This window comes from Triticum urartu, chromosome 2A (assembly GCF_056163025.1).
Source record: "Triticum urartu cultivar PI428250 chromosome 2A, HENAU_Tu73, whole genome shotgun sequence".
In the NCBI taxonomy this organism is placed as follows: domain Eukaryota; kingdom Viridiplantae; phylum Streptophyta; class Magnoliopsida; order Poales; family Poaceae; genus Triticum; species Triticum urartu.
Window position 1 is genome coordinate 508,259,272 of NC_141874.1, and position 72,089 is coordinate 508,331,360.

Genomic DNA, 72,089 nt, shown 5'->3' on the forward strand with positions numbered 1-72,089 from the left:
CAATAGCAACATCCTCGGAAAAATCGCTAAACATGTCAACAATCTGCCAGGATTATTTTATAGCAAAAGTAGAGCTCGATTGACTCAAGATAGGTTGCTTCATAATTGCAAATAAAGACATGGATGGATAGAGCACCACAATATTAACAAAACATCCTTACTGATCATCCTCAAAAGACGCACGGATCACTAGGAAACAACATGAACATATGGCATAACAACAAAATCAGGACAAGGAATTAGTGAAATTCTAAGTCCCTGAAATCAACATCAACGATTACGCTACTTTGTAAGCTTGTGCTAGTCACCACCAATATCACACAAATACATGGCATACACCCCTGTAAAGATGGCATGGCATTTAACAAAACACATGTAGAGCTCAGGATCATAGCATGCACACATTAATCATGGCAAAAATGACAAAAGGCCATTTGCTGAAATAGATCTGACAAATTCATCACATAGCCCTCTTCCAACAGCATTTTTGGCATCAAGATGAGCTCAAATGAAAATGATGCAATGAGATGAAATCATGTACTCGTCGAGACGGACATTTTGATATGCTACACGCACGAATCGGAGCTACGGATGCAGAGTTATGGCATGTCAAAATATGCAAACTAGCTAGGGTTTGGAGGGGAAAAGGTCAATCGCGAAGTTCTAGATCCAGATCTGGATCTCGCCGGAGCATGGACTTCGAGGTTCACCGGCCGGGGCTGTCGCCGGAGAGGAAGTGCAGTGCGGCGGCCGGAGGAGGCCGGTGGTGGGGCGGACGACGAGGAGGGCGGCGAGGCGGCACCGGAGTCGGAGCAGGCCGGGCGGCACCGGAGCTGCTGACGGCGGCGAGCGGGCGAGGCGGCGGGGTCGCGCCGGCGGCGAGGGTGCGGCGCGGGCGCGAAGGCAAGCAGCGGCGAACTCGGGCTCTCGGGGGCCCTCCGCGGGCCGGGCGGGCCGCGGCGCGGTGGAGGCTGGCTGTGCCACGTGTTGGGCCCTCAGTGGCTGCGGGCGGCGGCTAGGGTGTCCGGCGCGGCGAACATTGTCCGGTGGCGGAGAGGGTTTTTTTTTCTAGGGTTTGGGGAAGAAGAGATCCGGGAATTTCGGGGAGAGGCCTTTATATAGAGGTAGGAGGAGCTAGGAGTCTCCAAATTGAGCACGGTTTGTGGCCACGCAATCGTAATCGAACGCTCTAGGTGAAGGAGGGATTTTTGGTGGGTTTGGGGCCACTTTGGAAGGGTGTTGGGCTGCAACACACACGAGGCCTTTTCGGTCCCTCGGTTAACCGTTGGAGTATCAAATGAAGTCCAAATGGCACGAAACTTGACAGGCGGTCTACCGGTAGTAAACCAAGGCCGCATGACAAGTCTCGGTCCAATCCGAAAACGTTTAACCCCCACACACGAAAAGAGGTAGAAAGGGCCACCGAAGGACATAGGAGCGCCTGAATGCAAAACGGACAACGGGGAAAATGCTCGAATGCATGAGACGAACACGTATGCACATGCAATGCACATGATGACATGATATGAGATGCATGACAAAGACAACAACACACGGAGACAAAAACCCGACAACAAGGAAATAAAATAACCTAGGCTGGAAACGACAAGAGTTAGAGTACAGATAAGGTAAATTACATCCGGGGTGTTACAACACTCCACCACTACGAAAGGATCTCGTCCTGATATCTAGGACTGGAAAAACTCCGGGTACTCAGAACGGAGGTGATCCTCGCGTTCCCAGGTGGCTTCACGGTCGGAATGGTGTGACCACTTGACTTTGAGGAATTTGATTGACTTGTTGCGAGTCTTGCGCTCAGTTTCTTCAAGAATAGCAACTGGGTGCTCACGATAAGAAAGGTCTTCTTGGAGATCAATGTCTTCGAAGTTGATGGTGCGGTCAGGGGTCTTGAAGCATTTGCGGAGTTGAGACACGTGAAACACGTCGTGCACGTTTGCAAAGTTGGAGGGAAGCTCAAGTTGATAGGCGAGATCGCCTCTCTTGTTGACGATCTTGAAAGGACCCACGTATCTAGGGGCAAGATTCCCTTTGATACCGAAGCAACGAGTACCTTTCATTGGAGAAAGACGGAGGTAAACATGGTCTCCGATCTCGAAAGCCAAATCACGATGCTTACTATCATAGTAGCTCGTCTGGCGCGACTGCGCAGCTTTGAGATTATCACGAATGACTTTGCACATTTCTTCTGCTTCTGTGATCAAGTCATTGCCAAGAAGTTGTCGTTCACCAGTCTCTGACCAGTTAAGAGGAGTACGACACTTCCTGCCATAGAGAATTTCAAATGGGGCCTTGCCCGAACTCGCTTGAAAGCTGTTGTTGTAGGAGAACTCGGCATATGGAAGAAAATCTTCCCACTTCATACCGAAAGAGATAACGCAAGCCCTGAGCATATCTTCGAGAATGTGATTGACACGCTCGACTTGGCCGCTAGTTTGAGGATGAAAAGCTGTGCTGAAACGGATGTTGGTGCCCATGGCCTTCTGAAAAGAATCCCAAAACTTCAAGGTGAAGATGCTGCCACGATCTGAAGAAATCAACTACGGAATGACGTGCAGAGAGACAATTCGAGAGGTATATAGCTCTGCCAATTGAGCTGCTGTGATAGACTCCTTGATAGGAAGGAAATGAGCCACTTTAGTGAGTTTGTCGATGACAATGAATATAGCATCATTGCCACGCTTGGACTTTGGAAATCCAGTCATGAAGTCCATCTCAATGTGGTCAAACTTCCATTCTGGAATGGTAAGAGGTTGGAGGAGACCAGCTGGTCGTTGGTGTTCTGCCTTCACTCTTATGCAGACATCACATTCATTCACGAACTGAGCAATCTCGCGCTTCATTCGAGTCCACCAATACGACTGCTTGAGGTCCTGGTACATCTTTGTACTTCCAGGGTGGATAGAGAGGAGTGAATTGTGAGCCTCGTTCATAATGACTTTACGAAGGTCACCTTTAGGCACAACAATGCGATCCTCGAAGAAGAGAGTATCCATGTCATCAAGACGATAGCACTTGTACTTGGATTGACTCTTGGCAATCCCAATCTTCACCTTCTTCACCATAGCATCAAGAAGTTGAGCCTCACGAATCTGATCTTCCAAAGTAGGAGAGACTTGAAGGTTGGCGAGGAAACCTTGAGGAACAACTTGCAGATTGAGTTTGCGGAAAGCTTCACAAAGCTCGGGTTGCTAAGGCTTGAGAATCAAACTGTTGCAGTAAGCCTTTCTGCTCAAAGCGTCAGCAATTACATTGGCCTTGCCTGGAGTATATTCGATACTCGGATTATACTCTTGAATCATTTCGACCCAACGAGTTTGCCTGAGGTTGAGATTAGGCTGAGTGAAGATGTACTTGAGACTCTTGTGGTCAGTGAAGATGTCCACTTTTCTTCCCAATAAGAGATGCCTCCAAGTCAAAAGAGCATGAACAACTGCCGCCAACTCGAGGTCATGAGTAGGGTAGTTCTTTTCATTGGGCTTCAACTGGCGAGAAGTATAGGCCACAACTTTCTTCTCTTGCATCAACACTGCACCAAGACCTTGAAGAGAGGCATCACAGAAGACCTCGAACGGTTTGGATTCATCAGGAGGAGTCAGAACTGGAGCAGTGACTAATTTCTCTTTCAGGGTGTTGAAAGCGATGTCACATTCTGGAGACCAAACGTACTTCACGTGCTTCTGGAGAAGGTTTGAAAGAGGCTTCGCAATCTTTGAAAAGTTCTCAACGAACCTTCGACAATAGCTTGCAAGACCAAGGAAGCTGCGGAGTTGCTTCACGTTCTGAGGTGGTTCCCAATTCACAATTGCAGACACCTTCTCAGGATTCACCGCTATGCCCTTGGCAGAGATGATATGCCCAAGATAGAGAACCTCATCGAGCCAAAACTCGCACTTTGAAAACTTGGCATAGAACTGATGTTCTCTGAGCTTATCCAGCACCAAACGCAAGTGCTTGGCATGATCTTCCTTGTTCTTGGAAAAGACCAAAATGTCATCGAGGTAGACCAAGACGAAGTCATTTGTGTAGAAGTTGAAGATGAAGTTCATCATGCGAGAGAAAGTCGGAGGAGCGTCGACGAGGCCAAAAGACATGACAGTATATTCATATGAACCATAGCTTGTTGTGAATGCTGTCTTGGGAATATCTTGCTCACGAATTCGAATCTGGTGATAGCCCATACGGAGATCAAGCTTGGAGAATACTTGAGCACCTTTGAGTTGTTCAAACAGCTCGTTGATGTTGGGAAGTGGGTACTTGTTCTTTATATTCTTCTTGTTCAATGGACGGTAGTCAACACAAAGTCGGTCCGTTCCATCCTTCTTCTTCACAAAAAGAACTCCACAACCCCACGGAGAAGAACTAGGTCGGATGAGACCCATTCGCTCTTGAATATCGAGTTGCTTCTTTAGCTCCTTCAACTCTTCAGGTCCAAGCTTGTAAGGGCGTTTGCAAACAGGTTCTGTGCCAGGCTCAAGATCGATGACAAATTCAACTGGCCGGTGCGGAGGCATTCCTGGAAGCTCTTCTGGAAAGACGTCTTGATATTCGCAAATGACTGGAATTTGAGAGATGGCATCCAGCTCACCCTTCTCATTGAGGGAAAATAGATGAATGGTATCATCCCTTGCGGCAAAGACAATTACATCATCAGACGAATGAGTCAATTGAATCTGCCTGGCAGCACAATCAAGCTGAGCCTTGTGCTTAGAAAGCCAGTCCATTCCAAGAATAAGATCGATATCCGAGTTACCAAGGACCATTGGGGAAGAAAGAAACTTATAGTCGCCCGACGTGATAGTCACATCTGGAACCTCCAAACTGGCACTCAAACGTTTACCAGGAGAAACGATATCCATTTGTTTGCCCAAATGGGAAGAAACGAATTCATTATTGGCAAAAAATGGCTTTGACATGAAACAATGCGATGCACCAGTATCAAAAAGTACTTTTACAGGAACATCGTTAACAGGAAGGTTACCCATGATGACATCTGACGAGTCCTCTGCCTGAGCTGCATTCATCAAGTTGACCTTGGCGTGCTTGGGGTTATGCTTGACCACTGGGTACTTGCCGATCTCACAGGAGGAGGAGGAAGACGCCTCTGATTGAAGCATTTGTTGGCATAGGGACCCTTCTGTTGGCACTTGTTGCACGTGACCTCTGAAAGCGGACGGTGATACGGAGCACTTGATCTTGGAGCTTGAGACGAAGTCTTGTTCTGAAAGCCCGGGTTGGGTGGGTGGGAAGATTCACTTCCACCTTTGCTCTTCTGCTGATAAGGCTGACGAAACGGAGGAGGAGGCAGCCAATACTTTTGCTGCTTAGCCACTTGAGTAGAGGAAGAAGGAATTGCATCTCTAACTCGCTTCTTGGAAGCATCACACTTCAGTTGGCCAGTCTCTTGCTTCATTGCCATATTGTAAAACTCATCGTACTTCTTGGGTTCAAAAAGGACGAGAGCTAGCTAGAGTTCTTCCCTGAGACCACCCCTGAACTGATATATCATGCTCTTCTCGTCAGGGACGTCTTGCTTAGCGAAACGGGCGAGCTTCTGAAACATGATGTTGTACTGGTAAACAGACCTAGTGCCTTGCTTCAGGTTGCAGAATTCCTCACGCTTGCTCTCAACCACACTCTGGGGAATATGATGAGCTTTGAAGTCTTGACGGAATTCATCCCAGGTAATTGCACGGCCTCCTATGGAATCCTTGTACTGCTGAAACCATTCTGCAGCTTGGTCTTTGAGTTGGAAGGAGGCAAACTTGACAAAGTCCTCATGCCTGACGTTACTGCATTCAAAATGCTTGCATATGTCCACGAGCCAATCATCAGTGTCTATTGCCTCAACACAATTGCTGAAGGTCTTTGGCTGATTAGCGAGGAACTGGTTGAGTGTAGCAAACTGATTCTGATTGTTGCCATGGCCCTGATTCCCTTGGTTGCGCTCTTGAAGAAGTTGCATGATCAGCTGCGTGTTTGCATTGGTAGCAGCCATCACAGCTTGCCATGCCTCCGGAGGTGGAGGTGGTGGTGGCGGATCAGGATTCGGAGTCGTGCGCGTTGGAGGATCCATCCTGAATAGGGTTTCATCAAGTAGATATACTCATATCTGCTCAAATCATCTGTGAAGATCAGAAAATAATGATACCTGTCGCGAGCTTCAATATTCATCGGACCACATACATCAATATGCATGATTTCCAACAAATCTATTGCTTGCTTCATTGTTCCGGAGAACAAAGTATTAGTCATCTTGCCCATGAGGCATGGTTCGCAAGCATCAAGTGATTCATAATCAAGTGATTCCAAAAGTCCATCAGCATGGAGTTTCTTCATGCGCTTTACACCAATATGACCTAAATGGCAGTGCCACAAATAAGTTGCACTATCATTATTAACTTTGCATCTTTTGGTTTCAATATTATGAATATGTGTATCACTACGATCGAGATCCAACGAACCATTTTCATTGGGTGTGTAACCATATATGTAAACAGAACAACAATTTATTCTCTTACTTAAATGAATAACCGTATTGCAATAAACATGATCAAATCATATTCATGCTCAATGCAAACACCAAATAACACTTATTTAGGTTCAACACTAATCCTGAAAGTATAGGGAGTGTGCGATGATGATCATATCAATCTTGGAACCATTTCCAACACACATCGTCAATTCACCCTTAACTAGTCTCTATTCATTCTGCAACTCCCGTTTCGAGTTACTACTCTTAGCAACTGAACCAGTATCAAATACCGGGGGGTTGCTACGAACACTAGTAAAATACACATCAATAATCCGTATATCAAATATACCTTTGTTCACTTTGCCATCCTTCTTATTCGCCAAATACTTGGGGCAGTTCCGCTTCCAGTGACCAGTCCCTTTGCAGTAGAAGCACTAAGTCTCAGGCTTAGGACCAGACTTGGGCTTCTTCACTTGAGCAGCAACTTGCTTGCCATTCTTCTTGAAGTTCCCCTTCTTCTCTTTGCCCTTTTCTTGAAACTAGTGGTCTTGTCTACCATCAACATTTGATATTTTTCTTGATTTCTACCTTCGTTGATTTCAGCATTACGAAGAGCTTGGGAATCGTTTCTGTTATCCCTTGCATATCATAGTTCATCACGAAGTTCTACTAACTTGGTGATGGTCACTAGAGAATTCTGTCAATCACTATCTTATCTGGAAGATTAAGTCCCACTTGATTCAAGCGATTGTAGTACCCAGACAATCTGAACACATGCTCACTGCTTGAGCTATTCTCCTCCATCTTTTAGCTATAGAACTTGTTGGAGACTTCATATCTCTCAACTCGGGTATTTGCTTGAAATATTAACTTCAACTCCTGGAACATCCATATGATCCATGATGTTCAAAACGTCTTTGAAGTCCCGATTCTAAGCTGTTAAGCATGGTGCACTAAACTATCAAGTAGTCATCATATTGAGCTAGCCAAACGTTCATGACGTCTGCATCTGCTCCTGCAATAGGTCTGTCACCTAGCGGTGCATTAAGGACATAATTCTTCTGTGCAGCAATGAGGATAATCCTCAGATCACGGATCCAATCCGCATCATTGCTACTAACATTTTTCAACATAGTTTTCTCTAGGAATATATAAAAAATTAAACGGGGAGCAATATCGCGAGCAATTGATCTACAACATAGATATGCTAATACTACCAGGACTAAGTTCATGATAAATTTAAGTTCAATTAATCATATTACTTAAGAACTCCCACTTAGATAGACATCCCTCTAATCATCTAAGTGATCACATGATCCAAATCAACTAAACCATAACCGATCATCACGTGAAATGGAGTAGCTTTCAATGGTGAACATCATTATGTTGATCATATCTACTATATGATTCACGCTCGACCTTTCGGTCTCAGTGTTCCGAGGCCATATCTGCATATGCTAGGCTCGTCAAGTTTAACCTGAGTATTCTGCGTGTGCAAAACTGGCTTGCACCCATTGTAGATGCACATAGAGCTTATCACACCCGATCATCACGTGGTGTCTAGGCACGACGAACTTTGGCAACGGTGCATACTCAGGGAGAACACTTTTTATCTTGAAATTTAGTGAGAGATCATCTTATAAAGCTATCGTCGAACTAAGCAAAATAAGATGCATAAAAGATAAACATCACATGCAATCAAAATATGTGACATGATATGGCCATCATCATCTTGTGCCTTTGATCTCCATCTCCAAAGCATCATCATGATTTCCATCGTCACCGGCATGACACCATGATCTCCATCATCTTGATCTATATCAATGTATCGTCACATGGTCGTCTCGCCAACTATTGGTATCGCATAGCGATAAAGTAAAGCAATTATTTGGCGCTTGCATCTTATGCAATAAAGAGACAACCATAAGGCTTCTGTCAGTTGCCGATAACTTCAACAAAACATGATCACCTTATACAACAACTTATATCTCATCACGTCTTGACCATATCACATCACAACATGCGCTGCAAAAACAAGTTAGACGTCCTCTACTTTGTTGTTGCAAGTTTTACGTGGCTGCTACGGGCTTAGCAAGAACCGTTCTTACCTACGCATCAAAACCACAACGATAGTTTGTCAAGTTGGTGTTGTTTTAACCTTCGCAAGGACCGGGCGTAGCCACACTCGGTTCAACTAAAGTTGGAGAAACTGACACCCGCTAGTCACCTGTGTGCATAGCACGGCGGTAAAACCAGTCTCGCATAAGCGTACGCGTAATGTCGGTTCGGGCCGCTTCATCCAACAATACCGCTGAACCAAAGTGTGACATGCTGGTAAGTAGTATGACTTATATCGCACACAACTCACTTGTGTTCTACTCGTGCATATTACATCAACGCATAAAACCTGGCTCGGATGCCACTGTTGGGGAACTAGTAATTTCAAAAATTTCCTACGCACACTTAAGATCATGGTGATGCATAGCAACGAGAGGGGAGAGTGTTGTCTACGTACCCTCGTAGACCGAAAGCGGAAGCGTTAGCACAACGCGGTTAATGTAGTCGTACGTCTTCATGATCCGACCGATCAAGCACCTCCGAGTTCTGCACACGTTCAACTCGATGACGTCCCTCGAACTCCGATCCAGCCGAGTGTTGAGGGAGAGTTTTATCAGCACGACGGCGTGGTGACGATGATGATGTTCTACCGACGCAGAGCTTCGCCTAAGCACCGCTACGATATGATCGAGGTGGATTATGGTGGAGGGGGGCACCGCACACGGCTAAGAGATCAAGAGATCAATTGTTGTGTCTTTGGGGTGCCCCCTGCCCCCGTATATAAAGGAGTGGAGGAGGGGGAGGGCCGGCCCTCTCTATGGCGCGCCCTAGGGGAGTCCTACTCCCACCGGGAGTAGGATTCCCCCTTTCCTAGTAGAACTAGGAGCCCTTCCAAGTAGTACGAGTAGGAGGGAAGGAAAGGGAAGGGAAAAGGAGAAGGAAGGAAGGGGGCGCCCCCCTCCCTAGTCCAATTCGGACCAGCCCATGGGGAGTGGTGCGGCCACCCTTTGAGGACTTTCTCTCCTTTCCCGCATGGCCCATTAAGGCCCAATACGAATTCCCGTAACTCCCCGGTACTCCCGAAAATACCCGAATCACTCGAAACCTTTCCGATGTCCGAATATAGTCATTCAATATATCGATCTTTACGTCTCGACCATTTTGAGACTCCTCATCATGTCCCTGATCTCATCTGGGACTCCGAACTCCTTCAGTACATCAAAACACATAAACTCATAATATAACCGTCATCGAACTTTAAGTGTGCGGACCCTACGGGTTCGAGAACTATGTAGACATGACCGAGACACGTCTCCGGTCAATAACCAATAGCGGAACCTGGATGCTCATATTGGCTCCTACATATTCTACGAAGATCTTTATCGGTCAAACCGCATAACAACATACGTTGTTCCCTTTGTCATCGGTATGTTACTTGCCCGAGATTCGATCGTCGGTATCTCAATACCTAGTTTAATCTCATTACCGGCAAGTCTCTTTACTCGTTCCGTAATACATCATCCCGCAACTAACTCATTAGTTGCAATGCTTGCAAGGCTTATAGTGATGTGCATTACCGAGTGGGCCCAGAGATACCTCTCTGACAATCGGAGTGACAAATCCTAATCTCGAAATACGCCAACCCAACAAGTACCTTCAAAGACACCTGTAGAGCACCTTTATAATCACCCAGTTACGTTGTGACGTTTGGTAGCACACAAAGTGTTCCTCCGATAAACGGGAGTTGCATAATCTCATAGTCATAGGAACATGTATAAGTCATGAAGAAAGCAATAGCAATAAACTAAACGATCAAGTGCTATGCTAACGGAATGGGTCAAGTCAATCACATCATTCTCCTAATGATGTGATCCCGTTAATCAAATGACAACTCATGACTATGGTTAGGAAACATAACCATCTTTGATCAATGAGCTAGTCAAGTAGAGGCATACTAGTGACACTCTGTTTGTCTATGTATTCACACATGTATTATGTTTCCGGTTAATACAATTCTAGCATGAATAATAAACATTTATCATGATATAAGGAAATAAATAATAACTTTATTATTGCCTCTAGGGCATATTTCCTTCAAAAGGCACATAGTAATGACGAGAGTCTTCATCGAACTCCCACTTGAGCTCAAGCGCATCGTCTGGAGCGGTATCATCGGTCCTTGCATCTGGTTTGGAAATAATCTGTGAGTCACGGGGACTCAGCAATCTCGCACCATCGCGATCAAGACTATTTAAGCTTATAGGTAAGACAAGGTATGATGTGGAGCTGCAGCAAGCGACTAGCATATATGGTGGCTAACATACGCAAATGAGAGCGAGAAGAGAAGGCAAAAGCACGGTCGAACAACTATGATTAAGAAGTGATCCTAGAACAACCTACGTCAAGCATTACTCCAACACCGTGTTCACTTCCCGGACTCCGCCGAGAAGAGACCATCACGGTTACACACGCGGTTGATGCATTTTAATTAAGGTAAGTTTCAGGTTATCTACAACCGGACATTAACAAATTCCCATCTGTCCATAACTGTGGGCACGGCTTTTGAAAGTTCAAATCCCTGCAGGGGAGTCCCAACTTAGCCCATCACAAGCTCTCACGGTCAATGAAGGATATTCCTTCTCCCAAGACAATCCGATCAGACTCGGCATCCCGGTTACAAGACATCCTCGACAATGGTAAAACAAGTACAGCAACACCGCCTGAATGTGCCGACAAATCCCGATAGGAGCTGCACATATCTCGTTCTCAGGGCACACTCAGATAGGTCGAGCTACGAGTAAAACCAACCCTCGAGTTTCCCCGAGGTGGCCCCGCAGGCTGCCCAGTTCGGACCAACACTCAGAGGAGCACTGGCCCAGGGGGGTTTACATAAAGATGACCCTTGGGCTCCGGAAACCCAAGGAAAAAAGAGGCTAGGTGGCAAATGGTAAAACCAAGGTTGGGCATTGCTGGAGGAGTTTTATTCAAGGCGATCTGTCAAGGGGTTCCCATTATAACCCAACCGTGTAAGGAACGCAAAATCCAGGAACATAACACCGATATGACGGAAACTAGGGAGGCAAGAGTGGAACAAAACACTAGGCAAAAGGCCGAGCCTTCCACCCTTTACCAAGTATATAGGTGCATTAAGATAAACAAGATAATATTGTGATATCCCAACAATAAACAATGTTCCAACAAGGAACGATCTCCAATCTTCACCTGCAACTAGCAACGCTATAAGAGGGGCTGAGCAAAGCGGTAACATAGCCAAACAATGGTTTGCTAGGACATGATGGGTTAGAGGTTTGACATGGCAATATGGGAGGCATGATAAGCAAGTGGTAGATCGTAGCATAGGCATAGCAAAAGAGCGAGCATCTAGCAAGCAAAGATAGAAGTGATTTCGAGGGTATGGTCATCTTGCCTACAAAGTTCTCAGAGTTACCTTGATCCTCGTAAGTGAACTCAACGGGCTCCTCGTTCACGAACTCATCTCCCGGCTCTACCCAAACAAGAACAACAAGCAAAAGGAGCACAATCAACCACGTGCAATGCTCAAGCAACATGATGCAAACATGGTATGATATGCGGGATGCGATATGTGATGCATATGCAAGATTTGACAAGGAATGATTGAACCTGGACTCAACTTAGAAATCCAAGAGTGCCACTGGAAAGGTGAGGTTATTTTTGTTGAAATCGATATAAAGATCACCGGAATCGGATGCACGGTTTGAAAATGGCAAGCAAAACAAATATGGCACCGGTCTGCGATAATCAGCAAGTGACCAACTAAATGCATCAAGATAAATATGCTACAGCACTCAAATATGATAACAAAATACATGGCAGGGATCCACTCATGATGCTTGACAAAAGATGAACACTGAGCTACGGCTAATTCATCCATTAACAGGTTCAAACAAGCATGGCAAAAGTGCAAATGACAACAGGTTTCAGACTTAGTGAAATCAATACATGTCTGGAATTTATCATCAGGAAGCACACTTTAGAGCATGAAAACTACATGCTACAGGAACTTAAGATGGCAAGGCAAGGCATGGAATGAAGCTACTCTAAGCACTTAACAAAAGTCTCTTAGTGACCTTGAGCCAAAAGAGATCATATAATACAATTGCAAGCATGTGAACATAGCAAAAACATAAACAGATTCAGACTTGGTGAAAAACTGGAGCATGCAAACAGATTAACAAGTAGGCATGTTTACGAGCTCGATGCACTCACTACAGAGTAAGGCATGACAAACTAAGCATACACCCATCAAGAAAACATGGCATAGAAGCTAGAAATGGCAAGAACAATAACATAGCATGCACGGATCAATAGCAACATCCTCGAAAAAATCGCTAAACATGTCAACAATCTGCCAGGATTATTTTATAGCAAAAGTAGAGCTCGATTGACTCAAGCTAGGGTGCTCCATAATTGCAAACAAAGACATGGATGGATAGAGCACCATAATATTAACAAAACATCCTTACTGATCATCCTCAAAAGAGGCACGGATCACTAGGAAACAACATGAACATATGGCATAACAACAAAATGAGGACAAGGACTTGGTGAAATTCTAAGTCCCTGAAATCAACATCAACGATTACGCTACTTTGCAAGCTTGTGTTAGTCACCACCAATATCGCAAAAATACATGGCATACACCCCTGTAAAGATGGCATGGCATTTAACAAAACACATGTAGAGCTCAGGATCATAGCATGCACACATTAATCATGGCAAAAATGACAAAAGGCCATTTGCTGAAACAGATCTGACAAATTCATCACATAGCCCTCTTCCAACAGCATTTCGGGCATCAAGATGAGCTCAAATGAAAATGATGCAATGAGATGGAATGATGTACTCGCTGAGACGAACATTTTGATATGCTACATGCATGAATCGGAGCTACGGATGCAGAGTTATGGCATGTCAAAATATGCAAACTAGCTAGGGTTTGGAGGGGAAAAAGTCAACCGCGAAGTTCCAGATCCAGATCTGGATCTCGTCGGAGCACGGACTTCGAGGTTCACCGGCTGGGGCTGTCGCCGGAGAGGAAGTGCGGTGCGGTGGCCGGAGTTGGAGGAGGCCGGTGGTGGCGCGGACGACGAGGAGGGCGGCGAGGCGGCGCTGGAGTCGGAGGAGGCCGGGCAGCGCCGGAGCTGTTGACGGCGGTGAGCGGGCGAGGCGGCGGGGTCGCGCTGGCGACGAGGTGGCGAGGGTGCGGCGCGGCGGCGCGGGACAGATCCGGGCGGCGCGGGCGCGAAGGCAAGTGGTGGCGAACTCGGGCTCTCGGGGGCCCTCCGAGGGCCGGGCGGGCCGCGGCGCGGTGGAGGCCGGCGGTGCCACGTGTCGGGCCCTCAGTTGCTGCGGGCGGCGGCGGCTGGGGTGTCCGGCGCAGCGGACATTGTCTGGCGGCGGAGAGGGGTTTTTTTCTAAGGTTTGGGGAAGAAGAGATCCGGGAATTTCGGGGAGAGGCCTTTATATAGAGGTAGGAGGAGCTAGGAGTCTCCAAATTGAGCACGGTTTGCGGCCACGCGGTCGTGATCGAATGCTCTAGGTGAAGGAGGGGTTTTTGGTGGGTTTTGGGCCACTTTGGAAGGGTGTTGGGCTGCAACACACACGAGGCCTTTTCGGTCCCTCGGTTAACCGTTGGAGTATTAAACGAAGTCCAAATGGCACGAAACTTGACAGGCGGTCTACCGGTAGTAAACCAAGGCCGCATGACAAGTCTCGGTCCAATCCGAAAACGTTTAACCCCCACACACGAAAAGAGATAGAAAGGGTCACCGGAGGACATAGGAGCGCCGGAATGCAAAACGGACAACGGGGAAAATGCTCGAATGCATGAGACAAACACGTATGCACATGCAATGCACATGATGACATGATATGAGATGCATGACAAAGACAACAACACGCGGAGACAAAAACCCGACAACGAGGAAATAAAATAACCTAGGCCGGAAACGGCAAGAGTTGGAGTACAGATAAGGTATTACATCCGGGGTGTTACAGAGGAGGAGCTGGCGTCGATGGAGGCGGAGGAGCCGAGGCAGCTGCTGTCGGGCTTCAACATGGAGCAGGCGGAGGCGGAGTTCGCCGTCTCCCGGCCCGACCAGATGGCGGAGCAGCAGGCCATCCTCGAGTTCATCCAGGATGAGGCCTATGTGGAGGCCAACCGGGCGTTCCCCAGCGGGAGCAGGCGGAGTCCAACGCGCTCTTTGTCGAACTCGGCGTGGAGAGATAGAGGCGGAGGAGGCCGAAGGCGCCGGAGTAGCCAGAGCTGCAGCTGCCACCAATCCTGCCGGAGCCGGGCACGAAGATCGTAGACATCTCCAACGATGAGTAGCTAGATGATCGACGTAGTACGTAGGTTATTTTGTTTGCATGTCTTTGTATAAATTTAAGAATATAGTATGAGATGTCCAGATGTAACAAGTGAAATTTAAGGCCTCCCCAATCAGTGCCTAACGCGTCCACGGGCATTTGAAGGGCCACATTTGACATATCCGACCTTAGATGCTCTAAGGGACATATCCGGCTTTAGATGCTCTGAGGAGTACTACGTCTCACGACCACAGGACCAAATGGCCACTAGCATGCGTGAAAGATGATTGGAAAGTCAAACCACCGGCATGCCGTGGCCATCTGGCCTCTCCATCTTATCTCGGCGATGATCTCTGTCGATCCATTCTCACTGTAGATGACGATTATATCTGACTAGTTAATGAGCCTTGTGCTTGAGTACCGGAAGACACAAATGGCAGCATGCATTATATTTCAACAATGCTATCTGCCCAGCTGCACATCTTTATTAGGTGTCGACTGACCGCTTAACAGTTTGGTGAACCACTCCCGCATGTCTTCTGATTGTCCTGTGCACACATATCCGACCTTTCCAGTGCAGATCCGTTCGTTGTTTTATACCACTAGGAAGGAAGGGATATGCTTTCCAACGTGTTGGGGTCGAAGCAAAATGTCAGTTGAACAGTCGGGACTAGACTCGACGTCCATCGGAAATGCTTGCACGATTTTGTTTATGGATGATTAGTCAACACACAATATTAAATCTCATCACTACCAACCATGGTTAATTAGTGCGCAAAGCTCGTGATGCAGTTAATTATTATTCATACGTGAGGATAAAATGATTCATGTGTATATGAACGTACGTATGAATATGATATCAACTGTATATAACCTCGTTTAACTTGTATATATATAGTATACATGTGTATATCACTCAAGAAATCAAGAGAAAAGAAACTAAGAATCAAGCTCTCTCTCTCCCAATAAGGAACAAATGAAGAAACCAAGAAGAATCGGATGAGCACACGGTCTATCACGATATCTATGTACCGAATGAATGAATGGGCGCGCGTTTCAGGGCTCGTTCTTGCCGACCGATCGCCGGCACGGCCGCCACGCGGTGGCCGTGATGAGGGCCCTGTCTCGCCACCCCAGCGCCATGGCCTTGCCGTCGCCGGCCTCCGTGACGCGGAACCCGCCGCCGCCGCACCCGCCGCTCTTCATCTTGAGCAGCAGCTTCGCCTGGCTCACCGTCCTCGAGCTCAGCCTCGCGTCTTCGAACCCCGCGCTCTCCAGCCTCTCCTTCCAACCGCGACTCATCTGGTCCGCCGCGCGGTCGCCGGCATGGCGCCGACGGTCCAGAGAGGCCATTGCGTCGCTGATCTCCACGCCGAGGTGGTCCCTCTCGATGGCGATCCTCTCGGCGCTGTCGGCCGGGAGGCACTCGTGCAGCGACTCGAACACGGCCGCGTAGTACCGGAGGTTGGCCGCGAACCGCGGGAGCAGGCTCGCGCTTCCGCATCTTCCGGCGCCTTTGCCGCCGCCGCTGCCTTCGTCGACCTTGTCGATCAGGAAGACCAAGGACGGGTTCAGGGACCGGATGTGAGCCAATGCGCTGCGCGGATCCCATGAGCTCGCCCTCGCGTTCTGTGCGGCCGGGAACACGAGGTTGACGACCACCGTCGCGGCGGGGTCGGTCTTGATGCGTTCATGGCGGCCATCCTCCGGCCCGTTGTTGACGACGCCCTCGAACTCGAACCGTAGGTTGGGGCAGCCATCCGCGAAGCGGGCGAGCCGGGCCTCCGTGTCCCGCAGCTCGTCGGCGCTCGCGCCGAACCCGGTGATGCGCAGGGACACCGGCTCGTCGCAGCAGTCGCCGCTGTCGTCCTGGGAGGATTGAGAGGAGCTGGTGGTGGCGGCGTCGGAAAGGGACTGGATCAGGGACGGCCACTGGAAGCCGAACGAGACGTCGAAGTCCACGACGTGGAGGCGGCGCCGGCCGCCGGCCTCGAACGCCTCCACGATGGCCTGGTTCGCCGTGAAGTGCGCGAACTGGTAGAACGGGGACGCCTGGTAGAACATGGTGAACGCCAGGAACTGCTCTTCGCGAGTCGTCGTCGTTGTCTTCGCCTTCGCCGGCGGCGGCAGCAGGAGCCTCGACGCCAGCGCGTCCGCGAAGTAGGCCGCGACACGCTGGGCAGGGTCGCCCCCGCGGAAGGACGCGTGCCGGTAGACCTCCTGCAGGGCCACGGCCGCTGCGTGCGTGTCGCCGACCTCCCCGGCGACCGCCGACGAGAGGAGCAAGCGCATCAGCGGCGACGGTCCGGAGCCACTCACATCCCCGTCCTCGTGATCAAGCTCAACCTTCACCATGCGATCTCTGGCCTGGAGGAGCCTCATGACAGTGGCGCGATCACCGCCGCCAGCGGCAGCCACGTCGCCGACGCCGTCCATCACCTTGCGCTTCTTGGCCGCGGCGCCGCCACCATTGACGCCTAGACTCAACGTCAGGTTCATGTACACCCAAACGCCCAATTGATCTCTCCAGCCTCTCGATCGATCGTCTGTCTAAGAACCTCAGAAGCTAGCGCGCGAAGATTAATGGAGATGGGCGAGGCGCGAGACGTACGACGTAGCGGCCGGGAGAGGGAGGGGGGAATGGGCCACGGCGACGGGGAGGGGTATATATAAGCGACCAAAGGGAATCTAGATGTTCCGCTCCGCGTGTAGCTTAGTTTGCAAGAAATGAAATGGCCGCCAATATGCTCCTCCCGTTTTGGCTGGTTCCCGGGCGCGCTGCCCTTGGATCCCAAGGATAGGATATGCCGGTGGAGTGCTCGCCTCTCAGCCCCCTTGTTTTATGCGCAAGGATCTATCTGCCAAGTGCCAACCTATCATCTACCGGCTGCTAGTGCTACCAAGCTCCACCGCTAAGAACATCTCTCGCTGAATTAAGCATTGTTCAAACCTGGTGTTAGTTAACAATGTGTGTGTCTGACAGAGGAGAGCAGAGTGGACTAGTAGCTTGTGATGAATATACAATGGCGGTTTCAATGGTATCTCGCCCTCTAGTCCACACCGCAAGATCCGCTTTTACACTGTAGTATGTATGTATGGCTAACCAAACGGAGGTGGGGCACACATACAGATGTACTATAGTACTATATGGCTTGGCTATGACAAGCCTTGATCGACGCCAATTTAATAGGGTTAGGTGGAACAAAGATTGATGCCTAAGTTGAGGTCTATAGTTTATTTAAGCGTGTTCAAACTCGTGATTCTCTTGGAAGGTGCATGTGGGGCTAACATGGACTCGATCGAGCATCATCGTATACGTCAAGACGAGGACGGTTTGGGGCATACGTTGTGTGGACTGGACTTCTTTGGACATGGAATCAGTAAAAGTCGCAGAATCTCATTCCCTCAAGAAAATGTAAAAATTGTGGAAAGGGGGGAGGCCGGGTGGTTGCCTGGTTGGGGGCAAAGGTGAAAAAGGGGCTATAGGAGTGTGAAGAAGATGCGAGGAAGAGCAGTCAGGAGTGGACCCTTACCGAAGGAGGAGTAAAGCGACCAGACACGAGATTTGGCCAGGAAAATGGGCCGGAGAAAAGGGAGGGCATCAACCATGGCCCTACCATACAACCCCTGAAGCTGCCTCCTGTCGGGCTGCCCTGCTTTCTAGAAACAATATGGCCTCCTATCATTCCATCCTACTTTTTGTGTATATGAACACTACAATATTTAATTAAACAAGTTGGAAGTTGCAAGAGAGTATTTCATTTCAATGCAATTATCTTTCACTGTAGCATATAGGCATTGTGATATGAGTAAATCATACACTTTTGTTCTGTAAAGAAGTCAAGCCAATGAAATCTGGTCACTCTGAAACTTCTTCTCCATCGTCAGTCACCAACACAGTAAAAGACCGCAGGCGAGCCCTGAGAATCAACCTTCGCTACTTGATAGCATTCATCATGTAGCATGAAGGCCCGGTACAGAAAGCTCATGTGCTCCAAAAAGGCCAGCGGCTGCAGAATATGATTATATGCATTATCACACTGCGTCAAAAAGTAAATGCTAGCTAAACATGATAGGCATGATAATTTCAAATTCCATGCTCCTTTCAGCATTACCGAAGAGTTTCCACGCACTAGTGACGCTACAAAGACGTGCACGTCACTTCTGCTAGCCAATATGACAACTAGAATGGACAAGGTGGGACACCCATAATTTCGTGTGTTCGTGAGATGAAATCATAAGATCACATGGTGAGTTGGTGACATGGAGGGCCACATAAAGGTATACGAAAATTGGCACTCATTGACTAGTTACGAGGCGTCTGTTAGACACAAATGAAGTTAACAAACTAAAATGCCCAAAATCACTAGATCCAACTTTTTTACTAGTATAAGAAATTCACTAGCATGATTTGAGCACACAGGTATCAGGACAAAGACTACTCAGTTACCAAGACAAACATGCTAGAATGTACCAGGTCATTTGCAATGTAGATCCGGGCACCTGATCTGAGGACAAGTTCTCAAGTTAATTCCGCCACAGTTCCACCATTATCTGTACAGTAATCCATTGACCTATTGGAAGTAACAGAAGTTAGTTCAGAAATCAAAACACTTAACCTCGAAACTTAATAGATGACATCCCAAGGCTTGTTTTAACATGTTTTCTATGTAAAATTTGAAAAGTCGAGGACAATGATTTCTTCCATTGAAGAAGCTCTAGTGCTCCACATTTAACATTTAAATCTGCAAGATCATACTTGCCACGCTGTTTGCTCATTCTCCAAGTAAGATCATGTACAAGAAAAAATCAATATGAAGAGATTACCACAATTCATGCTTGTTGGGCCTTTTCTTCTTCCAACAGCAAATGAATGATGGATCTGACCACTTCGTTGTCAACAAAAGTTGCCATCTGAAATCATACATTCAGACCAACTAATTAGAAAATTGCAAGATACAGCATATAGTATGAATACCATCTTCAAGCAGCCTTCTGTGCATAGCACGTTATACATTTTTGCATATACTGAAGCAGCCTTTTGTTGAAAGTAGGTTCCAAATTTTTACGAATAGTGAAGTGATACAAAGCAAATGTATGCGAAGATGGTATGAATACTATCTTCAAGCAGCCTTTTGTTTATAGCAAGTTATACATTTTGCATATAATGAAGCAATCTTTTGTACAAAGTAGGTTATACATTTTTACAAACGATTAAATGATACGAAGCAAATGCAAAGATGGTATGAATACCATCTTCAAGCAGTCTTTTGTTCACAGCAAGTTATAGATTTTTGCATATGGTGAAGCAGCCTTCTGTTCAAAGTAGGTTATACATCTTTTATAAATGGTAAAGTGATACTGGTATAAAGCAAATGTATGCGCAAATGTGCAGGAGACGCTACAACTGCATGACATATTCACGTTATCGGTGGTTTCACCTTTATATATCAAACAAAAAGGAGACAACATACCTCCGGCTTTCTTGTCAATTCTTTCAGAACAGCATCAAGTGTAATGCGAAGTTGCTTGAATAAAACAGCAGTCTGTGCAGCAGCAGTTAACCTTAGCCATCCGTCTATAATAACGACTCCAGCCTGGAAACAAAGCCAATACAAGTTTTTGTTTCTGAGCATCAATAGGTTCATGACAGCATACCATGAAAGGCAGAGGACGAAATCTTAGTTGAAGAATCACAAATTTAGTAGTATCATGTTAGCTTAAGTGCAACCCAACAATTGTGAGTCGTACTCCAGTAACATAGTACGAAAAATACAAGGGAATTAACAAACACATGGGCAAACCTACACTCATATACTACAGTTTTCCGAAAAGGTGGGGTTCAACGTATTTGCCAGATACTCAACCATTTAAAATTTTCGTGTGCTTCTGTTGTGCGTGAGCGCTGGGGCGGGGGCGGGGGCTTACCTGGTGTTGGATTACCATTGAACCACCAAACAGAAGGAGTGAGTAGGGGGAAATGACACTGGTATCACGTAGAAACACCTTACTAGTCTCAACCTGAAAATGGGGAACAGATATTTAGAGCTCGCATTTGCTGAATTGGTGTGCTGGGGCTGATACCATAATCACAGATACATTATTGTACGGAAATGCTAAAAATCCGACATCAGATTTTCAGGCATGGAAAATCGAACGTTATTCATGGCAATTTATATGGGCGCGAGGATGGCAAATTTATTTGGCAAGCACGGCAATTTCCTGGCAAAAAAATGAACTGAGGCGGATTTGCCATGCTCATCAACTAAACTTGCCGCCCTCGGCAAACATAATTTGCCATGCAAAAACGTTCGATTTGCCATTCCTAAAAATCTGACGTTCGCTGGATATTCGGGTCCTTATTATATGGCATATGGGTCACTAAAATCGAGCACTACTTCAAACAGAAATAGGAATCTAAGAAATTAATTAGTACGTGCAAATTTCTCTGAATCTGCTAGTGTCTAGAAGCCAAGGTAGTGGTACATATACTATCTGACACCAAAATCATATTATACAAAAACTAACTAAATAGACAACATCCACCTCAAGAAGAAAACAAGATGGCAAGGATTGAGAGATACTCTTCCAGTCATGCAAGTCTAAAACAAACCTTTTCAAGGAACACCAGAAATGGGTATTGCACAGACTTCAAGCTGTGATTCACAGACGATGGGTGTATATGAACTTCTCGCCTTCCATCATACCATCGAGGACGATCCTTACCAAGCAGAACATCAGATGGCTTTCTGCCACCCAAAGCTCCTGGATCAACACCCTCCAGAGTTGCTGCAACATTAGGGTATAGACCTGCACTTATGACCGACTACAAATGCCAGTAAGCATTTTATAAAAATGTTAGCATAATATTGAAAATTTGAAAAATAAATGGTAAGATATTATACTTCTGAACAAGTAACAGTACGAGATCATTTCTTAAACATGGGCATATTTATTTTAGACTGTGGTGCACATCAACAAACTGACAAAAAGGTGTACAAAAATCACATCATTACCTTGATAACTGAGGTGTAGCCAGCATATAAGTTGAACGGAAGAGATATATTGGCAAACCAACTCTCAAGATTGCTTTTTCTATTCCCATTCATTTGATTCTGGAAAACGGTAAAATATATTGGCATTAGAAGATTGATTTTTATGTCTGTCTCCACTCAAATTAGAAAAGGAGAATTCGGGCAACAATGAGTAAAAGTAAAGTGCATTGTACCATCTGCAGTACCCCAAAAGAAAGGAAGCTACTTCCTCTCTTCTCTATCTGATGTTACTAAATTTTCAAGGTCTCGAGACAGGAATTTTAAACATTACTTTTACAACTTTGTTGTCATACAACAAATTAAGAAAACTAAATGTAAAATATCTCAATTGCCACTAAAGTCACTAAACTTCATAAATTAAATTAGCAGGTTAGTACTCCTAAACCTGTAATCTGGAAAAGTAGAAGTTCAGCTATTTTGATTTAAGAAGTATTCATATAAGCAACTTGTGAAAGTGAAACTAAAGGCATCTCCTTTCTTTTGAGGGTGAGAAACTCCCAGAGATGGAAAAAAACTGGAATAGATTAATTGTGAATCCTATATTCAACTCAAATATAATGATATAGGTGTTTATGCCTATTTAAGGTAGAAGTGCACTGGAGGCAGAGTTAACTTGGACCATCATGTGACACAAACTGCCAGGATCACCCAAGTGATCCACACATGAGCTTCGTGATTTCAGTACACAGTTTGTAATCAACTAACAGGACAAAGTTATAAGACACATTATACAAATTTAGAGTAAATTATCAGGTTAATTTTTCAATCAACTAACAGGACAAAGTTATATGACACATTATCCAAATTTAGAGTAAATAATTATCAGGTTAATTTTCAGTTACTTACGAACTAATGCAATTCTTTAAGACATACCAGATTATCTTTAGGAAGATCCACAAGTCCAATGTCTGCTAACAATGAGCCATACTGTAGACGCATGTCCCTGGGGATAAAAATCAAATTAGATGGTTGTAGTTGACAGTTACTCCCTCTGTAAACTAATATAAGAGCATTTAGATTACTAAAGTAGTGTTCTAAACGCTCTTATATTAGTTTACGGAAGGAGTACTTTACAATTTTACTACAAAATAAAATTGAAAAACTTATGTTTGTTAGCAGTAACTGCTCAGTTGACTCTACATTAAAGTATAACAAATTTGGAAGTAGGCGTGAACAAAAAACAGGTTAACAATCGCTTATACAATTAGTAGTGAACTACAGAAGATATGTTCTTGCACCAACGCGGGTATAGAGGAGAGCTGCAAGTTACCAACCAATACTTGAGCTTTGCTAGGTTCACTTAAACCCTAGCTGGTATCACTACGGTTACCATGTGATATTGAGATGGTTGGGTGGTTGCTGATGTGGTAGCGACAAAACGAGAAAATTGATTTATCTGGGCTTTTTTTTATCTCAAAAAAGGTGATAAGTAACTAGTTCCTTCTATCACAGTATTACTAACCAGAATCTCAATCTAGAACCTGAAGATTAAATAACTGTTAGGAATCCAACCTGATCATGTACATCACTGTACTGTTCAAGTAGAATGAACGGCAAAACTGATGAGCAGATCTAGCTCCATGCTGCAATTCAGAATCATCTTTTAGTGTCTGGTATGTACAGCACAAACCATGCCAATTGTAAATTCTAAGATAAAGCATGGTGCTAACTATTATGCATACATACAACTCTATCAAATGACAAAAACTGAATTCCATAACAAAAGAAAGCAGTTACCTCTTGCAGTATGCGGGACCACTTGTTGTATGCAATAACCATTAACAAATGATCTGATTGTTTGTTATCTATTATAGAAGTAGACCCATCAAGATTTTCATTCAACAATGCAGCCTTTGCTTTCTCTACATTTTGCTTCTGTGTTACAAAAAAACAGGAATGTCAGGACATGATTAAAATACATAAAATAGTTTTTTCAGAATAAAATACATGAAACATTTATCATTCTATACAAATAATACCTCATCTTTTGGAGAGATGAAAGGGGATTTATAACTCAGAAAAGCAGCAACAGAAAGAATTGGTGATAAGCAGCCAAAGATAGCCCCATAGAGCATCATCTGCAGTTCTCATAGGCACATCAGAACAGGAAGAAAAGGAGTTGGTATAAACTACAAAAATTATGTTGGACAGATAGATTAATTTTAGTGAACCCTTGGACAGATACAAAACCGATATGTGGCAAAACTCAATTAATCACAAGGTATGAAAAGGAGCACTACACATACAAATCAATGTAAATTCTTCTACGTTAGTCAACTGGTACAGAAATGGATAGAAGGGGTGCAATATGCAACAATTCAAAGATACATGAGGAACACAATAGGGTCTATCACTGAAATTTTTAATTCCATCATGCATTGAAAATAGAATATGCCTCCAGATTTTGTGAATAGGGCAGTGTAGCGATGACTAAAGACTAACTGACTAAGGGGAAATCGGTTTCCGTGGCCTGGAAGCGCAACATCAATCGATGGAAGGGGTCCGGGTCATGGACCGAGCCCCAAGCCGCAGCCACCGTGTCGTGGAACCCATCAAGCCTCAACCAGAAGTCCTCAAAATGAAATCGTCTATGCGCCGTGGGCATGGGGGAGCAGTCCAGCAGCAGGGGGGAGTGGTCCGAGATGACCGACACAAGGCAGCGAAGGTGACATTCGCCGTGTGCATCCTCCCAGTCCGAGGTGCAGAGCACACGGTCCAGGTGCACAAGAGTGGGAGGGGACTGCTCGTTCGACCACGTGAAGCGACGCCCGTTGAGGTAGACCTCCTTAAGCGCAAGGTCATTGACGAGGCGGCGGAATCTGCCCATCATACGACGATTTAAGTTGCCGTTGTTCTTGTCCTTGTCGCGCAGGATGAGGTTGAAGTCTCCGCAAAGCATCCATGGCCCGGGACAGGCCACACGAATCTCCCGCAGCTCAAGCAAGAACGCAATTTTGTCCGCGTCGTCTTGAGGTCCATACACGACAGAGAGCCACCAAGGGGTGCCCGAGGCCGTGGCCACTCTGGCCGAGAGGGCATTCGTGGTGAACAACGGGTCCGTGATAGTCACGGCCCTGCTCTTCCAAGCCAGTAAGATGCCGCCCCGCGTGCCAAGAGCTGGGAGGTATGTGTAGTCATCGAACTCTGAACCGAGGGTGTCAAGAACAACAGACGAACAAGTTGGCCATCTCTCGGGAGCTCATATCGCGCTTTGACACCGGGGCCTGACGGCTTCACCGCGCGCAGGCTTACCAGCTGGAGTGCCAAGACGACAGGCAGTATCCGCGACAAGTTGGCCATCTCTCGGGAGCTCATATCGCGCTTTGACAAGGCCCAGGAGGATCGAGCTCTCACTTAGGAGGAGGATTGGCTGCGAAAGCGCCTCAAGGTCTCGTACCTTGGCCTTGCTTCGTTGGAACGCACCATCGCCAGGCAGCGCGCCCGCATAGCCACGCTCAAGGAAGGCGACGCTAGCACGGGATTCTTCCACCGGCAATGCTCCTTTCGTCGTCAGAAGAACCGGATCTTTAGCCTGGCCGTGGATGGGCACACGGTCACCGACCAGGACGCGATAGCGCAAGCTGCTTTTGAGCACTTTGACGAGATCCTGGGCACGGCCGTCGACCGCGACCTTACGCTCAACTTGGAGGGGCTCATTGAGCCTTGCGACCTGGCGAGCCTGGACTCTCCCTTCAGCGTGGAGGAGGTATGGGACGCGATCAAGCGCCTCCCCGCTCGCAAGGCACCGGGGCCTGACGGCTTCACCGCGGAGTTTCTGCGAGCTTGCTGGACCATCGTTCGACAGGACCTTATGGATGTCTTCCAACAGCTGTTCGAGATGCGGGGCCATGGCTTTGGCAAGCTCAACCAAGCCCTCATGACCCTACTGCCCAAGCGCGCCGACGCCCAACAGCTTCGTGACTATCGCCCGATCTGCTTGATTCATATCGTGGCCAAGATATTCACCAAGGTCCTGTCTCTGCGGCTTGCCCCCAGATTGGATAGCTTGGTCAGTCGCAACCAGAACGCGTTCATCACCGGCCGGAGCCTCCATGATAACTTCATCCTCGTGAGACAATCTCTCAAAATGCTGCACCAACTCGGGGCTCCGCGGATCATGCTCAAGCTCGACCTCACGCGCGCCTTTGACTCCATATCTTGGCCATTCCTCTTTGAGGTTTTGCGCCAATATGGGTTCGGGGACAGATTTCGGGAATGGCTTGCGATCCTGTTATCGACGTCCAGCACCCGTGTCATGATGAACGGCAAGCCAGGCCCCCCGATCTGGCACCGCTCGGGCCTGCGACAGGGCGACTCCATGTCCCCCCAGCTGTTTGTTCTCGCTGTGGACACGCTTGGGCGGCTGATGCGCCGCGCGCTCGATGCCGGCATACTGCAGCAGTTGCTTCCCCGACGCCCGATCCCGGCGATCTCCCTCTATGCTGACGATGTGATGCTATTCTGTCATGCCACGCCGGAGGACGTTGCTGCCATCAAGGGTATCTTGACCCTGTTCGGCAAAGCGAGCGGGCTGCTGGTTAACTATGCGAAGAGCTCCGCCACCGTCCTGCACGGTGACATGCAGGAACACGAGGTGATCGCCCAATTGGGTTGCCTGGTGGTGCAGCTTCCCATCACTTACCTGGGCATCCCGTTGTCGACGCGACGGCCTTCCGCCGCCCAGTTGCAACCCCTCGTCGATACGGTGGCTGCCCGGCTTCCTACCTGGAAGGCGTGGCTCATGAACAAAGCCGGGCGTCTTGCCCTTGTCAAATCAGTCCTCAACGCAATACCAGTGCACCAGCTGCTCGCGTTCGCTCCCCCAAAGAAGACGCTCAAACAATTGGCGAAGATCCAGCGAGGCTTCTTGTGGGCTGGGCGGGCCGTGGCCAACGGTGGCCATTGCCATGTCAACTGGAGCCGTGTGTGCCGACCTGTCACGTATGGTGGGCTGGGAGTCCGAGACCTGGAGCGCGCTGGTCTCGCGCCACGGTTGCGATGGCTGTGGTTCGCCCGCGTCGATCCGGACCGTGCTTGGCAAGGTCTCGATCTGCAGTTCTCACACGAGGAGCGCGCGCTCTTCTTCGCCTCCACTACCATGATCATTGGAAATGGCTCGACGGCACTTTTTTGGGAAGATCGCTGGATTGGCGGGCAGTCTGTAGGTGAGATAGCTCCCCTACTCTACCAATGCATTCCCAAACGTCGACGCAAGGCCAGGACGGTGGCAGAAGGGCTGGCAGGTAACTCTTGGGCACATGATATACAAGGGGTCCTGGGTCTGCACGAAATCGGACAATACCTGCTGCTATGGTAGGCTGTGTGCCACACCATCCTGACGAACGAGCCGGATCGCCTGCTCTGGAGGTGGACCACCAATGGCATCTACTCGGCGCGCTCGTGTTATGCGGCCAGTTTTCAGGGATCCACACGGAGCCATTCTTGGAAGCTGGTATGGAAGAGCTGGGCGCCTCCACGGGTAAAAAATTTCCATTGGCTCGCCGCCCAGGATCGCTGCTGGACCGCTGAAAGGCTTGCGCGACGTGGCTTGCAGCATCACCCTCGATGCCTCCTCTGCGACCAGGCCTTGGAAACTATCCAGCACCTGCTGCTGACATGCCCCTTTGCACGTCAGACCTGGCACCTTGTCCTTGATTGGTTGCATATTCCGGTCCAAATCCCCGATCAGGAGCACACGGTCACGGAGTGGTGGCTGAGCGCGAAAGAGCTCGCGCCGCCGGCGCATCGGAAGGCCCTCAAATCCATCGCGCTGCTTGTGCCCTGGATGCTATGGAAGCACAGGAACGTGTGTGTCTTCGACAACGCCACGCCATCCATCGAATCCCTAGTGGATAGGATCAAGGACGAGGCCCGGTGTTGGGCTAGAGCAGGAGCCCAGGGACTTCGGGTTGTTCTGCCACAACCTGGGATGTCCACTGATTTTGTGCTTTTCTTTGTACTGCTCACCTCCTAGGAGGATTGTTCTACCTTTTCCATGAAATGAAATGCAAAGGTCCTTTGCGTTTTCTCGAAAAAAAAATCGGTTTCCAAATTTGCATGGTAACCTTAAGATTACAAATAAGATCCATCCTAGTCCTTCCTCTCATCCAGTACTAACGAAATTAATGAGCGTTACAACTGACATGGTGAGATTCTCTTATGGCAACCATCATAGATGATATGCTAATTAGGAAAGGTATCCCAGCAATCTACCAAGTTACTTTGATGAAACTGTATGCATCAAATAACTAGCCCCTCCATCCAAAATACATGACATTTTAGATATGTGCAGGGTCTCTATGATGCAACCTTAGCCGCTATTTTGTATGTGAATACATTAGTACAAAATTATAGGAATTGCAAGCTTATAAAAAAATAATGACAAATCTAATGATATAATTTTGATTTGACTAACCTCAGTTATCTTATTATATACCAATAGTTAAAGTTTGACTGTACACTTTCTAGGAAGTCGTCTATTTTCGATGGATGGGGGAGTGCTACATATGATAAATGAACCAGTGAAATATATGTCAGCCGCACCTTGCCAATCAAAACATCAACAGGTAGTTTTGCTAAATGATAGCCAAGAGGTGATAACTCTTCATGTCCTTCAAAGGCTCCAACCTACTCAAAAGTCAAGACAACAAACAGACAGGATAAAGTTTGATGACGAGCTAGAAAAGAAATATGAATATTGATCTACCTATGATCAGCACACTGCAGGTTTACATGATAGAAAGCAGAATGGAACCTTAAATAACAAGTCAATTGCAGAGGAGATAGCTTCTTCTTTTGGGGGCTCTACAGCCTGCAAAATTATGATAGACAACGTAATGTGAGCACTCTGCAACACAATGTCACACAGCTGACACAAAACAGCAATCAAAACATATATAACTATAACGAAGCTCATGTTGTGACAGAAAACTTGAAAGGTAGCATGGATGTGACTGACCCGCCTCCCTACCAACCCAACACAAAAAAATGGTATTTGGGGGGAGGGGGGTTGTACCTTTAGTAGGAATGATTTTATGTCACCCAGATGAAGTGATTTTATTTGCAAACACAGCTCAGTCAATGGCATCCGCAGCATCTCAGGCACCTTATAAACAAAGTAGACAGAAATATCAGTGCAAAATGGTTAAATGTTCCATCTAGGATGAGTGAGATTATCTTTAGCATATGAATAGTACTAATGTAAGTGTAGCCCACTTGCGTCGAGACAATACATATCTGCATATGTTGAAATATTGGATGCAAAATCTCTTGTGCAGAATTCAGATTTCTAGCTTTCTTAATTAAATGCAGATGGCATGTCAGGGCTGAGATAGCAAGTGCGGGAAAACTGGTAGGTTTTTATGAAGCATGATCAACAAACAAGGAATAGCAGAAAGGTCCTTATACTCTAGAGAATCTGACTGATGTATCTTGGACGCAAGATCTTATACAAAAATAAAGTGAGTATGACATGCAATAACCTGAAATGGCCGCATCAGTTTTTCAAAACGATGGTGAGTATAAAGGCAGAAACACAACCCAGGCCTCACACGACCAGCTCGTCCCCGTCTCTGTTTTGCATTTGCACGAGAAATCCAATCTTCTACTATGCTTGACATTTTCTGCAAAAATATACGACAGAATAGTTAGAAGTGTCATTTACTTGAGATATTATGTCTCAACTTAATCATCGTCATAAACATATTACATATGGCATCCTTATAGGATACCATTTTATTAAGATTTTATCATGTCAACGAATGCATTAAAAGGTTATTATCATGGTCGCGAGGGCAAGCACAAAAAGAACGAAGCTGCTAAGTCATTGATGTGTTCCGCACGTGCATGTTTTCTAGAACACATCCACGTGCGCTTGCTACTGTGGGTAACTAGGCATCATAGGCTACAAGTCTAAATCACAGGCTTTACACAATGTGGCCTTGTAGAAACCTACACATGATGCACATATGACCACTACACCATCAAGTATGATTTCATGAGTGCACTACTTCAAAGGTATTTCACTCAGAAATCCGTGGCCACTACTTCAGATAAATAACTTAACGATCAATGTCTGCATGCCCAAAAACCATCAGAGTAACTAGTATTGAAGTGTATATGTGGATTGCCTAGCCCTTTCCATCAGTTCGGACTTTTGGTTATGTTGGCTACTGCATGAAGCTTAAAATGGTATCAGAGCCTAAGGTCTTGAGTTCAAGTCCTGGCTTTCGCAATTTATCCACAAATTGCTGCTGCCCCCCTCTGTGTCCACGTATAGGCCTCCTGAGCCATACCTCTGAGTCTATTCATGTGTTGACTTCCCGCGTCACACGTGAGAGGGGGTGTTGAAGTGTATGTAGATTGCCTAGCCCTTTCCATCAGTTCAGACTTTTGGTTGCGTTGGCTAGTCCATGAAGCTTAACAACTAGAATGTTGTGACGAAACCCATAGGCTAATAAAGAGAGTGCAATAGTATTTCACCCAGCAGTTATACTTGGTGAACTTGTGCTTGTGGTTTGCATAGTGTATTGATCCTTGTTGGAAAAGTTTTATTTGTTGAAAAAGCACAAATGACAGGCACAAACAAGAGAGATACCTTCTGTGGGTTATAACGATTCTCTTTGTGTTTTCCAGTATCAACTACATATACAACATCATCAATTGTAATGCTAGTCTCCGCTATGTCCGTGGCAAGAATAACCTGCAATACCTTGTCGTAAGTACTAATAAGTAACTAAGTACTTGCTAGATTTAGGGAGACAAGAGTACACCTTGCGAATGTTTTCTGGTGGATACTGGAACACCTTCCTTTGATCAGTGGGTGAAAGCATTGAATGCAAAGGAAGGATCCAATCAGATGATGCCCCTTTGAATCTAACTGAAGCAGATAATCTATCAATCAGCATTTCGATCTCTGCAACTCCCTGTAGTACAATCAATGACAAATGGATGCTCCACATGATAAGAAATAAGAAATATATGTATTTGAAAAAACAAACATTAAGCTGACATAATGCAATAAACTTACAGGAAGAAATACTAGGACAGCGCCTGAGGGGCAGTTCTCGTCAATATAGCATATTAAGTCTTCCAGCAGATCAAAATCAATGACATCTTCGTTTAAGCGTTTCTGAGTTGACAATTGAAGATTTTCAGTGAGAACTGAAACGTAAAAAAAAAAGGTGCAAGACATATGGTTCAGAGAACAAACTCACTAGATTCAGGTTGGTCCTTTCACTGTATGACTGATAGCAATCAGAGCTATAGTGAGGATTAACATAATTTTCAGAAAGCATTGACTCGTCCCCCCATGAGGACATGACAAGGTTCTTCATTCCTCTCCGGTTATTCACTGAGCTACTAGCATGCTTCCACTGGAAAAGAAATTGAGAAGGATTTAGGCATTGATATAGCACACAATTGATGAGAAACAGTGAAGGACAAGTATCATGCATATAAACTTGCCCGCCGGCTAGCTTCGAGGATTTGAAGGCGCAGATACTTGCACAAATGCCTATCACTGTATACCATAAGATTAAGCATATGTATAACACTCTTTCCCTAAAACAATTCAAATTTCCAAGTTTCTAACAGGGAATTCTAGCTTGTGCAGGTACGAGCCTCATCATATCCTTGCATCATATTGGGCTGGCAATACATGGAAAATAAGTTGCATGCCATCCTTGATTCTTGAAAACAACTGTGATCAAACACAGAAGATCAAGAAAAAGATATCTAGCGCTCACAAAAACCTAAGATGTGTTCTGTGCTAATAATATCATATAATGGAAAACTAGATCAGTATATAATTTGAAAACAGGGGATATTTACAAGATATAGTATACAGTTTGAAAACAGGGGATATTTACAAGATATAGTAATTGAGACAGAGCAGCAGTAGTCAAAGGCTCCAACAGTAAGGTCCTAGAAAGGGGCTCCAACGGTTGACAGATTTGTATTACACTGAGAATAAAAATTAAGCAAAGGGAAACCTTTTCTCCATGCTGTGCGAAGTATGCTCCTGATGCAGGAGAATCCAAAGCAAGACAGTACTCCATTTTCTCATAAACATCTTCAAGGAAGTGAGTTGAAACTGGGTGTGTTCTTCCTTCAACACTAATCACAGGGCAATCTCCAAAATATCGTGCGAATAGGCTTGAATCAACAGTTGCAGACCTGAAGATAAAGCACAAAGATATAAATACACAGATCTCATAATAATCGGTGCAACAAAAAACTGCAAATGTGAAAAGAAATAAGAAAAATATACAAGGGAATGGACATTACATGAGAATCACTTTCAGCTTTCTTCCTGGTTGATTAGAGCGTTTTTCAACAAGACTCTTAAGAACAATCAGTAAGAAGTCGCTCTGACAGGGGCAAATTAGGATTAATCATGTGATTCATCTATCATACGAAGAAACAAGACATTTTGTAGCACATAAAGCAAGAACATACACAAGCAAGTACATACCAAAATAGTGCGTTCATGTACTTCATCTACTACAACATGAGTAACATCACTTAAGTCTTTGTTTCCCTGAAATATGTGAAGTTTGTAAGAAAGGATCCTTAGCAGCTATTAAGAAATGACAAAGGCAGAAGAACAAATATTAAGAAAAAACAGTATTATTTTTTAGTAGCCGAAAGCCTGAAACTTTGGCACACAATCAAAACACTTCATGAAGACACAACAATGATAGATATGAGGGCAGTACTTACAGATAACTTTCTCAGAAGGATACCAGTTGTACAGAACAGAAGCTTTGTTCTCTCATTCCTAAAGCAGTAGCAAGAATCAAAATTATTACAAACATATCTACAACGCATCGCTGAGACTTGTAATAACTCCGAATGAATATCATATGCATATGAGAAAGAAAGAACAAGCACCGAGCACTGTCGAGACGAACTTGATATCCAACCAAGGAATCTTTAGAGCCAGGTGAAGATTCACACCTTTCATCAGACACTCTTTCTGCTACCGAAATGGCCTATAAATAAGTAGACTAATCCAAGTTATATTTAACAATGTATGTATGTTCAATCAAAAAGAAGATACGGATTGATGTCAAAAAGAAAAAGATATGGATGATCATCTCCAGCGACTGTAAGATCAGTGCTTTAAATATAACAGACAGAAATAGGCAGTTACCGTCCCAAATGATCTCATAATAATGCAGCATTTTATGATGTACGGTCACTATATGGTTGAACCCTGATTTTTTGGGGGAGGAATTCAAAAAAAATCAAATCTAAAGCTAAGAATGTTGCAACATAATCTTATATTATATTGTATTTTATTTGGGTTGCTCAAATTAATACCAAGACGTTTGGATTTAATTTAGCATATGACAGGAGGAAAATAGTTTCCATAATACCCTGAGTCGATTCAATAGTTCATAGGCATTTGGTTTTTATTTGAAGTTCGTCTTGTCTATCTTGCTTACAGGTTTTTCCAAGCCATTTGTTTTTTCTTCTGCTGTCCCAAAATTCTTGTCTTCAATTTGTCTGGATCCGTATCTAGACAAATACTCCCTCCGTCTCAAAATAAGTGTCTCAACTTTAGTACAACTTATAAAGTTGAGACACTTATTTTGGGACGGAGGGAGTATAAGACAAGAATTTTGGGACCGAGGTAATATTATAGAACAATGATGTTGCATTGAAAAGGAAAGATGAAATATAAGTTCTAAACCGTGATTATACCGCTATCCTCCTAGGTTGTGTGCAAACAATGTTGCAATTACCACCAAGCTCAGACTCAATCATATCATCCAAAATAAACTGTGGCACCTGCAAGTGGATGACAAATAACCATGAGAAATTCCACGCTTCTGGAAGGATTAGAATTAACAGCCCAAGCTGGTACTTGTGCTGCATCGTCTTCAGTACCAAATATATTTCCAAGTGCTCTAGAAAAAACATGTTAGAAATATAACAATCGTCAGGCCCAGGCGCAGGGGTGTGCGACCTGTGCGGCCGCACAAGGCCTCCAGGTGGCAGGGGCACCAATTTAGGTGCACATCAGTAACTTTTCTTTGAGCAGAAGTGCACATCAGTAACTAGGCCTTCATGTTAGTTAATGACAGATGCAGCCAGCAGGCCGAAAGGCCCGGATAGCGCTGCATGCCTGGAGAATACCGATTGTTCGCACACACAAAAAAAAAGGCCTGGAAAATACCAATCGTTCGCACACACAAAAGAAGGCATGAGCGCAGGAGCAGTAATCCCAATCTACAGTCTAACCCTAACGGCGCAGCAGACGGACGGCAGCTGCGGGCCGAGGACGCAGCAGAGGACCAGCAGCCGCCAGCATAGGCAGGGCCCTCAACACAGCAAGGGACAGCAGCAACAATAGCAGGTGAGTGGGCAGGCACACGGCCGTATTCTGGCAAAGTGCTAAATCGACTTAATCAAATCAATTCAACTTAATCAAATCAATCTCTAAATCAACTAATACAGAGCACTTCAATGTACAGGACAGGTGCTAGCTCGCTCGTTGCCACATTCATTTCACAATCCTCATAGTACTAATCAAGGGTGTGTCATCTTTGTCCAACGTGCACATCTGATCGATCTCGCTGTGATGGCATCACGCCTCTCCATCAGTCCCTCACGCCTCGTCCAGGACATTTCGACAAGGCCAAATTTGACATCTGTGAGTTCCGCAGTCTTAGTTCTACAAATAATATCCTGCTAACTGTTTGATGTGTATACCTTCAAATTTGTAATTTTCATCATTTATATACTTGTATATTAATATCCAAGTTGTGTCCTCTAGAGAATATGAATCTAGTTAGGAGACATGAGAAGAAAATTAAAATTAGAGGACTTAATTCAATATCATAAAGGAGTTGTAGATAAGTTGATTATAGTTTGATCATTCTAGGGAAATAGGCCTCATTTTAGAATTTGGCACAGGGGCCCTAATTTCGCCGGCCTGGTCCTTGCAATTGTATTGGACAGACAGGACAGCCATATACTCCCTCCGTCCCGAAATAAGTGACTCAAGTTTGTACTAAAGTTAGTACAAACTTGAGTCACTTATTTTGGGACGGAGGGAGTATATCACAAGATTACTCTGTTCACATATTGAATGGTGATCGTCGAGAGACCGGATGGCTCCGCTCCTAGCGCTCCTCCCGCTCCCCTAGCTCCCCTCTCCACCAGCCCAGCCGCCGTCGACTCCACGCCGGTAGCCCTCCTCCCTCGCTCTGCCATGCCCCCCCCCCTCACCCACCCGCTCCCCCGGTGAGCGCGTCTCCTCCGGCGACAGCCGCTGGTCTGACTCCGGGTTTGACAGCGCGGCTCCCTCTCGTTCCTACCGCGACATCGCTCGCACCCCACCGCCGGCTCTGCCCGTCCGCGACGTCGTTCCCGCGCCGCCGCCCAGCGGCCCCGCCCCGGCGGCCCCCAGGCTGCCCGCCTCCGCCCCGCTCGGAGGTGCACCGCATCTCGCGTGGCGCCTCGGTGGACGCCGACGGCTACCAGCAGCTGCGCCGCAGGAACCGACGTTGGCCTCGCCGCGAGCCTGCGTGGAGCCCGTCGCCGCGGCGCCAGCGCAACCCATCCCCCGAAGAGCTAGCCGGGCTCTGTTTCCGCTGCCTCGACCCCCGCCACCGCGTCTGCGATTGCACCAACGACATTCGCTGCAGGTGGTGCCTCATCTCCGGCCACGACTCCCATGGCTGTGACGACTTCCACCGCCACGTTGGGCGCGTTCCACCCGCCGCCCCAAGGGCTGCCGTGCACCACGCTGGCCGCGACCCTCCCGCCGCCCTGCGGACTGCCGCGCCCCAGACACCGGCTCCTGCTCCGGTTGTGCAGGTCGCCCCCAACCACCGGCCCCAGCTCCGGTCGCGCACGTGAACGCCGCTGAACCAACGCGCATCATCATGTCGCGCACCGTTGAGATGGAGGAGGCGGAGGAGGTGCTCAGCCGGACTCGTCCCCATGTGTCCGCCGACAACATCGTTGAGCTCCTCTACTCCACATTCGGTTTGAAGAAGGCGACTTCACCACCCACCTCCACAAGCCTGAAGATTTCCTAATCATCTTCGGCTCCCGCACCTCCAAGGACCGCATGAACGGCGACCACTACATCTGCTGCCCACGCTTCTCATTGTCGCTTCGCCCATGGTGCAAACTTGCCCACGCCGGCTCCGGTGGGTTCGAATACCGCGTCGAGCTCGAGCTCCGCGGCATCCCCGCCCATGCCTGGCACTTAGCGACAGCGGAGCACATCCTCGGGACCGGTGTCTGGATTGAGCGCCTCCACCCGCAGACACGCTCCCGCGCCGACCTGGCCACGTTCCGCCTCTCCGGGCGCGCGCACGACCCCGCCGACATTCGCCGCGCTGCGACGCTGGAGATCGTCGAGGTCACTCCGGGACGCACCGCCTCCTCCGCCCCCACGGTCACCACCCTCACGTACCCCATCACCATCGCCCTCGCCCGATCCGACGTCGACCGGGCTTGCGCCCCCACCGGTCATGCGGCTCGCCCAGATGGGGCGGGTGACGGGCGCGTGGCGGCTGATGGCGACGCCGCTGCCGGTCAGGGCCCCGGACGCGGCCGTTCGCGCTGCCGCGGCCGCAAGCGCCGCCGCACTACCGCTGCTCCGGAGGGACGTGCCGACGGCATGGCTGTCGACGCTGCCGGCTGGACGCACCTCCGTGGCCAGCACCGCGCTGACGGCCTCGCCGTCGCCGATCGCTGGTCCGGAGTCTGCACCGCCGTGCGCGCAGACACGCCGCCCATACCGTCGCCAGCCCGGTGCATGGACGCCTGGCCCACCATCTGCACCCAGGGCCACCCCTCTCGTCACAAAGCTAAAAGAGGAAAGAGGGGAGGAAAGAAAAAGCGTGAAAGAAAGGAGGCTGCGCTAGCCAAGGCTGCGGCGGCAGCAGATCCCAGGCCGACAGGATCGCCTCTGCGGGAGACCGTGCATGTCGCTGCCCCTGCTGGCCCCCAACCACTGGTGCCAACTCCCCCGACAAGATCGCCTCAGCAAGAGGACATGCATGTCGCTGCCCCATCTGGCCCCCAACTGCTGGCGCCAATCCCCCCCACCTCTGACGCCGGGCCAGACGCGGCCCCGTCACATGTGTCGCCTAGCGACCTGGTGGGCGCAGCGACTGATGTTGAGCCCACCTGCAGCGAGGTCCCGGACTCCCAACCAATGGCGCCGCCCGTCGCCACAGTGGATGATGATCCTTTGTCGGGACAAAGTGTCACTTTGTGCGCGTTAGCGCCTGCCGCCGCCGCACCACATGCTGACCTATCTTGGTGTCGCCCTGCCGCCAACCCATGGCCTGCTGATTGCTCCCATTGCTGATGCGGCTGATTGCCAGCCCGCAAGCCCTGCAGCAGCCCACGCCCAGCTGCAGATCCTCCAAAGGCCCCAAAACCTGGGCTCTCCCAGGCCATCGCCCTCCAACCCTTTCGCTGACGGCCCATCGGATGAAGATGTGATCCAGACGCCAACGCCCACCATCAAAAGTGCGACACGCTTCGCGTCCCCCCTGTCACGCTCCGCCGCAACCGCCCACGTGCTCCCTCGACAAGCTCATGGACCCTTGGCGACTTCCTCGCCGCGACCACCAGGCAGCTCAGCTCGGTCCTCCCCACTCCGGGCCATAAACCGAGAAGACAGCCGCTGAGCTTTGCCCAACCTCGGCGTGGACGCTCAGCCACCGCAGCCAAGACGAAGACCGGGGCACTGCCCACTGCCGGACGCCGCACGCAGGTGCAAATACTGCGCATGCTTGGCATCGTCGGTGTGGATCAGGCGATCACCCCGGAAGCCATGAAAGCATACGATGACATCTTTGTTGCGCCGATCCCCAAGACTGTCCTTGCGGCCATTGCGGCGCTAGTTGGGCGCGAGCTCCCCACCGACCCCTCTGTCGCACCGGTTACTACGGTCATCGATGGCAGGCCGATCGAGGCCTAGCCGTGCGCTTGTGCCCCCTGTGTCGATCATGCTTTTATGGATTATGGCCTGAAGATTATTGTCTGGAATGTGCGCAGACTGAACACCCACGCTCGGCGCACCGCCATTTGCTCGCTGATTGTTTCTACCGACGCGTCGATCGTCTGCTTCCACATGTCCACTGTCCTCGAAACGCTACCGATAGAGAGCAGAGCTAGAGACAAGATGCCTAGGACCTGGAGGAGATCCATAAGAACCAAGTCGTGGAGAAGATAGCATCAAACTGGAGATAATAAACCTAACTCTCCACTTGGTTTGAACTTCGATGACTATGTTTACCTGCCGGCGATCGGCACTGGCGGCGGTATCCTGCTGGCCTGGAAGAGCGGGATGGTGACTGTTGACAATCACATGTTCAGCCCCAACACGCTCACTACCTAGGTTTCGACTCCATCGAGCGTTGATGCCCCCTGGTGGCTGACCATTGTATATGGGCCGCAGCAGGACCATGAGAAGATCGCGTTTCTTCAGGAAATTCGCGACGCCCGCGCCAATTGCAACGGTCCTTGGATGCTTTGCGAGACTTCAACTTGATCTACCGAGACGAAGACAAGAACAACGGGAACATCAACAGACACATGATGGGGCGCTTCTGTCGTGCTATCAACGACCTCACGCTTAAGGAGGTTTACCTTAATGGTCGGCGATACACATGGTCAAATGAGCAGACCCCGCCCACGCTGGTTCACCTTGACCGAGTACTCTGCACCGCGGATTGGGAGGAGCAACACGGCGAGTGCCACCTTGGCTGCCTCGCCTCGGTTGTATCCGATCACAGCCCGCTCATGCTGGACTGCTCGCCCTCGCCCCCGGTGCACCGGTGCTTCCAATTCGAGGAGTATTGGACGCGCATTGCAGGCTTCCAAGACGTGGTTGCGGCTGCTTGGATTTCGATGGACGATCTAAGCCCGTTCCGCCGCATAATGCGGCGCATGCAGGCCACCGCGCGCATGCTCACGAGCTGGAGCGCTCGCGCCGTGGGCAACATCCGTGACCAGCTCGCGATCTCGCGTGAGTTGCTCCTGCGTCTCGACTCGGCCCAGGAGCTTCGCCAGCTCACGCCCCACGAGGACTGGCTCCGCCGACAGATCAAGCTGTCATACCTTGGCCTTGCTTCGCTCGAGCGAACTCTGGCTCGGCAGCGCGCGCGCATCTCTTCTCTCAAAGATGGCGACGCCAACACATCCTTCCATCGCCAGTGCACCTATCGCAAGCAGAAGAACAGGATCCACTCCTTGTCGATTGACGGCGTCGTGCTCACCGATCAGACTGGCATGGCCGCGGCGGCCTTCGCGCACTACGATTCCCTGCTCGGGACCGATCGACCTCGAGATTGCGCCCTTGACCTGCAGCACATCATCGAGCCGACCGCCCTTGACGACCTGGAGGCCCCATTCTCTGAAGACGAGATTTGGAAAACCATTAAGCGCCTGCCGGCGCGCAAGGCGCCCGGCCCTGACGGTTTTACCGCGGAGTTCCTTCGATCCTGCTGGCCCGTCGTCAAGCACGACTTCGTCTGCGCCTTCCAGCAACTTCATTCGCTCCGTGGACGAGGATTCAGTTGTCTGAACCAAGCGCTGCTCACGCTGACCCCAAAGCGCGCCGACGCTGCCAGCCTGTTTGACTACAGGCCCATCAGCCTCATCCACCTCGTCGCCAAGATCTTCGCGAAGTTGTTATCTCTCCGCCTCGCGCCCAAGCTGAATGACTTGATCAGTCCCATCCAGAACGCCTTCATCCCCGGACGCAGCCTCCACGACTTCTTGATCGTGCGACAGTCGGCGCGCCTCCTCCACCAGCTGGGAGCCCCGCGCATCCTCCTCAAGCTAGATCTCACCCGCGCCTTCGACTCCGTCTCGTGGCCCTTTCTCTTCGAGGCCCTGCGTCGATATGGGTTCGGTGATCGCTTCCTCGGCTGGATCGCTATTCTGCTCTCGTCGGCCAGCACCCGAGTCCTCCTGAATGGCGCGCCTGGACCGGCGATCTAGCATCGATGTGGACTCCGCCAGGGCGACCCAATGTCACCGCAGCTCTTTGTGCTTGCTGTCGATACGTTGGGGCGTTTGTTTCGCCGAGCTCAACATTCTGCAACAGCTGCACCCCCGTCGTGCGATCCCCATCACCTCGCTTTATGCCGACGACGTCATTCTCTTCTGCCACCCCTCGCCTAGCGACACGTTGGTGGTCAGAGAGATCCTGCAGCTTTTCGGCCGTGCATCAGGCCTGCGGGTCAACTTCCAGAAGAGCACAGCCACGATGATACATTGTGCGGACAAGGAGGTCACTCCGGCCGTCGCGACACTGGGATGCCCCCTCGCGCAGTTCCCCATCACCTATCTGGGTATCCCCCTCACCTTGCGACGCCCGACTGCTGCCCAACTACAACCTGTCGTCGACAAGACTGCCGGGAAGCTGCCCACTTGGAAGGCGCACCTCATGAACAAGGCTGGACGCCTCGCCTTTGTCAAATCCGTGCTCTGTGCAATTCCCCTGCATCAGCTCCTTGTGCTCGCGCCGCCGAAGAGAGTTCTCAAACTCCTTGAGAAGATCCAGAAAGGATTCCTTTGGGCTGGCCGCACCGAGGCTCAAGGCGTCAACTGCCACGTGAACTGGCGCCGCGTCTGCCGCCCTACTCGCCTAGGCGGCCTCGGCATCCATGACCTGGAGCGCACGGGCCTTGCCTTGCGCACCAGATGGCTCTGGTTCGCGCGCATGGATGGAAACAGAGCTTGGGCTGGCCTCGATCTACAATTCTCCAGTGAGGAACGCGCATTCTTCTTCGCGTCCACCTCCATGGTCCTTGGCGATGGTCGGCGGGCATTGTTCTGGGAAGACCGCTGGATCAACGGGCAATCCATCTCTGAGATCGCTCCCCAGCTATACGCCCTCATCCCCAAGCGCCGCCGCAAAAGCAGAACGGTGGCCGACGGTCTTCAGGCGCACACATGGGCTTCAGACATTCATGGCACCCTTGGCATTCAGGAGATTGGCCAATACTTGCTAACCTGGAGGGCCATTGAAAATATCACTCTCTCTGCCGAACCAGACCAGCTCCATTGGAAATGGAATGCTTCTGGCACATACGCCGCCCAGTCCGCATACCTCGCCACCTTCCACGGCTCTACTTCCTGCCCGGCACGGAAACTTAACTGGAAAGGCTGCCCCCCCCCCCCCCCCCCCGCCCCGCGAGTGAAGTTCTTCCACTGGCTCGCTAGCTTGGGACGCTGCTGGACAGCTGATCGTCTTGCTCGCCGCGGACTGCCGCACCCTCCTCGCTGCCCGCTATGTGACCAGATGCCGGAATCGATGAACCACCTGATCCTGGACTGCCCCTTCACCAAGCAGGTTTGGCATGACATCCTGTCTTGGCTGCACCTACCTTGCAGCGCGCCTAATGGTGAAAGCTCCCTGTCAATCTGGTGGCACACGGCGCGGCAGACCACGCCCAAGCTGATGCGCAAAGGACTCACATCCGCAACGCTGCTGATCCCTTGGATGGCCTGGAAGCATCGCAACGATTGTGTCTTCAATGCTGCAACCCCATCGACTAGCGTCTTGGTTGCAAAGATCAAAGAAGAAGCTGCGCTCTGGGCGACCGCGGGTGCTCGAGGCCTGCGTGTCATCCTCCCACAGACCTGGGACGTCCATTGATGTTATTTTGTGTTCTCGTCTGTACTGGTGCCTCCTAGGAGGATGTAACAAACTATCTCTCTCTTTTCAATATAATGAAACGCAAAAGCCTTTTTGCGTTTTCTCGAAAAAAAACATATTGAATGGTGAAATTGAATCATGGAAAGATTAAGATCTTAACTGCGCCCATATTATGAGGATGGCACTATGCTGAATCTGTCAAGCATGAGCCCCACATGTTATCATCATGGACATGGAGTCAACAGTCGGCCAGCATGTCCAATGCAGCAACTTGCATTTTCATTAAGGCATATGATACGAAGTAGTCAAGTACATCCAACAAAGCCAGGTCGAAATTAACAAATTTTCAGGTTGGCTATACAACCTTTCTCAAATGTGGCACGCAAGTGAGAATTTCAGAGTCAAGTAGTTTATGGCCAAGGTATTGCAAACCACAACTACTGGCAGAATTTGTGATAGCCAGAATGCTTGTGCAGTACAAAATTGGATACTTCCCTTGCTTCACCCATAATTAAGATATACTTATCACTAGGGAATCAAATGACAAACTGCGATGAATCATCTATGTGCACTTGCAGAAAAGGAGAGGATACGGTTGTGTGATGTGATGCAAAGGCGTGTTGCCTGTCATGTGAAATGGTTATCTTGCAATAACCATTGGCACCAAAGAAAGAAGATACTAAAATAGGAAATAACATTAAAAACTAAGGTACTTGGATAAAAAAACTACTGCAGATACCTGAGTTGTTTTCCCGCATCCAGTTTCTCCGCTGACAACAATTACATCATTCTCTTTCAGTAACTGTAGGAAATGGTTTTTCAGTCTAGCGATTGGTAAAGAAGCTCTTGCTCCCAGCATTTTCTGAATTCAAGGTGAACAGAGAATCTTTAGAACAAATATCCAAAAAAAAATGGAGAATACTTGTACTGCAATGCACATTCACTGCATACCAGATACTTGGGCAACTTCCTTTTGTGTTCCAACTGCTTTTTCAAAGCTGTGCTCTCTGCTTGCTCTGGTCTTGATCCTAATTACAGAAAGGCCACATTAATAGTTACACTTGGTTTCTTAACATGCATATGAAGGAAAATTAAATAAGTGGAATTACAGTTACACTTGATTTATTAACACATGTATGAAGGAAAATTACAATAATACAAGATAGTTTTAGAGAGTGAGATACAGTAGTGATATCACAATAGAGAAACAATGTTAACTAAATACAAGGCAAGAAAAACAATCCAGGATATAATATGGCTCAAGTTGAAAAGTACCGCTGGAACAGATTCGATGTAAAAGATGCAACCATATTGGTGCCAGAAAGTTCAAGGAGAGAAGGCAGGTGTCATTGCTAAATACACTACACATCAGAGACAAGCATGCTGCCAATAACATACTAGGAAGGTCTTGGAAGGAGGAAAATGATAACCAGACACATTCATGATTGCTTGGTGTACTGTTCAGCAAAATACCTGCACGGTTCAGCAAAGTTGCCTCTTTCTTCTCATAGACAGAATTGGTCTCCTTATCATTCGGAGAGTCAATGGATGCGCTGCCCTCAGGAGCACCTCTGATTTGATATGGAAGAGTATTATGTGCGTCCATATCCAATAACATATCCACAAACCCAGCTCTTCGACTATCCTCGGTATCCAGCACCCTTGATGTTGATGAAAATTCTAATTCACCTATTTTTTCATGACCATGCAATATTTAGCAGAAAGGCACAAACGAACTATAATTCATCAGGTAAGAATGCATGATCAAAAATTTCTAACCTTCTTGCCATCTTAAAACAAGTGATGAGTATGGTTCAATAAGCAATTGACGTAGTGGAAGATCAGCAAACAGTTGATATAGAGCAAATGTCGCCACTCTACTTTGTGCTTCCTGTTTACAAATTAAGCAGATGTTTATTAACATTCAAGGCAAGGAACAATAAGGTTATTCATTTTTCAGATGTTATCTCAAGAAATAGTATTACAAAGTGTATCTCAAGAAAGTTATCAGAATAATTAATTGAATTTGAAATGGATTGCTTTTTAAGAAACATTATAAGATACACATATATATGGTTAGTAAACGCTAACCTGAACAGATACGTATTCTTCATCTTTCTCAGGTAACTCAATTTTCGTCAAACCTCCAGCCTTCCGACTTTTACCACGGCCAGTAGAACCACGCAATACATTAACAGCATATATAAATTTACCATCCTTTTCTGATGTTTTACTATACTTCGGTGCATCCCAACCAAGTTTTTGACAGAACTTCTGTAGAATAGCTTTTGGCATTTTACCACAATCTCCCTATAGAACACCATAATAATGAAACAGTTAGAGACAAATGCATAACAGGACAAAACAACACCTAAATAGCTTTGGCAGTGAAAACATGTTGGATCACACCATAGGAAAAAACATGGGAATCATTCCAGTATGTTTGAGTAAATGGAAATTCTCCTATGGAATATAGTGCAAAGGAATCTTTAGGACAAAGACCTGTGTATTGCAACCCTACAAAATCAAACAGAACACACAGGAAAAAATCTTAAGGATTGCAGTCTTCCAAAAATCCTTTGAGAAGGCCCTTACTGTTTCAGATTGTACAGATGTGTTCATTGCCCAAATAATGAGTCTCCAGAAACCTCGACTTATGAAACTTCCATATATGTTATAATTGGTTGCTAGTCCTCATGGAACCATTGCAACATAGTTGCCATTGACAGACATTCCGTTCAACTTCAGTCATTACGATTTGTATAAGCTCAATTTAACTTATGCATTTAGCTGTCCTACTCAATGTAATTTCTCTCCCATACATCCTCGAAGTTTTTTTAGCAATCCTCCTGTTGCAGTACTCCATTAAGGTATTTCCCAAAAAACTAAGGCCTCGTTTGGAACACGAGATCATATCATTTCCTGCAACAGTCCTGACTCACTCAGAGACAGACCATCCATACGACGAACCTCACATAATAATACAGCTATATAAATGTAGCAAACTGGCAATCTAGATAACTTCAATAATGTGCATGATATATATTTTTTCTCGAACACGCACCCAAATGTGTATCATTGTGTATTAGAAGGGAACGTCAAGATGATGCAAGAGTACAAAGGGCTCAAAACTCAGCGCAAGGCGCAAAAAGCGAACAAAACAGAACTGGAAAGGAGAGAAAACTAAAACTAAACTGTACAAGGGCATATGCTGGAACAGGTATATGTTTTCACTCTACTGCATTCTGTGTTTGGCTCATGAATTTGTGTCCGCAGAATAGGGGACCAGCAGGAATGGAGGTAAACTTGACGGCTCATATGAGATTTTGTGCAAAGTTGCATGGGAGATGGCAGTCTCTCACTGCCGCCTCCACATGAACCTTAGGGTTAATATCCAACAGACAATACTATGGAGTAAGGAAATATTAATATGGTGGGATATGTTCTCTTGCCGCTTTAACGAAAACAACCTAATCTAAATCTTTAGTAGTAAAGCTGTTGCAGCTTACTAGAGCATTCGGGGGCAAAATGTTTACACACAGAACATGGGCCCATAGAGTGCAAAACGGTTCTCCGATTTTCCTACTCAAAATTGGAAGATCCAAGCAACCTTAGAGAAGCAAGAAGGTGAAGCCAACTGTATTTGACTTGACATGTCCAGCTCCAGTCTAGAAATCTAGAGCCAAGCTATGCAAAACAGCCCTAAAACTACAAATATGAAAAAAGAGCATATGTAACCACAGTAAAGAGCGAGGGTACACGATTCCTTCACATAAAGATCATGTAAGAGCACCTGACCTTTTTCCATACATCATCTATGTTCCCAAGAAGATGGCCATAACCATCATGTGATAATTTCTCTATTTGTTGCTGTCTCAAGATTTCAGGGGCCACAACCTCCCAAGCAGACGAGTCTTCAAAAAACAAGTTATCAAGCTCTACTTCCTCTTCTTCAACCTCCTTTGTGCAAGTTTCACCGGCATTTTTAGGAACTTCCTTTTGTAAATTGGATCCTTCATCAATATGGACAAGACTGGGAGATTTGTTCTCACTTGCACCCAGGTCAATCTGACCATCCTCAACACTTGCAATTTCCGAATTAGGCAACACAGGAGATACAGATTGGCTTATATTTTCCTTTGAGCTTCCATTTTTGGAGTTCTCCTTTTTACCTGAAACAAACGTTCATTAGATAGAATTCCAGCAACCACAAATACTTTGAAAACTTATAAGAGACATGTTAAAACTTACTCAAGAATAGGAAAATGATTGCTATAGCTTTCATATCAATAATACAATTGTCAAACTTACCCTTTTTTTTTCTCCTACTTGGCTTTGTTTCAGCAACTTCAAAACTTGCAGCTAAACGATCTTCCCATGTGGAGGAATCATTAGAATTTGCATCCTCCTCCTAACATCAATCGAAGGAATGGAACAAATATACAATGAAATAGGACATGAAACAAGGAGTAAAGAAACAACATGAGAGAGGAATAATGGCATAATGTTAACAAGCTTCATGCACTAGCCAACGCAACCAAAAGTCTGAACTGATGGAAAGGGCTAGGCAATCCACATATACACTTCAACACCCCCTCCCACGTGTGACAGGGAAAGTCAACACGTGGATAGACTCAGAGGTATGGCTCAAGAGGCCTATACGTGGACAAAGAGGGGCAGCAGCTATTTTTTGGATAAATTGCGAAAGCAAGGACTTGAACTCAAGACCTTAGCTCTGATACCATGTTAAGCTTCATGCACTAGCCAACGCAACCAAAAGTCTGAACTGATGGAAAGGGCTAGGCAATCCACATATACACTTCAACAATAATATGGTACAGTCTGTAGTGTACCAATATGCATTTGAAGTTGTGCCCCTTTGTCAATCAGCATCGTTGTCTACAATGTCTACTTTCTTACTGAACTGATATCATTTTAGACTGAAGATGTAAAACTTTTCAATCTTTAATGACTCGTATGCAAATTGACCACATTAAAATAACATTAGTACATTCTGCAATATAAATACTTTATATCATACTACTTACTAACATATAATGTGAAAATAAACAGTCAAAGATGTACATTTCCAAACTGTATCAATGTCCAAAATAACATCTTGCACTCCATAACAGAGATAGTAATTAACAGACCGTGACAACAGACATAATCATGGGCTTAACAGATAAATTGGACTTCAAATGGTGTGAATAGGGCTCTGGATGATTAGTTAATATATTGTATAACTAATTTTCTGTTCAAACAACAAATAACATTTTCAGGAAGCGTCTCGAATTAGCACACAAGTGTCAAAACAATGAAATGGGTCTCCTAAAAACTAGTTTATAACTTTGTATGTCTGACAGGTGTGATGTAGAGGCACCAAATAAACGAAGTTATTTCAGAATATAAAACAGAGTGGTCTGAGCACTTAACTGCTAACAGATAAACAAAAACAATGTATGCCTAATGAACTCCAATGTTTATTGAAAGAGTATTAAGATTTGATGCAGCAATCCCAACGATAAATCACTTGTTCATGTATCTATACCTCCTCTTGCTGTTCCATGTACTGCAGGATCCATGCAGCTTGCGATGACCGCCCATCGTCCAATGTGACATCCTCTTCTTGCCGTCTCCCAATTTTAATTTCCAACCCCTCAGTGCTAACCTTTGCCTCCTCCACAGGCCCACGACTCTGAGGCACCCAATTATCCTTCGCTGCTGATACTACCTTAACCGAACCCTCTGCTCCTACAGAAGCACACAAAAGTAATCAACAAAAGTAAGCATGGCAAACTAACACCCAGCCATTCAGTCGAATCCATGTCCCATGGCGTGCAGAGTGCGTGCGCATTACCCTGGCGTGCAGAATACAAAATCCAGTATCCACAATTAAACCAATGAGCGCAGAATGCAGGCAAACGGTCATGTGCACAACTGCAAGTGCTGAAATGAGCTAAAGCTCGTACATAAATCGCAGCTATGCATACAAGATACAACGATGCGGACGCGCGCATGGCAGCTCACACAAATGCGCCTGATTACGCACTAGCCGCCACTTCAAAGCACAAAACCCTGAACCCTCCAAACCAATACCTGCACGAGAAGAGGAGGCGGCGGCGCTGGCGAACTTGAGGGGGAGCTCGTCGCCGGGCAGATTAAAGCACAGCCAATCCAGCGCCGACTCAAACGTCGCCGAATCCTGCCCAACAACAAAATTCATCAATGAACAGCCAACTCGATAGCGCAGCAGGATTATGTAAGCGTTTGGGGGTACGAACTGGTATAGCGGAGAGAGCCTGCTCGATTTGCGAGGAAGAGAAGCCCTCCAGGGCCAGCTTGTCGTAGACCCCGCGCAGACGCCGCCCCTTCTGCTCCCTCGATTCGGCACGCGCCCCTGGAGCATCTAGGGGCGCGGGGGAGGGGGCGCCGGCTGTGGAGGAGTTGAGGAGGAGTTGTCGGAGGCGGCGTTCGTTCTCCGACGAGATCTCGAGGCGCGGCGCGGCGGATGATGAGGAGGTGGGTGCGGAGGGCTTGGGCTTGTGCTTCTGCTTCGAGACCGGCTGCTTCTTCTTGGGCGCCATTTGGCCTGGCGGCTGTGTCGTCTGATCGTCTCCGGCGACGGCGCGCTGGGGTATCGAGTTCCGGAACAGCGGGACACGTGACGGGGGCTAGTGGGGAAAATCGGCTAGGGAGTTGCTTCTCGTGGAAGATTGGAAGGCTTACTTTGGAGCCCTTCGAGCAAATAGGCCCAAATGCATGCTTCGACAAATTTGACTGTCCAAATTTGATCATTGGATAAATGTTTATACTATAACATCTTTTTTTCGAAAATGATTCAGAGTAGGGCATTTCGGAGAACGAGCTTCATGAAGACCTTTATTTTAAAATTTTCAATTTCAAAAAATTGTGAAAAAACACATGTATGCAAGGATGTAATGTGTATACTATGCAAAAAAGAAGGATGTAATGTGTATGTGCGTGAAATTTCAGGATGAAATAGCTTGAATTGTGAGCTGCAAAAAAATTATGGACTTCGAGGATGAACAATACATATGCTAAAAAGCCCCAGATTTGCCTTTTTTGTATAGCTTTTATTTTAACGTATTTCGACCTAAAAAATTGCACACGTATACATTATGTATGTAGGTATATGTGTACTTGTGTTCAAAATTTTTGAAACAAAAAAGTTTAAATTTTTGAAGTTTTCAAATTAAGGCCTCCACGGAGCTCAGTCTCCATTTGGCATTTTCGAATGATTCATATCTATTATCAAAGTTTAGCGAAAGCACAAAAGCATCTCAAACATAATAAATATTATACATGCCTCTGTTGGTTCATAGGATAGGATTATAATAGGAATAGGAACTGAAAGTGCGTTATATCGACTAGAGGGGGGTGAATAGGCGATTTTTATGAAAGTCTTCAAAACGTGGAAGTTTCGAAGACAAACGATAGAAATAAACCTATTACCATGCAGCGGAAAGTAGACTACACTAGGCAAACCATAGTCAAATATTTTAATGAAGTGAAAACACAATGACTAATAGCAGCTAGGTAGTAAGGATCAGGTAGGAAGATATTATGAAGCCAATCAGAACAAGTAGTCACTCAGTGAAGACAGAAGATTGTGCAATCATACAATGACTTCATGAGGACCAACAGTAAGTAAAGGGAAGGGAAGGATGAAACCAGTGACTCGTTGAAGACAATGATTTGTTGGACCAGTTCCAGTTGCTGTGACAACTGTACGTCTGGTTAGGGTGGCTAGGTATTTAAACCTGAGGACACATAGTCCCGGACACCCAGTCCTGAACACGCAGCTCAGGACACCCAGTCCTCACCGTATTCCCCTTGAGCTAAGGTCACACAGACCTCGCCCAATCACTCTGGTAACTCTTCAAGGTAGACTCCCAAACCTTCACAGACTTCGTTCACCGGCGATCCACAATGACTCTTGGATGCTCAGAACGCGACGCCTAACCGGCTGGAGGATTCACAATTCTCAAGTGTAATAAGTCTTCAGATCACACAGACAGGAAGACTTAAGTGATGCCTAACACTTTTTGGCTCTGAGTGGTTAGGGCTTTATCCTCGCAAGGAATTCTCTATCAAAGGCTTCGAGGTGGGTTGCTCTCACACGACAAAAGCCGTACTTTAACTCTGAGCAGCCAACCGTTTATGGTTGTAGGGGGTGGGCTATTTATAGCCACTAGGCAACCCGACCTGATTTGTCCGAAATGACCCTGGGTCACTAAGGAACTGACACGTGTTCCAACGGTCAGATTTCAAACACACACAGCAACTTTACTTGGGCTACAAGCAAAGCTGACTTGTCCAACTCTGGACAAGATTCGCTCTCATAGTCTTCACTCGAAGACATAGGTTTTGGTTAAGCATCACTTCAGTCATTCTGACTGGTTCTCTTGGACCCCACTTAACAGTACGGTGGTTCCTATGACTCAACAAAGAAGAAAAAGAACTACGAAAGATCTAAGTCTTCGAGCTCCATAGGCTTCATGCAATGTCTTCTCTTGTCATAGTCTTCAATGTGAATATTTTCACATACCACCTTTGACATCAATGTCTTCATACATTTTTAGGGGTCATCTCTGGTAAGAAAACCGAATCAATGAGGGACTTCTACCTGTGTTATCCTACAATTCTCACAAACACATTAGTCCCTCAACTAGGTTTGTCGTCAGTACTCCAAAACCAACTAGGGATGGCACTAGATGCACTTACAATCTCCCCCTTTTTGGTGATTGATGACAAACTAGTTGAAGTTTTCAACAGGGAATATAATATGTGAAATTGTAAAGGATAAGGAATTGTCTTCATAAGTTGCAAGGGCTCCCCCTGAAGATGTGCATATAAGTAATTTGCTTTTGAAATGCAAATGCACATGGCAGGTTGTACTCGTGGAGATCCTCTTCAACTTATGATGACAATTCATTATGCATGTGAAGGTATGTGAAGATAATGACATGCATAATGGAAAATGGACGTCTGCAAAATGATCTAAGTGCGGAATTTATCATCGCATCATAAAGTAGCAAATAAGTAGCAGACGACCATCGAGTTTAGGTATTACAACTCAAAGAACCAAATGTATCAAAACGAGAGTTGTAAACACTAGGCAAAATATAAAGCAACCGCCCATATGGACCCGCTTGAAGACTATCAAACTCATATGCTTCTCCCCCTTTTGTCAGTAAGGACCAAAAAGGTTTGAAGACATAGAGCATCTACTCATTCCCAAGATGAGTAGGTGAAGCAGCAGGGTCGTCGGTGGTGTTCGGCGGTGCAGAAGAACTTGGAGCAGTGTCGAAGCGTGCTGAAGGAGGGGGCGGTGAAGTAGCATCGTCTTCGTCCTCGATCACTCTGGCATTCACAGTTGCCGCAGAGGAAAAGAACTCAGAGTCTTCAAGAGATGGAGTTCGTCGCAGCACAGCCCTTCGAGGAGGTGTGGAGTCAAACTTGAAGCGTTCAGAAAAGTCATCCTCTTGAAGATCACCTTCAGAGCACATAAGCGTCAGCCCTTTCCATGTGGGTCGAGAGGTTTCATGGGCAACAAAGGCATTCTTGGTGGCGAGATTGCGAATGCGGTTGACATCCACCAAGAGGCTTTGCATTTAGCGCTTCAGCCAGTCATGATGCCTATCCTGTTTCTGATGAAGAGCCACCAGAAGCTCTCGGTCATTGAGAACACGAGATCGCTTCTTGGGTCGTTGAGCAATAGTGCTTTCGGTGGCTTCAGTAAGGGCACGATGAGGTGCACGTGTAGTTCCAGCCAGAGGATAAACACGAGTGACTGCTTCAACTCCTTCAATGTTCTGAGAGAAACTTTGATGCTCCGCATTCTGAAGACTAAGAGGCTCCTTGGCAGGCTCAGGATAAATGGCTTCAACGGACATATCCACATCAGGCAGAAAGATCCGATGATTGCGAGCAGATGGCTGATATGAGATAGCGGAGTGGAGTTTAATCAACCGCATTATCCATGAAGCGTAGAACTTCAAGCCAAAAAGATCAGAGCCTGATGCAGCAAGTTGGCGGATGAAGAAGTCCTGTGCATTGAAGCATTTGCCATGAAGAATATAGAAGACCAAAGTCTTCATTGCACCTTCCATCTTGGCATGTGGAGAATGTCCTTTGATGGGCCAGAGAGTTCGCCTTATGATGTGATAAATAGTCCTTGGCAGATACTCAAGGTCTTCAACAAAGAACTCCTTAGGATATGCAGCATCTTGTGGCAAGGGCTTCATCATACTTAGCATCTGACTCATGTTCGGTTCAGGCTTCTGAAAGTTGTTCTCCATAGCTTCACTGTGAAGCTGACAGCCAGGTTCGTAGAGATCGCTAGGAGTGGGCAGACCAGTGAGCTCAATGATATCAAAGGCTTTGGCTTCGTGATGAACATTTCCTGTCATCCACTCTAGGACCCAAGTCTTTGGATCTCTGTTGTACCCACGGATGTGAAGTGTGGCATAGAATTGGAGCAGCAACTCTTCATTCCAGTGCTCTTGGTCGGTGACAAACGGCAACAAGCCAACCTCTTTGAAGCAATCTAGAGCTTCTTCCAGACAGGGCAGACCAACTATTGCTTCGGTGTCAAGACGCTTATGTGGGAAGATGCGACCTTAGTTGTACAGAATGCAGGAGTAATAGCTTCGTTGTGGATAGCTCCAGAACCGATCAGAAGATATTCTTTCCCTTGAGTAGGGGTTCTTGGAGCTATTGAAGAAAGTGTTGTCTGCTTTGAAGCCGTTGACATTGAAGGATCCAGGTGCTGATGCAGGACCTGGAAACCTGGGCAACCTTGGAATTGGCTTCTGTACCTGAGACCTATGTTCAACATGATAGTCAAACTGAGGACCAGCAGCAGGCGCAGGAACAGAAGCGGTAGCATCATTGGCTTCGCTTACTTCTGGTGCTTGGGTTGGTGTAGGCTCCACATTTGCTTTAGCCATGACAGCGTCATTGGCTTCATTTGTTTTGGTGGTGCAGCCTCAAGATTCTCAACCTCCACTTGATGAGCTGGAGGGTCAGTCACAGTCACGTTCTCCTTGAGAACAGCTTCTTGGTGAGACGGGGGTGTAGCAACTCTTGGGGTTTCTTCTTCATTGGCTGATGCAGCCGGAATGTCTTCAGCAGGTTTAGCTTCAGACTCGGAGACTAGAGGCCTAGGTCCTTTGCGAAGCCTGCGTAACGCTGGCGACGCCTGTGGAGTTGGAGTTGGCTGGGCCTCAAAGTCATCGTCCTCTTGTGCTTGTTGGTGATCAGCCCATGATGCATCCTGAGCAATTGGCGTCAAAGGACGACCAATGCTGATGAGTTTGCTGTGCGTTAGCACAGGTGATGATACCTGTTGGTGCTTGATCTGAGGAAGAACTGCATCATCTTCAACATGGTCATGGTGACCAATGTCTTCAGCGGCGGTGGGATCAGCTGCTGGAAAGTCTTCAGCTTCATGAGCCTCTGTGGAAGCAGGTTCATGGACAGTCAGTTGGCGCTCTTGATGTTCAGCGGCAGGGCGAACCATGGAGATGGGTTCAACAATTAAGGGCTCTATGGGAGCAGTCCGTTCCTTCTTGGTCTTCCGCTTCTTCTTGGAGGGAGCAGCATCAGAGGCTTTAGAATGTTTTCTCTTTCTGGCTTCAGCCTCAACAGTCCTTGTCTTCTTCAGTTCTGAAGCGGTAGATCTGGTTTTTGGCTTCGAGCCAGTCATGCTAGTTGGGAAGACAATGGGATCTACTTCCTGCCTTGGTGCATTGGGTTCGGCCACAGTGGGCTTCTTCTTCCTCTTAGCAGCCATCCTGGGATCAATGCCCGGACGCCCCAGGGCCTTGCGCTTCTCAGCCTCGTTGTAGCCTTGCACACACTTGTTAGCCAGGCTCTTCATGCGCTCACGAGAACCCTGAGCTTCTGCATGTTTCTTGAGAAAGGCTTTTTTGAGCTCGTGCAGCATAATCTTGAAGTTTTTCACCTCTTGCACGCTGAGCTTGGCCATATGCTTCTTGAACTGAGCTTTCTCAAAGTCAATCTTTTGCTTCAGTTCGACGATGCCTGAGCTAGAGCTAGCTCTGAAGCAATGGCGCCATGGAAGGCGACACTGAGGCTAAGTGGAAGTTACAGATCTTCGAAGCTGAGGTTGGGCGTGTCAAACCACTCATCAATGAAGTTGTGGATGATTGCCACGTCAAAGAGAGGCAGATCATTGAAGATTTCTGCTTCTTCCTTGCTCTTGATCAGTTGCTCAAGAGCGTCATCTGCAAAATCTTCATCACTGGACAGATCGATGGCATCGTTGCGCAGAATAGCAGCAGCTGTCAGTTCTTGGCCGGTGTGTGGCAGAGGCATCTTGACTTTCTGGGGCTTGGAGATGCGTGACAAATCTTCAGACTGCACACTGTCTTCAGGAGGTGAAGTAGCCAGTGGCTTCGCCCGTGAGATTTTTGATGCAGAGGCAGGCTTTGAAGCTTTAGGCTGCTTCAACTTCTTTGGCTTCGGCGCTGCTGGCGCTTCATCTGATTCAGCGTTATTTGCAGGCTCATTCACGCCTGTCCCTTGAACCACGATATGAGTGATGAGACCTTCCAAGTTGTAGAAGGGCCCAAGAAGATTGGGTTCAGCTTCGCGAGTTTCATCGGCACGGGGAGCAGAGGGACTAGGGTTGAAGTCTAATCCCAAAGACTTCTTGTTCTGCTTTGCCGAATTCTGGGCAAACTGGAAGTTGCGCTTGAACAGATTGTCGTCACGACACCATAACAGTGACGATGGATCAGCATCCGCAGGCTGTGGTCCTCGGACCATGCAGGGATAGAAGCCTTGTTCAATGGCTTCATCTCTAGACCTGGGTTGAAGATTTTTGTAGAGGATGTCTCCCCATGGTCGCTTGATGGCATTCTTTTCAGCATATTCCTTTGTCACAAATCTGTACTTGAATCACTGTTCTGCCCAATATCATCGAATCCATCGGATTCGTGTCTTGCGCTGATTGTAATCCTCTTCGGGATCTATCTTGTACAGCTCTGAGAGGTCATCGGGCAGATCTCTTGATGTTTCTCCTCGACGCTTTCTGCCACCCTTCCTTGCTGATTTCTCTGTAGCCATGAACTTTAAACTGAATGGCTTCAATGCGTTCAAAGACTTCAAAGGCTTTCGCTTGCTGGAGAAACAGGAACTGGCTTCGGGAGAATTTATGTGATGCTGTAAGAATTCTGCAAATGAATGCAGACTATGAGAACCAAGGGATTCTCCCACGGACATGTACCTGTGACAGCATTAAGGTGCGAGGGAAGGGGAAGAGGTCATATGCATTCTCAGAAGATTTTAAAGATAAATCAGTTTAGAAGACATTGACCTCATCGTGCGAAGACATTCACTCATAGATAAGGAGTTGGTTCCAGATTTGTATGAATCCATGGATCAGTACAAGTGAGGAATCTAACTACTTTGTGAAGCATAAGTGAATATATTAGGCATATTATGAGATGCAGTATGAAATAGATCCAACTTGTGTAAACAAAAACTGCTTGTGGTAGAAAGTGACGAATCTATAGGATCAAAGGGGCCGTAAAAGGAAGTTTTATTTACCACACGAAGAACTATTAGACGGAGTGGAAGAGGAGGCCGAGCAGTCTGATCGTCCGTGCCCTAACTTGGCGACGGCGGAGAAGACGATGTCCGCGGTCGGCGTGAAGACAACGTCGGAGAGGTTGCGGCAGCTAAGTGCTTCGTCGCCGGCGTCGTCAAGGGCTAGCGGTGGCGTTAGGGTTCGTGCGAGAGTGGAAGAAGAGATAATGACTGTGGTGTGGCGTGTATTTATAGGGACAGGGGCGGCTCAGTGTTATTACACAGGTGCCCCTGGCGATTCACATTTGAGGAACACGTGGCCATCATGCAACATATCAGGGGTTGTTCCACGTCCCACGCACGCCTGGATTGTCGGGTGGTCATTCCCACTTCTCCGGGTTTCAAGTGAAGGAATTAGCATTGAAAGCAGACTTAATGTTTGTCTCTGTATCTTCTGCTGACAAAGACGCAGAGAAGACATTTGACAGTTTCAAAAGAATGCATATACTTTGGAGAGATAGAGTTTGAGATAGAAAGCATAGACAGGTTAGGGTCCGATCACATTCACTTAGTTCAAAAGATTCAACAAGAAGACATAGCTATAAGTGAATGCTATAGAGGACAGAACACTAGTATATATATAATAAACATAGTGAAGATAATCATGAAGACATGTTGAGATTGAAGCCAAACCAAATGTAAAGACATAGCAAATGTAACGCCATGAGTGAAACACTTCAAACAGAATATTTGGTGGTGGCGTTACCCACCGTATAGGAAGAATTAGACCCAGACACGGCGCACAATTATCGTGGCGCTCCGAAGTCAAATTCCTCATTAATGTATCCACACTTAGAATGCATGTCTTCATTGATTGAAGATATACTTTACTTCGTGTGTTGCACATCTAAGTCATCAATATGCATAAGTGTTAGGATGTGTGCCCGATCACAGGACATTTGAGGATTCCAGGATATTTAGCTCACACCGTAACTTGCAAAATCTCTTCTCATCCAAGGGCTTGGTGAAGATATCTGCCAATTACTCTTCAGTGTTGACGTGTATGATATCAATATCTTCCTTCACAACATGATCTCTGAGAAAGTGATGACGAATCTCAATGTGCTTTGTCTTCGAGTGCTGAACTGGTTTGTTGGCAATGTTGATGGCGCTTTCGTTGTCGCAATAGAGTGGCACTTGCTTCAGATGAATGCCATAGTCTTTGAGTGTTTGCTTCATCCATAGAAGCTGAGCACACCAAGATCCAGCAGCAATGTATCCAGATTCAGCAGTGAAGAGAGATACACAGTTCTGCTTCTTTGAGGACCAACATACAAGTGATCGTCCCAGAAAATGACATGTGCCTGATGTAGACTTGCGATCCACCTTTTCACCAGCATAATCAGCATCCGAGAATCCAACCAGATCAAACTCTGAGCCCTTTGGATACCATAATCCTAGAGTTGGGGTGTGAGCCAAATATCGAAGAATTCGCTTCACAGCTAAGTGATGCGATTCCTTTGGTGCCGCTTGGAATCAAGCACACATGCAAACACTAAGCATAATATCTGGCCTAGATGCACATAGATAAAGTAAAGAACCAATCATGGAGCGCTATACCTTTTGATCGAACTCTTTACCATTGTCGTCGGGACCCACATGATGTTTAGCTGGCATTGGCGTCGTGAAGCCTTTGCAGTCTTGCATACCGAACTTCTTCAGGCAATCTTTGAGATACTTCTCTTGAGATATGAAGATGCCGTTGCGTTGTTGTCGTATTTGAAGACCGAGGAAGAACTTCAGCTCTCCCATCATGGACATCTGATATTGCTCTTGCATCATATATCCAAACTCTTCACTATATTTCTGATTGGTGCAGCCGAAGATAATGTCATCCACATATATTTGGCACACAAACAGTTCACCATCATATGTCTTCGTGAAGAGAGTGGGGTCGAGGGAACCAGGTGTGAAGCATTTTCTCTTCAGGAAGTATTTGAGTGTGTCATACCAAGTCCGAGGGGCTTGTTTGAGGCCATACAATGACTTGTTGAGCTTGTATACCATGTCAGGATGTTTTGAATCTTCAAAGCCAGGCGGTTGTGCAACATACACTTCTTCTTCAATCTTGCCATTGAGAATAGCACTCTTCACATCCATTTGATATAGAAGTATGTTGTGATGATTTGCATAGGCCAGCAGTATGCGTATGGCTTCAAGTCGAGCCACAGGAGCAAATGTTTCATCGAAGTCAATCCCTTCAACTTGAGTATATCCTTGAGCAACGAGACGAGCTTTGTTTCTGACAACTTGACCATGCTCATCTTGCTTGTTGCGGTATATCCATTTGGTGCCTATTATATTGTGCTTCCGAGGATCAGGACGCTTAACCAGTTCCCATACATTATTCAGCTCAAACTGTTGAAGCTCTTCTTGCATAGCTTGAATCCATTCAGGTTCCATGAAGACTTCTTCAACTTTCTTGGGTTCTGCTATTGAGATGAATGCGAAGTTCCCACAGAAATTTGATAGCTGTGTTGCCCTTGAACGAGTGAGCGAACCGGGTGCATTGATGCTATCAATTATTCTTTCAATCTGCACTTCATTGGCAACACGGGGATGTCCAGGGCGAAGATTTTGCTCTTCCTGATCATTGTTAGAGAGATTGTCTTCAGGCTCAGCATTGTCTTCAGGTTGATCAGGTGCGGAGATGATAAGTTCCTCTTCAGGTTGAGCTTCAGAGGGTATGATTTCTCCAGTTCCCATAAGTTTGATTGATTCACTGGATGGAACTTCATCTAGCACATTTGGCAGGTGCTCTCTTTGTGAACCGTTAGTCTCATTGAACCGCACATCCACTGTTTCAACCACTTTATAATGAAAGAGATTGAAGACTCTGTAGGAATGCGAATCCTTTCCATATCCAAGCATAAAACCCTCATGTACTTTTGGTGCAAATTTTGAAGTGTGATGTGGATCCTTGATCCAGCACCTGGCGCCAAATACTTTGAAGTAACTGACATTTGGCTTCTTGCCAGTAAGGAGCTCATAAGATGTCTTGTTCAGAAGCTTGTGAAGATAAACACGATTGATTGTGTGGCATGCAGTATCAATGGCTTCAGGCCAGAATTTTCTTGGAGTCTTGTATTCATCAAGCATTGTTCGGGCCATCTCAATGAGTGTCCTGTTCTTGCGTTCGACGACGCCATTCTGCTGTGGCGTGTACGGAGCTGAGAATTCATGTGTGATGCCCAAAGTATCAAGATATGTATCAAGGCCAGTGTTCTTGAATTCAGTGCCATTGTCACTTCTGATGTGCTTTATCTTGGCGCCATAGTTGTTCATTGCTCGATTGGCGAAGCGTCTGAAGACATCCTGCACTTCAGTCTTGTAGAGGATTATGTGCACCCACGTATATCTAGAATAATCATCAACAATAACAAGGCCATATAGACAAGCAGTAGTAGTAAGAGTTGAGTAATGAGTGGGACCGAAAAGGTCCATGTGGAGCAGTTCAAAGGGTCGAGTTGTTGTCATGATTGTCTTCGAGGGATGGTTGGCCCTCGTCATCTTTCCTGCTTCACAGGCACCGCATAAGTGATCTTTCTTGAACTTGACGCCCTCGATGCCTATGACATGCTTCTTCTTTGCAAGGGTGTGGAGGTTCCTCATGCCAGCATGCCCTAGCCTCCGATGCCAGAGCCAGCATTCTGAAGCTTTTGCTACAAGACATACGGCAAGCTGTGGTCCTGCTGAGGAATCTACCACGTACAAATCATTTTTACGATACCCTTCAAACACTAGAGACTTGTCAGATTCCATTAGAACCAGGCAATGATATTTTCCAAACATCATGATCATATTTAAATCGCAAAGCATTGAGACAGACATTAAGTTGAAGCCAAGGATTCAACAAGCATGACTTTATCCATGTGTTGATCCTTTGAGATTGTAACTCTACCTAGACCCAATACCTTACTTTTACCAGTGTCAGCAAATGTGATGTGACTCTTGTCGGATGGACATAAGGTTGAGTCCATAAGAAGGCTTCTCTTGCCAGTCATGTGATTGGTACACCCACTATCAATAATCCATTCTGAAGCTGCTGGTGTCGTACCCTATAGTGCAGTTAGGGGGATAGGCTTCACGAAGAGAATTGTGAAGCAAAAACATTTGATGAACTAGTGGGTTATGAAAGCTTAGATCGAGATTTGGACTGATAGGGAGAGTAGCAAGTGATTCAGAAACGAAGTACATAATAAGACCATTCGGGCATTTGATCTTGCGCCCTACAAGATGTTTAAGGTCCCCAGCAATAGCATCAGACGATTTTGGTTTTCTGCTGGAGACCCTTTCCTGCAAAAGAGAGTTAAGCTTTCTTAGCCACCCACATCTTCAAGGGTGGCTTAGAAGCAATAAGTCTAAGTGCAGCATCTGAGAACTTTGGCTTTGGAGCCCTAGCAAAAAGTCTTGCAGGAGAACAATAGTACTCATAAGAATAAGCAGAATAGTTCTTGTTCTTATGAACATGACGGTTTGATGAACCGCGCTCATATTCATAGGCCTGAGTATGGTTTCCCTGCAAAACATTTGCGTTAGTGCGACTCAGGTGAGTCCTCTGTCTGTATGAAGCCTTTGGACCGTATGAAGCCTGTGGTCTGGGGTTTGTCTTCTTCACCTGTGGTGTCATGATAACATTCACAGGAAGATTCTCCAAACACTTTTTCGGCACCCAGATCTTCTTCATAGGCGGTCCATTCCTGCAGTTAGTACCAATGTACCTGGCAAACACTTCACCATTCTGATTCTTAAACAGTTTATAGTTTGCATCAAGGGATTCATCAATGATAATGGGGTTAGCACAAGTGAAGCCAGATAGAGTGGATGGATCTGTTGAAGGTTCCTTTGCAGCAACCCATGTGGTTTTGGGGTACTGCTCAGGTTTCCAGTAAGAGCCATCAGCATTCATTTTCCTTACGAACCCAACACCCTCTTTCCTAGGATTTCGGTTCAGGATCTGCCTTTTGAGGACATCACATAGTGTCTGATGCCCTTTGAGACTTTTGTACATCCCTGTTTCAAGCAATGTCTTCAACCTAGCATTCTCATCAGCAATAGCAGTGGTATCCTCAGCAGAGGGGTTAGTTCCCACATCAACAGTTGAAGATATTGCAACAGTAGCAGCAGTAGAACATTCAGCAACAGAGGTAGCATTATCACGCTCAATGCATTTAAGACATGGTGGTTCAAATCTTTCCTGAGCTGAACTGATCTGTTCGGCGCGAAGCGACTCGTTTTCTTTCTGAAGATCTTCATGAGCCGCTCTCAATTTCTCAAGATCTTGCTTCCTTTGAAGATAATCATAGGAAAGCTTTTCATGAGCCGTTGAGAGCGTTTCGTGACGACTTTCAAGCTTCTCATACTTAACGTGAAGATTTTTTATGTCTTCAATTAAGGACTGAGATCGAGTCATTTCAGCATCTAACAGATCATCGCTTTTGTCTAACAGTTTTTGAATGTGTTCCATGGTTTTTTGTTGTTTAGTTGCAATTTTAGCGAGTGTTTTGTAGCTCGGTTTGGAACCACAATCAGAGTCATCGTCACTAGATGTTTGATAGTGAGTAGTGCGTGTGTTTACCTTGGCACCGCGTGCCATGAAGCAGTAGGTAGGAGCGGAGTAGTCCTTGTCATTTGCATCGGTGTCGGTGATGGAGTCATTGTCTTCAGTGTTGAAGATGGACTTGGCAACGTATGCTGTAGCCAGACTCGCAACGCCAGAATCGGACTCCTCCTCAGACTCCACCTCTGCCTCCTCAGAAGCGGACTCCTCCTCTGAATCCATTTCCTTGCCAACAAACGCACGTGCCTTGCCAGATGAGCTCTTCTTGTGTGATGAAGACTTTGAGGAGGACTTGGAATAAGACTTTGAGTATTTCTTCTTCTTCTTGTCATCAGAATCATACTCCTTGCTCTTCTTTTTCTTCTTGTTCTCAATGTCCCACTGCGGACACTTAGAGATGTAGTGGCCAGGTTTCTTGCACTTGTGGCATGTTTTCTTCTTGTAGTCATGAGCAGAAACTTCATCATTCCTTGAGTTTGATCGTGAAGACTTTCTGAAGCCTTTCTTCTTGGTGAATTTTTGGAACTTCTTCACAAGCATAGCAAGCTCCTTTCCAATGTCTTCAGGATCATCAGAACTACTGTCAGATTCTTCTTCAGATGAGGAGACAACTTTTGCCTTCAAGGCACGAGTTCGCCCATAGTTGGGACCGTAGATATCTCTTTTCTCAGAAAGCTAAAACTCATGTGTGTTGAGCCTCTCAAGTATGTCAGACGGATCAAGTGTCTTGAAATCAGGACGTTCTTGAATCATCAGGGCTAGGGTGTCAAACGAACTGTCAAGTGATCTCAGGAGTGTCTTGACGACTTCATGCTTGGTGATCTCAGTAGCGCCGAGGGCTTGAAGCTCATTTGTGATGTCAGTGAGTCGATCAAACGTGAGCTGGACATTCTCATTGTCATTTCTCTTGAAGCGGTTGAAGAGGTTGCGAAGGACACCGATTCTCTGATCTCTCTGGGTTGAGATGCCTTCGTTGACCTTGGAGAGCCAGTCCCAGACTAGCTTAGATGTTTCCAAAGCACTCACGCGGCCATACTGTCCTTTGGTCAGATGACCACAGATGATATTCTTGGCAGTAGAGTCCAGTTGAACGAACTTCTTGACGTCAGCAGCAGTGACACCTTCTCCAGCCTTGGGAACGCCGTTCTTGACGACATACCATAGGTCGATGTCAATGGCTTCAAGATGCATGCGCATCTTATTCTTCCAGTAGGGATATTCAGTTCCATCAAAGACGGGGCACACAGCGGAGACTTTAATTATCCCTGTAGTCGACATAGTTAAAATCCAGGTGGTTAAACCGAATCACACAGAACAAGGGAGTACCTTGCTCTGATACCAATTGAAAGTGCGTTATATCGACTAGAGGGGGGGTGAATAGGCAATTTTTATGAAAGTCTTCAAAACGTGGAAGTTTCGAAGACAAACGATAGAAATAAACCTATTACCATGCAGCGGAAGGTAGACTACACTAGGCAAACCATAGTCAAGTATTCAATGAAGTGAAAACTGAAAGTGCGTTATATCGACTAGAGGGGGGGTGAATAGGCGATTTTTATGAAAGTCTTCAAAACGTGGAAGTTATGAAGACAAACGATAGAAATAAACCTATTACCATGCAGCGGAAGGTAGACTACACTAGGCAAGCCATAGTCAAGTATTCAATAAAGTGAAAGCACAATGACTTAATAGCAGCAATGTAGTAAGGATCAGGTAGGAAGATATTATGAAGCCATACAGAACATGCAGTCACTCAGTGAAGACAAAAGATAGTGCAAACATACAATGACTTCACAAGGAGCAACAGTAAGTAAAGGGAAGGGAAGATGAAACCAGTGACTCGTTGAAGACAATGATTTGTTGGACCAGTTCCAGTTGCTATGACAACTGTACGTCTGGTTGGGGCGGCTAGGTATTTAAACCTTAGGACACACAGTCCCGGACACCCAGTCTTGAACACGCAGCTCAGGACACCCAGTCCTCACCGTATTCCCCTTGAGCTAAGGTCACACAGACCTCGCCCAATCACTCTGGTAAGTCTTCAAGGTAGACTCCCAAACCTTCACAGACTTCGTTCACCGGCGATCCACAATGTCTCTTGGATGCTCAGAACGCGACGCCTAACCGGCTGGAGGATGCACAGTACTCAAGTGTAATAAGTCTTCAGATCACACAGACAAGAAGACTTAAGTGATGCTCAATTCTCTTTGGCTCTGGGTGGTTAGGGATTTATCCTCGCAAGGAATTCTCTCTCAAAGACTTCGAGGTGGGTTGCTCTCAAACGACAAAAGCCGTACTCTTAATCTGAGCAGCCAACCATTTATGGTTGTGGGGGGTGGGCTATTTATAGCCACTTGGCAACCTGACCTGATTTGTCCGAAATGACCCTGGGTCACGAAGGAACTGACACGTGTTCCAACAGTCAGATTTCAAACTCACACGGCAACTTTACTTGGGCTACAAGCAAAGCTGACTTGTCCGACTCTGGACAAGATTCGCTCTCAAAGTCTTCACTCGAAGACATAGGTTTTGTTTAAGCATCACTTCAGTCATTCTGACTGGTTCTCTTGGACCCCACTTAACAGTACGGTGGTTCCTATGACTCAACACAAAAGAAAAAGAACTACGAAAGATCTAAGTCTTCGAGCTCCATAGGCTTCATGTGGTGTCTTCTCTTGTCATAGTCTTCAATGTGAATATCTTCATATACCACCTTTGACTTCAATGTCTTCATACATTTTTAGGGGTCATCTCTGGTAGGAAAAACGAATCAATGAGGGACTTCTACCTGTGTTATCCTGCAATTCTTATAAACACATTAGTCCCTCAACTAGGTTTGTCGTCAATACTCCAAAACCAACTAGGGGTGGCACTAGATGCACTTACAATCTCCCCCTTTTTGGTGATTGATGACAAACTAGTTGAAGTTTTCAACGGGGAATATAATCTGTGAAATTGTAAAGGATAAGGAATTGTCTTCATAATTTGCAAGGGCTCCCCCTGAAGATGTGCATATAAGTAATTTGCTTTTGGAATGCAAATGCACATGGCAGGTTGTACTTGTGGAGATCCACTTCAACTTATGATGACAATCCACTATGCATGTGAAAGTATATGAAGATAATGACAATGCATAATGGAAAATGGATGTCTGCAGAATGATCTAAGTGCGGAATTTATCGTCGCACATGCGGAATTTATCATCGCATCATAAAGTGGCAAATAAGTAGCAGACGACCATCGAGTTTAGGTATTACAACTCAAAGAACCAAATGTATCAAAACGAGAGTTGTAAACACTAGGCAAAATATAAAGCAACCGCCCATATGGACCCGCTTGAAGACTATCAACCTCATATGCTTCTCCCCCTTTTGTCAGTAAGGACCAAAAAGGTTTGAAGACATAGAGCATCTACTCGTTCCCATGCGGAGTAGGTGAAGTAGCAGGGTTGTTGGTGGTGTTTGGCGGTACTGAAGAGCTTGGAGCAGAGTTGACGCGTGCTGAAGGAGGTGGTGGTGAAGTAGCATCATCTTCATCCTCGATAACTTGGGCAGTCACTGTTGCAGCAGATGAAGAGAACTCAAAGTCTTCAAGGGATGGAGTTCCTAGCAGCACAGCTCTTCGAGGAGGTGTGGAGTCAAACTTGAATCGCTCAGTGAAGCCATCCTCTTAGAGATCATCTTCAGAACACATCATCGTTAGCCCTTTCCATGTGCGGCGAAAGGTTTCATGGGCAACGAAAGCATTCTTGGTGGCAAGATTGCGAATGCGATTAACCTCCACCAAGAGGCTTTTCATCTGACGCTTCAGCCAGTCATGATGCCTATCCTGTTTTTGATGAAGAGCCACAAGAAGCTCTCGGTCGTTGAGAACACGAGTGCGCTTCTTGGGTCTTGGAGCAGTTGTACTATCAGTGGCTTCAGTAGACGCAGGGTGTGGTGCACGTGTAGTGCCAGCCAAAAGATACACCCGAGTGACTGCTTCAACTCCTTCAATGTTCTGTGAGAAACTCTGATGCTCTGCATTCTGAAGACTTAGAGGTTCCTTTGCAGGCTCATGATAGATGGCTTCAGTAGAGATATCCACATCAGGCAGAAAAATCCTATGATTGCGAGCAGATGGCTGATATGAGATATCGGAGTGAAGTTTAATTAGCCGCATTACCCATGGGGCGTAGAACTTTAAGCCAAATAGATCAGAGCCTGATGCAGCAAGTTGGCGGATGAATAAGTCCTGTGCATTGAAGCATTTTCCATGAATAATATAGAATACCAAAGTCTTCATTGCACCCTTAAGATTGGCATTTGGAGAGTGCCCTTTGATGGGCCAGAGAGTTCGCCTGATGATGTGATAGATGGTTCTTGGCAGATACTCAAGGTCTTCAACGAAGAACTCTGTTGGATAAGAAGCATCTTGGGGCAATGGCTTCATCATGCTGAGCATCTGACTCATATCAGGTTCCGGCCTCTTAAAGATGCTCTCAATATCTTCACTATGCAGCTGACAGCCATGCTCGTAGAGATCGCCAGGAGTGGGCAAACCAGTGAGCTCAATTTATTGGCTTCGTGATGAACATTTCCGGTCATCCACTCCAGGACCCAAGTCTTCGGATCTCTGCTGTACCCGCGGATGTGAAGTGTGGCATAGAATTGGAGCAGCAGCTCTTCATTCCAATGCTCTTGGTCAGTAACGAACGGCAGCAGTCCAACTTCCTTGAAGCAATCCAAAGCTTCTTCCAGACAAGGCAGACCAGCTATGGCTTCAATGTCAAGGCGCTTGTGTGGGAAGATGCGACCTTGGTTGTAAAGAATGCATGAGTAATAGCTTCGGTGAGGATAGCTCCAGAACCGATCAGATGATATACTTTCCCTTGAGTAGGGGTTCCTGGAGCTATCGAAGAATGTGTTGTCTGCCCTGAAGCCATTGATATTGAAGGAGCCAGGTGCTGATGCAGGACCTGGGAACCTTGGCAATCTTGGGATTGGCTTCTGTACCTGAGGCCTGTGCTCAACATGATAGTCGAACTAGGGACTGGCAGTAGACTCAGGAATAGAAGTGACGGGATCAGTGGCTTCGCTGTCTTCTTCTTCCGTTGGGGAGGGCTCCACATTAGCTTCATTGGTGGTTGTGGCAGCCGCAAGATTTTCATCCTCCACTTGACGAGCTGGAGGGTCGGTCACAAGCACGTTCTCCTTGAGAACTGCTTCTTGGTGGGACAGGGGAGTGGGAACTTGTGGGACTTCTTCTTTCGCGGCAGATGCAGCCGGATTGTCTTCAGCAGAGACTTGAGGCCTTGGACCTTTCCGAAGCCTGCGCAACGCGGGCGACGCCTGTGGAGTTGGAGTGGGCTGGGCCTCATAGTCTTCTTCCTCTTGTGGGCGATCTGCCCATGAAGCATCTTGTGCAATTGGCGTCAGTGGACGACCAATGCTAATGAGTTCGCTGTTCTGAGGAAGGACTACACCATCTTCTATATTGTCATGTTGACCAATGTCTTCAGCAGCGATGGGATCAGCTGCTGGAAAGTCTTCAGCTTCATGAGCCTCTATGGAAGCAGGCTCATGGATAGTCAGTTGGCGTTCAGCTTCAGGATAGACCATAGAAATGGGTTCAACTATCAAGGGCTCTGTGGGAGCAGCCCGATCTTTCTTGGTCTTCCTCTTCTTCTTGGAGGGGGCAGTTGGAGAGGCTTCAGAATGTTTCCTCTTCCTGGCTTCAGCCTCAGCAGTCCTTGTCTTCTTGAGCTCTGAAGCGGTTGACCGGCTTTTTGGCTTCGAGCCAGTCAGTCTAGTTGGGAAGACAATCGGAACTGCTTCCTGCCGTGGTGCGTCAAGTTCAGCCGTAGTAGGCTTCTTCTTCTTCTTTGCGGCCATCCTGGGGTCGATGCCAGGACGCCCAAGGGCCTTGCGCTTCTCAGCCTCATTGTAGGCTTGCACACATCTGTCAGCCAGAGTCTTCATGCGCTCACGCGAACCCTGAGCTTCTGCACGTTTCTTTACAAAGGCTTCCTTGAGCTCGTGCATCATACTCTTGAAGTTCTTCACTTCCTGCACGCTGAGCTTGGCCATATGCTTCTTGAACTGAGCCTTTTCATAGTCAATCTTTTGCTTCAGTTCAACAATGCGCTGGGCAATAGCGAGTTCTGAAGCAATGGCGCCTTGGAAGGCGACACTGAGCCCAATTGGTAGCTGCAGATCTTCAAAGCTGATGTTTGGCGTGTCAAACCACTCGTCAATGAAGTTGTGGATGATGGTCACATCAAAGAGAGGCAGATCATTGAAGATTTCTGCTTCTTCTTTGCTCTTGATGAGTTGCTCAAGAGCGTCATCTGCAAGATCTTCATCACTTGACAGATCAATGTCGTCATTGCGCAGAATGGCAGCAGCAGTTAGCTCTTGTCCGGTGTGAGGCAGAGGCATCTTGACTTTCTGGGGCTTGGAGATGCGAGATAAGTCTTCGGACTACACACTGTCTTCAGGAGGTGCAGTTGCCAGTGGCTTCGCCCTTGAGATTTTTGGTGAGGGGGCAGGCTTTGAAGCTTTAGGCTTCTTCATCTTCTTTGTCTTCGGTGCTGCAGGAGCTTCTTCTGATTCAGCGTCAGCTGCAGGCTCATTCACTGCAGTCCCTTGAACTAAGATGCGGGTGATGAGGCCTTCAAGGTTGTAGAAAGGACCGATGACATTGGGTTCTGCATCTCGTGTGCCATCTGCCCTTGGTGCCGAGGGACCAGGGTTGAAGTCTAACCCCAAAGTCTTCTTGTTCTGCTTCACCGAGTTCTGGGCAAACTAGAAGTTGCACTTGAACAGATTGTCGTCACTACACCATAGTAGTGACGATGGGTGTGCATCAGCAGGCTGTGGCCCACGAGCCATGCAGGGATAGAAGCCTTGTTCAATGGCTTCATCTCTGGACCTGGGCAGAAGATTCTTGTATATGATGTCTCCCCACGGTCTCTTGATGGCGTTTTTCTCAGCATATTCCTGGGTTACAAATCGGTATTTGAACCATTGTTCTGCCCAATATCTTCGAATCCATTGGATTCGGGTCTTGCGCTGATTGTAATCCTCTTCAGGATCTGTCTTGTACAGTTCTGAGAGTTCATCTGGCAGATCTCTGGATGTTTCTCCACGACGTTTTCTGCCACCCTTCCTTGCTGCTTTCTCTGAAGCCATAAACTTTAACTTGAAAGGCTTCAACACATTCAAAGGCTTCAAAGGTTTTCGCTTGCTGGACCAACAAGAACTGGCTTCGGGAGAAATAAGGTGATGCTGTAAGAATTCTGCAAATGAATGCAGACTATGAGAACCAAAGATTCTCCCACGGACATGTACCTGTGACAGCATTAAGGTGCGAGGGAAGGGGAAGAGGTCATATGCATTCTCAGAAGATTTTGAAGATAAATCAGTTTAGAAGACATTGACCTCATCGTGCGAAGACATTCACTCATAGATAAGGAGTTGGTTCCAGATTTGTACGAATCCACAGATCAGTACAAGTGAGGAATCTAACTACTTTGTGAAGCATAAGTGAATATACTAGGCATGTTATGAGATGCAGTATGAGAGAGATCTAACTTGTGTGAATAGAAACTGCTTGTGGTAGAAAGTGACAAATCCATAGGATCAACGGTGTTGTAAAAAGGAAGTTTTATTTACCACACTAAGAACTGCTAGACGAAGTGGAAGATGAGGCCGAATAGTTCGATCTTCCGTGCCCTAACTTGGCGACGGAGGACACCTACGGCGACGGCGGAGAGGACGATGTCCGCGGTCGGCGTGAAGACGGCGTCAGAGAGGTTGCGGCAGCGAAGCGCTTCGTCGCCGGCGTCGTCGAGGGCTAGCGGTGGCGCTAGGGTTCGTGCGAGAGTGGAAGAAGAGATAATGACCGCTGTGAAGTGTGTATTTATAGGTACATGAGCGGCACTGCGCTATTACACAGGTGCCCCTGGCGATTCGCATCTGAGAAATACGTGGCCATTATGTGGAATGTTGGGGTTTGTTCCACGTCCCACGCACGCCTTGATTGTCGGGTGCTCGTTCCTACTTCTCCGGGTTTCATGTGGAGGAATGAGCATAGAAAACGGACTTAATGGTTGTCTATGTATCTTCTTCTAATAAGGACGCAGAGAAGACATTCGACAGTTTCAATAGAATGCATATGATTTGGAGAGATAGAATTTGAGATAGAAAGCATAGAGAGGTTAGGGTCCGATCACATTCACTTAGTTCAAAAGATTCAACAATGAAGACATAGGTATAAGTGAATGCTGTAGAGGACAGAACACTAACATATATATATATAATCAACATAGTGAAGATAATCATGAAGATATGTTGAGATCGAAGCCAAACTAAATGTGAAGACATTTCAAGGTAACGCCATGAGTGAAACACTTCAAAATAGAACATTTGGTGGTGGCGTTACCCACCGTATAGGAAGTATTAGACCCAGACATGGCGCACAATTATCGTGACGCTCCGAAGTCAAATTCCACATTAATGTATTCACACTTAGAATGTATGTCTTCATTGATTGAAGATATACTTTACTTCGTGTGTTGCACATCTAAGTCATCAATATGCATAAGGGTTAGGATGTGTGCCTGATTACAGGACATTTGAGGATTTCAGGATATTTAGCTCACACCGTAACTTGAAAAATCTCTTCTCATCCAAGGGCTTGGTGAAGATATTTGCCAATTGCTCTTCAGTGTTGACGTGTATGATATCAATATCTTCCTTCACAACATGATCTCTGAGAAAGTGATGACGAATTTCAATGTGCTTTGTCTTCGAGTGCTGAACTGGGTTGTTGGCGATCTTGATGGTGCTTTCGTTGTCGCAGTAAAGTGGCTCTTGCTTCAGATGAATGCCAGTCCTTGAGTGTTTGCTTCATCCACAGAAGCTGAGCGCAGCAAGATCCAGCAGCAATGTATTCAGATTCAGCAGTGGAGAGAGATACACAGTTCTGCTTCTTTGAAGACGAACATACAAGTGATCGTCCCAGAAAGTGACATGTGCCTGATGTAGACTTGCGATCAACTTTGTCACCAGCATAATCAGCATCCGAGAATCCAACCAGATCAAACTCTGAGCCCTTTGGATACCATAATCCTAGAGTTGGGGTGTGAGCCAAATATCAAAGAATTCGCTTCACAGCTAAGTGATGCGACTCCTTTGGTGCCGCTTGAAATCGAGCACACATGCAAACACTAAGCATAATATCTGGCCTAGATGCACATAGATAAAGTAAAGAACCAATCATGGAGCGGTATACCTTTTGATCGAACTCTTTACCATTGTCGTCGGGACCCAGATGATGTTTGTCTGGCATAGGTGTTGTGAAGCCTTTGCAGTCTTGCATACCAAACTTCTTCAGGCAATCTTTGAGATACTTCTCTTGAGATATGAAGATGCCGTTGCGTTGTTGTAGTATTTGAAGACCGAGGAAGAACTTCAGCTCTCCCATCATGGACATCTGATATTGCTCTTGCATCATATATCCAAACTCTTCACTGTACTTCTGATTGGTGCAGCCGAAGATAATGTCATCCACATATATTTGGCACACAAACAGTTCACCATCATATGTCTTCGTGAAGAGAGTGGGGTCTAGGGAACCAGGTATGAAGCCTTTGCTCTTCAGGAAGTATTTGAGTGTGTCATACCAGGCCCGAGGGGCTTGTTTGAGGCCATACAGTGCCTTGTTGAGCTTGTATACCAGGTCAGGATGTTTTGGATCTTCAAAACCAGGCAGTTGTGCAACATACACTTCTTCTTCAATCTTGCCATTGAGAATAGCACTCTTCACATCTATTTGATATAGAAGTATGTTGTGATGATTTGCATAGGCCAGCAGTATGCGTATGGCTTCAAGTCTAGCCACAGGAGCAAATGTTTCATCGAAGTCAATGCCTTCCACTTGAGTATATCCTTGAGCAACGAGACGAGCTTTGTTTCTAACAACTTGACCATGCTCATCTTGCTTGTTGCGGTATATCCATTTGGTGCCTATTATATTGTGCTTCCATGGATCAGGACGCTTAACTAGTTTCCATACATTATTCAGCTCAAACTGTTGAAGCTCTTCTTGCATAGCTTGAATCCATTCAGGTTCCATGAAGGCTTCTTCAACTTTCTTGGGTTCTGTTATTGAGACGAATGCGAAGTGCCCACAGAAATTTGCTAGATGAGTTGCCCTTGAACGAGTGAGTGGACCGGGTGCATTGATGCTATCAATTATTCTTTCAATCTGCACTTCATTGGCAACATGAGGATGTACAGGGCGAAGACTTTGCTCTTGCTGATCATTGTCGTTGTTAGAAGGAATGTCTTCAGGCTGAGCATTGTCTTCATGTTGATCAGGTGCTGAGATGATAAGTTCTTCTTCAGGATGAGCTTCAGAAGGTATAGTTTCTCCAGTTCCCATTAGCTTGATTGATTCACTGGATGGAACTTCATCTAGCACATTTGGCAGTTGCTCTCTTTGTGAACCATTGGTCTCATTGAACCGCACATCCACTGTTTCAACCACTTTATAATGAAAGAGATTGAAGACTCTGTAGGAGTGCGAATCCTTTCCATATCCAAGCATAAAACCCTCATGTGCTTTTGGTGCAAACTTTGAGGTGTGATGTGGGTCCTTGATCCAGCACCTTGCGCCAAATACTCTGAAGTAACTAACATTTGGCTTCTTGCCAGTAAGGAGCTCATAAGATGTCTTGTTCAGAAGCTTGTGAAGATAAACACGATTGATTGTATGGCATGCAGTATCAATGGCTTCAGGCCAGAATTTTCTTGGGGTCTTGTATTCATCTAGCATCGTTCTGGCCATCTCAATGAGTGTTCTGTTCTTGCGTTCGACGACACCATTCTGCTGTGGCGTGTACGGGGCTGAGAATTCATGTGTGATGCCCAAGGTATCAAGATATGTATCAAGGCCAGTGTTCTTGAATTCAGTGCCATTGTCACTTCTGATGTGCTTTATCTTGGCGCCATAATTGTTCATAGCTCGATTGGCGAAGCGTCTAAAGACATCCTGCACTTCAGTCTTGTAAAGGATTATGTGCACCCAAGTGTATCTAGAGTAATCATCAACAATAACAAGGCCATAGAGACAAGCAGTAGTAGTAAGAGTTGAGTAATGAGTGGGACCGAAAAGATCGAAGCAAATCGAAGGGTCGAGTAGTGGTCATGATTGACTTCGAGGGATGTTTGGCCCTCGTCATCTTTCCTGCCTCACAGGCACCTCATAAGTGATCTTTCTTTAACTTGACGCCCTCGA

At 46.7% G+C, this 72,089-nt stretch overlaps 2 protein-coding genes across 5 annotated transcripts; both read right to left on the minus strand.

The window, feature by feature from the left end:
- Window positions 1-15,761: 15,761 nt before the first annotated feature.
- On the minus strand, window positions 15,762-17,806 carry LOC125538289 (scarecrow-like protein 23). Its single transcript, XM_048701560.2, has one exon. It carries the CDS (start codon window positions 17,399-17,401, stop codon window positions 15,959-15,961), a length of 1,443 nt encoding a protein of 480 aa, XP_048557517.1. The 5' UTR covers window positions 17,402-17,806; the 3' UTR covers window positions 15,762-15,958.
- Window positions 17,807-18,638: 832 nt separating this feature from the next.
- LOC125538288 (DExH-box ATP-dependent RNA helicase DExH7, chloroplastic) lies at window positions 18,639-48,315 on the minus strand. 4 transcript variants are annotated; one of them, XM_048701558.2, is made up of 35 exons: window positions 47,890-48,314; window positions 47,705-47,810; window positions 47,157-47,353; window positions 45,917-46,016; window positions 45,404-45,777; window positions 43,697-43,915; window positions 43,385-43,496; window positions 43,079-43,294; window positions 42,557-42,633; window positions 42,345-42,467; window positions 33,667-33,753; window positions 32,851-32,951; window positions 32,680-32,737; window positions 32,432-32,497; window positions 32,245-32,327; window positions 31,950-32,133; window positions 31,173-31,331; window positions 30,986-31,087; window positions 30,729-30,881; window positions 30,554-30,658; window positions 29,439-29,579; window positions 28,973-29,062; window positions 28,712-28,768; window positions 28,501-28,584; window positions 23,937-24,035; window positions 23,695-23,832; window positions 23,470-23,540; window positions 22,831-22,900; window positions 21,919-22,017; window positions 21,516-21,728; window positions 20,831-20,923; window positions 20,377-20,499; window positions 19,730-19,816; window positions 19,377-19,476; window positions 18,639-18,912 (listed from the first exon to the last, which is right to left on the minus strand). In XM_048701558.2, exons 1-33 carry the CDS (start codon window positions 48,190-48,192, stop codon window positions 19,736-19,738), a joined length of 4,284 nt encoding a protein of 1,427 aa, XP_048557515.1. In that variant the 5' UTR covers window positions 48,193-48,314; the 3' UTR covers window positions 18,639-18,912; window positions 19,377-19,476; window positions 19,730-19,735. The 4 variants fall into 4 exon arrangements, with proteins under 4 accessions (XP_048557515.1, XP_048557514.1, XP_048557513.1 ...); XM_048701557.2 differs by having other exon boundaries at window positions 19,406-19,476; window positions 47,157-47,359; XM_048701556.2 differs by having other exon boundaries at window positions 47,157-47,359.
- Between the last annotated feature and the right edge of the window lie 23,774 nt (window positions 48,316-72,089).

What these genes read in the sequence shown, in the direction of transcription:
- LOC125538289 (XM_048701560.2), bottom strand. Translation starts at nt 17,401, where the DNA reads ATGAACCTGACGTTGAGTCTAGGCGTCAATGGTGGCGGCGCCGCGGCC.
- LOC125538288 (XM_048701557.2), bottom strand. Translation starts at nt 48,192, where the DNA reads ATGGCGCCCAAGAAGAAGCAGCCGGTCTCGAAGCAGAAGCACAAGCCC. An exon ending in TAGATGATGTATGGAAAAAG is followed by an intron (nt 43,916 to 45,403) that starts GTCAGGTGCTCT and finishes GGTGTTCTATAG; the next exon opens with GGAGATTGTGGTAAAATGCC. An exon ending in GGAAGTTGCCCAAGTATCTG is followed by an intron (nt 42,468 to 42,556) that starts GTATGCAGTGAA and finishes CCTTGAATTCAG; the next exon opens with AAAATGCTGGGAGCAAGAGC.